The sequence below is a fragment of the Hordeum vulgare genome, chromosome 4H, assembly GCF_904849725.1.
Source record: "Hordeum vulgare subsp. vulgare chromosome 4H, MorexV3_pseudomolecules_assembly, whole genome shotgun sequence".
NCBI classification, from domain to species: Eukaryota; Viridiplantae; Streptophyta; class Magnoliopsida; order Poales; family Poaceae; genus Hordeum; species Hordeum vulgare.
Window position 1 is genome coordinate 459,897,849 of NC_058521.1, and position 72,089 is coordinate 459,969,937.

The window sequence follows — 72,089 nt, forward strand, 5'->3', positions numbered from 1 at the left end:
GGGACTATGCACACATCTAGGAGCAAGAGAGGTGAACCAGGATTTAGCATCATCCTTTAGAGAGAAAGGAAACAACTTAAGGATATAGTAGTGGCGGATCTTCTCCTCATTAGTGAAAAGGTTGGCTTTTTCAAATAGTTTGGCAAGATGGGCTATGACCGTCTCAGACTCATAACCATGAAAAGGATCAGATTCGACTAGAGAGATTATCTCAGGGTCGATAGAGAATTCGTAATCCTTATCGGTGACAAAGATGGGCGAAGTGGCAAACTTCGGGTCATTTTTCATCCTAGCTTCCCAAGATTTTTCCTTCCACTTGAGAAGTAATTTCTCAGCGTCATAGGCATCCTTACACACAAGAAAATCTTCAGCTATCTCTCCCTCTATAACGTAACCCTCAGGTATATCAGGCAATTCATATCTAGGAGAGCTATATCTAACAAGAGCAAAAGCAGGTTCTATCTCAATAATATCGGTAGTTTCGGAAGCATCAAGAGCATTGGCAGTAACTCTAGCAATATGAGCATCAAGGAACACTCCTAGTGGAACATCAGGCAAAGGAGCATCTCTAGCAGTATCAAGCATAGTATCATCAGACATAGTATCAAGCATAGCATCTCTAGCTGTATCAGGCATAGTATCAAGCATAGTATCATCAGGCATAGTATCAAGCATAGCATCTCTAGCAGTATCAGGCATAGTATCAAGCATAGCATCATCAGGCATAGTATCAAGCATAGCATCTCTAGCAGTAGTATCACAAGCATCATCAAGCACATGCGACATATCAAGATTTCTAGCAGGAGGTGATGTCGCAAACTTACTCATAACTGAAGGTGAATCAAGTGCAGAGCTATATGGCAATTCCTTACCTCCCCTCGTAGTTGAGGGCAAGACTTTGGTCTTCGGATACTTCAGATTCTTCATAGTGATCAGCAGATATAAATCCCAAGTGACTCAGAGAATATAGCAATACCTCCCCGGCAACGGCGGTAGAAAAATGTTGATCCTGCAATCTCTGGCGTTAGCTAGACGAATGCTTATGACAACAAACCTTCTCCTACAACGGCACCAGAAGAATGCTGATAGCACTCCCCAGTAATGAAACTAGAAGAATGTTGTTGACGGCCCACCAGCGCGTGGGTTCGCAGCAGTTTTCGAGGGTAGAGTATTTGACACAAATTTGTTGGTACGCCAGGTAGGAGGTGAGAGAATACTCTCGAGTATTAGCAGCTGAATTTGTCAGATTCAACCACACCTGAAAGATTAGTATCTGCAAGCAAAGTAGTAACAACAAAGTAGTGTGATAACAACGGTGTCACATATGATCTGTTGATGGCAGACTATTCCTAACGATTGTATCAATGGCGCCTCCGTTGCCACGTTGACGGAAATTGTCAGTTCCCGTCAACGTCCGGTGAACCAACAGTGTAGCAGGTAGCAGCAGTGTAACGAGCAATAGTAGTGGCAAGGAACAACAATAGTGACAACAGTAGCAAGTAGCAAAAGTAGCAAGCGACAGTAGTAGCAATAGTAGCAGGAGAGCAAAACAAGTAACAACAGTAGAAACAGTAGCATCAACAGCAAACCAAAACAAGTAATAGCAGTAGGGATAGTAGTAGCAACAGCAGTGCAAGACAAGTAACAACAGTAGCAACAGTAGGACAAACTCGTAGGCAATGGGTCGGTGATTTGTTTGGATGATATTCATCATGCAATAGCTATAACATGGAGAGATATGAGGCTAGCTCCCGTTCGTCAATGTGATGTAGGCATGCATTCTGTGTGTCGTCATACGTGCTTAGGGAAAAGAACTTGCATGACATCTATTGTCCATCCGTCCCGTGGCAGCGGGGTCCAAAAGGAAACTACGGGATATTAAGGTTCTCCTTTTAATAAAGAACCCGACCAATGCATTAGCACTTGGTGAACACATGAACTCCTCAAACTATGGTCATCACCGGGAGTGGTTCCGGTTATTGTCACTCCGGGGTTGCCGGATCATAACACATAGTAGGTAACTACAACTTGCAAGATCGGATCTAAAACACACATATATTGGTGACAACATAATAATTTCAGATCTGAAATCATGGCACTCGGGCCCTAGTGACAAGCATTAAGCATGGCAAACTAGTAGCAACATCAATCTCAGAACATAGTGGATACTAGGGATCAATCCCCATCAAAACTAACTCGATTACATAATAGATCTCATCCTACTCATCACCGCCCAGCGAGTCTACGAATAGATTACTCACGAACGACGAAGAGCTTCATGGAATTGGAGAGGGAAGAAGGTTGATGATGACGATGGGGACGATTTCCCCTCTCCGGAGCCCAAGACGGACTCCAGATCTGCCCTCCAGATGAAGAACAAGTGGTGGCGGCGCCTCCGTATCGAAAACGCGACGAAAACTTCTCTTTTTATTTTTTCTGGGACGAAAGGCAACTTATAGAGCTGGAGTTGGGGGGGGGGCAGGTGCCTCTGGGCCCCACAAGCCTGCCCACCGCCACCAGGGGCTGGTGGCGGAGCAGGGGCTTGTGGCCCACTAGCCCACCCCCTGAGGTGGAACTTGGCGCAGATATTTTTGATATTTTCCAAAACTGCTCCCCGTAAATTTTCAAGACGTTTGGAGAACTTTGATTTCTGCACAAAAATAACACCAAGGCAATTCTGCTGAAAACAGCGTGAGTCCAGGTTAGTTCCATTGAAATCATGCAAATTAGAGTCGAAAACAAGGGCAAACGAGTTTGGAAAAGTAGATACGATGGACACGTATCACAAGCCAACTCTCTAAACAAGATAAGCATGATAACTCAAGAGAGTTCGTGAAGCAACCTAAATAATAGCTCTTAAAAAGATAAGCATGAAAACTAAGAGCTAAGCATGACAGTAGCTACAAAAAGATGAAGAACAAACAAAAAGATAAGCATGATAACCTGTGTTGTGTTCTGGAGTGGAATGGAACGTGTGTTTCTCCCAAACAAGGTATGCTTGGTTCTGACTTGTTATGAATAGCAAGCAAAACTAAAACAAACTAAAAAGCAAATAGCGGGACGCTCCAAGCATAACACATATCATACGAAGTGATAAAAATATAGCATGGAGATGGACGACTTCATGATTGTTGATAGAGAAGGGGATGCACGGGGGCATTCCCAAGCTTAGACGCTTGAGTCTCCTTGAATATTTCTTGGGGTGAATGGGGTCATCCCCAAGCTTGAGCGCTTGACACTCCTGTATCTTCTTTCATCATCTCTCCCATCGCATATTTGAAAACTCCCATCATACGAAACTCATCATAAGATGATTAGAGTGGTTAATGCCCTTAATAAAATAATTCAATACCTGCTGGAAATAAAGATTTTCATGAAAAGCTACTGCTTCTCATGATTGCCAAAAGATTTTTGCAAATAAAAGGCAAGCTTAGGATTCGCAAAACAATGGAAACACAAAACATGGCAGAATGTGTGAAAAAGAGAACAACAGGTACTAAATAATTTATTCGGGGCACTTCTGCAACTCCAATAAAAAAACTCAGAACAGATGCCAGAAAGGAAATTATATAGAGCATGCTTTCAAAAAACGTCAGATCAAAAAGATGACATGGTGAGTTTTGGCGAATTTTTCCGTCAAGCAGATAGAATCTGTTTCTGGACAGCATGTCACCATTTTTGAACTTTCTTGCAATCGGAGGCTATAACTTGGCACAAAGCTTGAAAATAAAGATACAATGATGTTGCTACAGTAGTAAAAAGCATCAAGACCACTAAAACTGAAAGTAAAAACTTAAAGTAAATATAACAAGGGTTATCTCCCTAGAATTCTTTCTTTATAGCCATAAAGAAAGGCTTAAGATTTTAATGATGCTCTCGTAGGAATAAGAGTTGTAGAACAAAAGAGAGCATCAAGAAGCAAATACCAAACACATTTAAGTCTGACATACTTCCCATGCATAGGAATATTGCAATAGAATAATTCATTGAAGCACAAAGCAATAAACATCAGAAGGTAAAGCAAGTGCACTTTCAAAACCTTCAACATAAAGAGAGGGAACCTGATACTATTGAAATATCTATAAGCATATGTTACCTTCTCATAATAATTTTCAGCGGGATCATGAATAAACTCAACAATATAAGTATCACATAAAGCATTGTTACCATGATCCACATGGACTTCGTGAAGAGGATAAAACTTGGAGTAAAAGAGAGACTGAATCTCTTCCCAATCCCGTAGCCGAGAATCATCTAGTAGCCTATACCACTCCAATGCTTTTCCTTTTAGTGACAAGGAAAATAATTTCCTGATGACTCCATCTCTTGTCAAACCTGAAATCTTAAACAACTCAGAAAGTTCTGTAAGTTTCAACAAATGAATACTAGGATTGATTGTTCCATCTCCTGCATAACAATCATTCCTAATTATTTCAATTATCCCAAGTTCTATTTTGAATGGGATACATTTAGTAGGTGGAGGAGACTTCTCTACCACGGGTGTGGTAAAGCGGCCTTCCCCAAGCAGCGAACTAATAGTGCAATTTTCCATAATCCTAACTAGCTCATGGGAAAATGACAAGACTAAAAGCAAAGGTAAAAGATACTGTGCAACTCCCCTATCTTGAAGACTAGAGTCCCCGACAACGGCGCCAGAAATTCGCTTGATGACGAGTTGATGTATATACTTCTCGCCCCTCGTTGGTTACCCCACGTGGAAGGTGGAGATATAGTTAGCAGCAAATTTCCCTTACACGGAGACTGTAAGATTTATCGAACCAGGAGGACTCCTAGGCTCAACAAGTAGGTGTCTTCCACCCTGGTGCTAGCAGAAGACGTGGACCTGCACACACAACAAATAATTTTGCTCCCAACGAGTACAGAGAGGTTGTCAATCTCTCCGGCCTTGTAGTTTGCAAAGGATCAAAACACAAGCGGGAAGGTAATAGTGATTACAACGGTAAAGTAAATAAAAGCGGTAAATGATGGAGGTGTAAACAATGATGGTGATATGGACCGGAGTCACATGATGTTCACTAGTGATGTCTCTCTCTGAAAAGACGATAAACAACTATGCTTGGGTAAACAAATTACAGCTAGGCAATTGACAGAATTATGATCGCACTGCAATGCTAATTATGCTACTTGATAGTTAGAAGTTCAATAGTAATGGGCAGTACGCCAAGACAAGTAGACCGTTTATTCATCAACATCTACTTACTAATCATCCACCTTGAGATATCTATCCAGAACATCTCTCCGGTATTAAGTTGCGAGCCCCACCCAAAGTGTAAACTCAAAGCAATGGACAACTGCATTAACCAACCATGCGTAAGGTAAACAATCCTTACAACCGTGGTCACAAGCACCGTTGTTTTCTCCGTGGTGGCAACAAGCACATCCCCTAGTCTCATGTTTCTCTCACACAAGCTTGACATCGAGGGGCATGAACCCACAATCATGCATAACGCTTCCTCTTGGAGTTACAATCTACTACATGGCCAAAGTAATAAAAAGCAACAAAGAACATGCATGAATCACTAAGGAACATAATATAAAAGGATAATCAAATATATAACTCATAAAAATCTGAACATAATCTCATAATCCATCGGATCCCAACAAACCGAGCATAGCAATAGCAAGAGAATTACATAGATCCCCTGATCATGTAGGGCAGCTCACAAGGACTAACCATTGAAGCACAATATTGGAGAGAAGACATCACATAGCTACTGGTCATGGACTCATGGTCCAAGGAGGACTACTCATGAGACGTCTGGGAAGCGTCCATGGCAGTGGAGAAGCTCCCGGAGGTCAATCCTCCCTCCCGCATGGTGCCGGGAAGAGGTCTCCAAACGCTCCCAATATCGGAAGCGCTGCGGCAGCGGAACGATGGAGAAATTCGCGATTCCAGAAAGTCTCAGACGGTTTCCTCTCGGGACTCTAAATATAGGCCAAAGGAGAGCACCGGAGGATGTGGGACCCACCCAGGTGACCTCCTGGCGCGACCTAGGGCCTGGCCGCGCCAGCAGGCCGCCTGGGAGGCCCTTGGCCCCTCTCTGGCCCTCCTTCAGTGATCCAGAAGCTTGTGTTTCGCTGATTTTTTATATATATTTTTTGGATTTTTTCGGGCTTTGGAAAATTGGGTAAAAGCCCCTGCAAAATAAATATCAGCATACAGAAAGTGGCACTGGTGCACTGAGTTAGTAGATTAGTCCAAATATGTGTAAAATGATATAGAAGTGTAGCAAAACATATAACAATGTCACCCAAAAGATCATGGAACAATAATAAATTATAGATACGATTGGGACGTATCACTACTATACTTAAATATCAACCTCAATTACCTAGTCATGCAAGACACACAACTCAGTGCAACGAGCCAACTCTCTAAACTAGATAAGCATGATAACTCACGAGAGTTCCATAAGCAACCTAGATAAAAGCTCTTAAAAAGATATAGCATGAAAACTAAGAGCTAAGCATGACAACAACTATGTAAAGATAAAGAACACAAAAAAAGATAAGCATGAAAACCTATGTTGTGTTCTAGAGTGGAATGGAGCGTGCTTCTCTCCCATACAAGGTAGGCTAGGTTCCTACTTGTTATGAACAACAAGCAAAACTAAAACAAACTAAAAAGTAAAGAGCGGGACGCTCCAATCATAGCACATAACATATGAAGTGATAAAAATATAGCATGGAGATGGACGAACTGATGATTGTTCATAGAGAAGGGGATGCATGGGGGTATCCCGAAGCTTAGACGCTTGAGTCTCCTTGAATATTTCTTGCGGGTGCATGGGGGCATCCCCAAGCTTGAGCGGTTGACACTCCTGGATCTTCTGTCATCATCTTCCATCGCATACTTGAAAACTCCCTTCATATGAAACTCATCATAAGCTGATTAGAGTGGTTAGTACCCATGATAAAATAATTCATTACCTACTGGAAATAATGATTTTCATGAAAAGCTACTATTTCGCACGATTGCCAGAAGGTTTTTGAAAGGGAAAGGCAAGCTTAAGATTTGCAAAATGATGAAAACACAAAACGTGGCAGAATCTGTGAAAAACAGAACAACAGGTAGTAAATAATTTTTTCGGGGTACTTCTGCAACTCAAATAAGAAAACTCAAAACAGATGCCAGAAAGATAATTATATAGATAATGCTATCAAAAAATGCAGATCAAAGATGATCTGGTGATTTTTGGCGAATTTTTCCGTGAGGCAGACAGAATCTGTTTCTGGACACCATGTCACAACTTTTGAACTTTATTGCAATCGGAGGCTAAAACTTGGCACGAAGCTTGAAAATAAAGATACAATGATGTTTTTACAGTAGTAACAAGCATCAAGACCACTAAAGCTGAAAGTAAAAACTCAAAGTAAAGATAACAAGGGTTGTGTCCCTAGAGCTCTTTCTTTATAGCCATAAAGATAGGCTTAAGATTTTAATGATGCTCTCATAGGAATAAGAGTTGTAGAACAAAAGAGAGCATCAAGAAGCAAATATCAAACACATTTAAGTCTAACATGCTTCCTATGCATAGGTATATTGCAATAGAATAATTCATTGAAGCACAAAGCAATAAGCATAGGAAGGCAAAACAAGTGCACCTTCAAAACCTTCAACATAAAGAGAGGGAACTTGATATTATTGAAATATCTATAAGTATATGTTCCCTTCTCATAATAATTTTCAGTGGGATCATGAATAAACTCATCAATATAAGTATCACATAAAGCATTGTTACCATGATCCACGTGGACTTCATGAAGAGGATAAAACTTGGAGTAAAAGAGAGACTGAATCTCTTCCCAATCCCGTAGGTGAGAATCATCTAGTACCCTATACATTCCATTGCTTTTCCTTTTAGTGACAAGGCAAATAATTTCCTCATGACTCCATCTCTTGTCAAACCTGAAATCTTAAACAACTCACAAAGTTCTGTAAGTTTCAACAAATGAATACTAGGATTGAATGTTCCATCTCCTGCATAACAATCATCCCTAATTATTTCAATTATCCCAATTGGTATTTTGAATGGGATACATTCAGTAGGTGGAGGAGACTTCTCTACCATGGGTGTGGTGAAGCGGCCTTCCCCAAGCACCGAACTAAGAGTGCAGTTTTCCATAAGCCTGACTAGTGAAGTAACACAACATGGTGTTTTCAGTGGAACCCATAGCAGCAGCAACAAGCAAGAACAAATCAACTAATTTTTGTGGTTTTTGGTATAAGACTCTAAAGCAAAAACTAGAACGCAAACTAACAAGACTAAAAAGCAAAAGTAAAAGATAGCGTGCAACTCCCCTATCTGGAAGACTGGAGTCCCCGGATACGGCGCCAGAAAACTTGCTTGATGACGATATGATGTATATACTTATCGCTCCTCGTTGTTTATTGATACGTCTCTGTCGTATCTACTTTTCCAAACTCTTTTGCCCTTGTTTTGGACTCTAATTTGCATGATTTGAATGGAACTAACCCGGACTAACGCTGTTTTCAGCAGAATTGCCATGGTGTTGTTTTTGCGCAGAAATAAAAGTTCTCAGAATGACATTGAAATTTACGGGGATTTTTCGTGGAATATATAAAAAATACTGGCGCAAGAATCAACCGAGGAAGTGGAGCGTGGAGCCCACAATCCCACCAGGCGCGGGCCCCCTTGGCCCCGCCTGGCAGGCTTGTGGGGCCCATGTTGCTCCACCGCCTCCGAATCCAGCTCTATTTAGTCCCTTCCGTCCGGAAAAAAATCAAGGAGAAGAGTTCATCGCGTTTTACGATACGGAGGCGCCGCCACCTCCTGTTCTTCCTCTCGAGGGTAGATCTGGAGTCCGTTCTGGGCTCCGGAGAGGGGAGATCGTCTCCATCGTCATCACCAACCTTCCTTCATCGCCAATTCGATGATGCTCTTCACCGTTCGTGAGTAATCTCATCGTAGGCTTGCTGGACGGTGATGGGTTGGATGAGATCTATCATGTAATCGAGTTAGTTTTGATGGGGATTGATCCCTAGTATCCACTATGTTTTGAGAGTGATGTTGCTACTACTTTGCCATGCTTAATGCTTGTCACTAGGGCCCGAGTTCCATGATTTCATATCTGAACATATTATGTTGTCGCCAATATATGTGTGTTCTTGATCCTATCTTGCAAGTTGAAGTCACCTACTATGTGTTATGACCCGGCAACCCCGGAGTGACAATAGCCGGAACCACTCCCGGAGATGACCATAGTATGAGGAGTTAATGTATTCACTAAGTGTTAATGCGTTGGTCCGTTCTTTATTAAAAGGAGAACCTTAATATCCCGTAGTTTCCATTAGGACCCCGCTGCCACAGGAGGGATGGACAATAGATGTCATGCAAGTTCTTTTCCCTAAGCACGTATGACTACATACGGAATACATGCCTACATTACATTGACGAACTGGAGCTAGTTACATATCTCCCCATGTTATAACTGTTGCATGATGAATAACATCCGGCATAATCATCCATCACCGATCCAATGCCTACGAGTCTTTTCCTACTGGTCTTGCTACGTTACTTTGCTGCTATTGCTGTCACTTCTGCTACTGTTACTCTGTTGCTACTACTGTTACTCTGCTGCTACTGCTCTCACTTTGCTGCTACTGGTTACTGCTACTACTGTTGCTATCACACTACTCTGCTACTGATACTTTTCTACAGATACTAAGTCTTTCAGGTGTGGTTGAATTGACAACTCAAATGCTAATACTTGAGAATATTCTTTGGCTTCCCCTTGTCTCGAATTAATAAATTTGGGTTGAATACTGTAACCTCGAAAATTGTTGCGATACCCTATACTTGTGGGTTATCAAGACTATTTTCCGGCGCTGTTGCCGGGGAGGCATAGCTATATTCTCTGCGTGACTTGGGATTTACGTCTGCTGATCAGTATCAGGAATCCGAAAGATCCAAGAATTAAAGTCTCTCCCTCAACTACGAGGACAGGTAAGGAACTGTGATACTTCTCAAACGTATCTATAATTTTTGATGGTTTCACGCTGTTATCTTGTCAACTTTGGATGTTTTACATACCTTTTATATCTTTTTTGATACTAACTTATTAATTCAGGGCCAAGTGCCAGTTCCTATTTTTTCTGTGTTTTTGACTCTTTTCAGGGTCCAAACAGAAAAAAATCCCCGAAATAAAATTTTCCAGAACAAAAGAAGATCGGGGAAATTGAGGGCCAAGGCAGGGGGCCCACAGGGAGCCCACAAGCCCTGTTGCCGCGGCCAGGGGGGCCCGCGGCAACCAGGCTTGTGGCCTCCCTGGCTCTCCCCTGCCCTAGCTCTTTGGCCTATAAATTCCCTAAAATCACAGAAAAAATCAGGGCATCCACGAAAACACTTTTCTGGCGCCGCAAGCTTCCGTTTCCGCGAGATCTCATCTGGAGACCCTTCCCGGTGCCTTGCCGGAGGGGACTTTGGAGTTGGAGGGTTCCACATCAACATCATCGCCTCTCCAATGACTCGTGAGTAGTCCACTTCAGACCTACGAGTCCGTAGTTAGTATCTAGATGGCTTCTTCTCTCTCTTGTATCTTCACTACAAAGTTCTCCATGATATTCATGGAGATCTATGCGATGTAATCCTCTTTGGCGGTGTGTTTGTCGAGACCCTATGAATTGTGGATTTATGATAAGATTATCTATGAATTATATTTGAGTCTTTGCTGATTTCTTATATGCATGATTTGATATCCTTGTAAGTCTCTCCGAGTCTTGGGTTTTGTTTGGCCAACTAGATCTATGATTCTTGCAATGGGAGAAGTGCTTGGTTTTGGTTCATACCGTGCGGTGACCTTTCCCAGTAACAGAAGGGGCAGCAAGGCACACATCGTGTTGTTGCCATCAAGGGTAACAAGATGGGCTTTCATCATAGATTTGAGATTGTCCATCTACATCATGTCATCTTGCTTAAGGCGTTACTCTGTTCTTTTGAACTTAATACACTAGATGCATGCTGGATAGCGGTCGACGTGTGGAGTAATAGTAGTAGATGCAGAAAGTATCTTTCTACTTGTTTTGGGCGTGATGCCTATAGATATGATCATTTCCATAGATAATGTCATGACTTTGCGCGGTTCTATCAATTGCTCGACAGTAATTCGTTCACCCACTGTCTATTTGCTTTCATGAGAGAAGCCACTAGTGAACACTACGCCCCCCGGGTCTATTCACAACTATCGTCTCCACTTTTACTTTTACTTTGCTTTGTTTACTTTTTGCTTTTAGTTCTCACTTTGCAAACAATCTGTAAGTGATTGACAACCCCTTCATAGTGTTGGGTGCAAGCTCTTTGTGTTTGTGCAAGTACTTGTGACTTGACGCGATCCTCCCACTGGATCGATACCTTGGTTCCCAAACTGAGGGAAATACTTACGACCGCTGTGCTACATCACCCTTTCCTCTTCAAGGGAACACCAACGCAAGGCTCCAAGGCCGTGGGGAAATCTTTTGCATATTTTCCAAGGAAGTCCCTATAGGCGTAGCCCATAGCAGCAGGATTCCTGGCGCCGTTGTCAGGGAAGGTCTATTGTCGCAGTAGCAGAAGGATTTCTGGCGCCGTTGCCGGGGAAGGTCTTTTGTCGCAGTAGCAGAAGGATTTCTGGCGCCGTTGCCGGGGAGGAGAGATCAAGTCAAGACCCATCCAAGTAGGTGTCACAAACTCATCTCTTGCATTTACCTTTTTTGCCAGTTGCCTCTCGTTTTTCTCTCCCCCACTTCACATTTGCCGTTTTCATTTGCCTTTCTCCCTTGCCGTTTTCATTTGCCTTTTTGCCTTTCTCTTTTGTCATTTTGTTTTGCCTTTTGCCATTTTCCTTCGCCAGTTTTATTGCTTGATCGTGTTCCTGTTGGTTTGTTGAAGTCATCATGGCTGAAAACACCAAACTTTGCGACTTCTCGAGTACTAATAATAATAATTTTTTTAGTACCCCGATTGCTCCCGCCGCTAGTGCGGAATCGTATTAAATCAACACTGCCTTGCTAAATCTTGTTATGAAAGAGCAATTCTCTGGCCTTCCTAGTGAAGATGCCGCATCCCATCTCAATACCTTCATTGAGCTTTGCGATATGAAAAAGAAAAGAGATGTGGATAATGACGTGATTAAATTGAAGGTTTTCCTTTCTCTTTATGTGATCGTGCGAAAACTTGGTTTTCTTCTTTGCCTAAAAATAGTATCGATTCTTGGGATAAGTCCAAAGATGCTTGCATATCCAAGTATTTTCCGCCGGCTAAGATTATCTCTCTCCGTAACCATATCATGAATTTCAAGCAACTTGATCATGAACACGTTGCACAATCTTGGGAGAGGATGAAGTTAATGATTAGAAATTGTCCCCCTCATGGCTTGAGTTTGTGGATGATTATACAAATCTTTTATGCTGGTTTGAATTTTGCTTCTCGCAATATCTTGGACTCCGCCTCAGGTGGAACGTTCATGGAAATCACGTTAGGAGACGCTACAGAACTACTAGACAATATCATGACCAACTACTGTCAGTGGCACACTGAAAGGTCACCTGCTAGCAAAAAGGTACACGCTATAGAAGAAATTAACCCGCTTAGTGCTAAGATGGACGAGTTGATGAATTTGGTTGCTAGTAGAAATGCTCCTTTAGATCCTAATGACATGCCACTATCTTCTTTGATTGAGAGTAGCAACGCTAGTTTGGACGTTAATTTTGTTGGTAGGAACAATTTTGGCAACAACAATGCTTTTAGAGGAAACTATGTTCCTAGGCCTTTTCCTAGTAACTCCTCTAACAATTATGGCAATTCCTACAACAACACTTATGGAAATCACAACAAATTACCCTATGATTTAGAGAGTAATATCAAAGAGTTCATCAACTCTCAAAAGATTTTCAATGCGTCCATAGAGGAAAAACTACTCAAAATAGACGATTTGGCTAAGAGCGTTGATAGGATGTCTGGTGATATTGATGCTTTGAAAGTTAGATGTGCTCCTCCCAAGGTCAACTTGGATGAAACTTTAAAAGCTATGCATGTCTCCATGAATGAGAGCAAAGAAAGAACCGCCCAAATTCGCGCTAGGCATGAATGGTTTAAAAGGGTGCGTTCTAGTGATGCAAATCACGAAGATCTTAAAGTTCTTGGTGTGACTCCTCTTGAATCTTTGTTTTCTCGTGTCAAACCTATTGATGAAGGGGCTGGATATGAATCCACTTTGGTTGAAAAACGCCCCAATGATTCGGAGTCCACCTATCTTGATGATAAAGGTGTGGAGAGTGGAGTAGAAGAAATCAAAATATTGGGTAGTAATGAAACTCCCACTTTGGATTTCAAGGAATTCAATTATGATAGTTGCTACTTGTTTGAATGCATTTCTTTGATGCAATCCATTGCAAACTCTCCTCATGCTTATAGCCAAAGCAAAGCCTTTACTGCTCATATCGTAGATGCTATGATGAAATCTCTTGAAGAGAAAATCGAACTAGAAGTCTCTATACCTAGAAAACTTCATGATGAGTGGGAACCTACTATGAAAATCAAAATCAAAAACTATGAATGCAATGCTTTGTGTGATTTGGGTGCTAGTGTTTCTGCAATTCCAAAGTCTTTATGTGATATTCTTGGTTTTCATGAGATTGAAGAGTGTTCTCTTAATTTGCATCTTGCGGATTGTACTCTCAAGAAGCCCATGGGAAGGATCGATGATGTTCTTATTGTTGCAAATAAGAACTATGTACCCATGGATTTCATTGTACTTGACATAGATTGCAATCCTTCATGTCCCATTATTCTTGGTAGACCTTTCCTAAGGACTATTGGAGCTATCATCGATATGAAGGAAGGGAATATTAGATTTCAATTTCCTCTAAAGAAGGGCATGGAGCATTTTATTAGAAAGAAAATAAGATTGCCTTATGAATCTATGATGAGGGCTACTTATGGTTTGAGCACCAAAGATGACTATACGTGATTCCATCACCTTATGCCTAGCTAAGGGCGTTAAACAATAGAGCTTGTTGGGAGGCAACCCAACGGATCTATCCTTTTTCTTTCTGTTTTGTGTTTTCCACACTTTCATAATTCTGTTATGATTGTGTTTTTTTGTGTGTTTCTTTTGCGTTTGTGCCAAGTAAAACCGTTATGATTAGTCTTGGGGATGATCGTTTGGTCATGCTGGAAAAGACAGAAACTTTCTGCTTACGAAAAGAATTTTCATTTTCTTTATGTAAGAGATTTCGCATTGATTCTTTTTGCTGCTGATTGCTACGGAAATTCTTCAGACTGTCGTAAGTTTTCAGAATTGTTGAAGTACAGAAGTATACTAAGTATAAAGATTGCTACAGACTGGTCTGCTGTTAACATATTCTGTTTTTTTGAGTTGGTTGCTTATTTTGATGAAACTATGGATAGTATCGGGGGGTATTAGCCCTGGAAGATTGAAAATACTGTAACCCAACATCAACAGAAGTAGAATTTAAATTTGCTACAGTACCTAAGGAAGTGGTGGTTTCCTTTCTTATACTAATGTTATCCCGAGTTTTTGTTTAAAGTTTCGTGTTGTGAAGTTTTCAAGTTTTGGGTGAAGTTCTTATGGACAAAAAGATAAAGAGTGGCAAGAGCTCAAGCTTGGGGATGCCCAAGGCACCCCAAGATGATTCAAGGATGCCGTAAAATCCTAAGCTTGGGGATGCCCCTGGAAGGCATCCCCTCTTTCGTCTTCAATCCATCGGTAACGTTACTTGGGGCTATATTTTTATTCACCACATGTTATGTGTTTTGCTTGGAGCGTCTTGTATCGTAGGAGTCTTTCATTTTTGTTGTGTCACAATCTTCCTTGCTGCACACCTAGAGAGAGAGACATGCACTCACCGTGATTTTGTCGAGCTTCACTTATATCCTTTGGTTAGACAATTCAGCTCACATGTGCTTCACTTATGTCTTTTGAGCTAGTTGATTTTGCTCTATGTGCTTCACTTATATCTTTTAGAGCACGGAAGCGCGTGGCCTGGTAGTTGATCTATGCTATGAAAGTAGTCTCAAAAGGGGTAGTTTTCCAAAGGGATATGAAAACTTCCACCTTCATGTGCATTGAGTAGTTAGAGAAGTTTGATTCATCTCAATTAGTTTTGAGTTGTGGTTGTGGTAATATTGAAGTGATACTAGTAAGGTGTTGTGGATCTAGAAATACTTGTGTTGAAGTTAGTGATTCCCGTAGCATGCTCGTATGGTGAACCACTATGTGATGAAGTGTGAGCATGATTAGTCTATTGATTGTCATCCTTTGTGTGGCGGTCAGGATCGCGCGATGGTTTATACCTACCAACCCTTCCCCTAGGAGTATGCGTTGAATGCTTTGTTTTGATTACTACTAAAACTTTTGCGACAAGTATATGAGTTCTTCATGACTAATGTTGAGTCCATGGTTTAGATGCACTTTTACCTTCCTCCATCACTATCTTCTTTAGTGCCGTGCAACTTTCGCCAGTGCACAAAACCCACCATATAGCCTCCCTCAAAACAGCCACCATACCTACCTACTATAGTTTTTTTCAAAGCCATTCCGAGATATATTGCCATGCAACTACCACCATGACATGTGCCACAACTTCTACATTGCCATTGCATGATCGTAAGATAGCTAGCATGATGTTTCCATTAATGTCTATGCCATGCTAGATCATTGTCACGGTACACTACCGAAGGCATTTCATATAGAGTCATCATTGCTCTAAGTTTTGAGTTGTAAGTGTGATGATCATCATTGATGGAGCATTGTCCCATGTGAGGAAATAAAAGAGGCCAGCGAAGCCCATTTACAAAAAGAGGCCAAAGATTCCCACAAAAAAAATAAAAAAATAAAAAAAAGAGGCCAAAGAGCCCACCAAAAAAATGAGAGAAAAAGAGAGAAGGGACAATGCTACTATCCTTCCACACTTGTGCTTATTAAGCACCATGATCTTCATGATTGAGAGCCTCTTGTTTTATCACCACCATATAGCTAGTGGGAAACTTTCATTATATAACTTGGCTTGTATATTCCAATGATAGGCTTCCTCAAAATTGCCTTAGGTCTTCGTGAGCAAGCAAGTTGGATGCACACCCACTAGTTTTATTTAAGAGCTTTCACTTACTCTTAGCTCTAGTGCATCATTTGTATGGCAATCCCTACTCATTCACGTTGATATCTATTGATGAACATCTCCATAGCTCATTGATATGCCTAGTCAATGTGACCATCTTCTGTTTGTTTGCCTTGCAACCTCCACCACACTCCATTCCACTGATAGTGCTAAAACCATGGCTCACGCTCATGTATTGCGTGAGAGTTGAAAAGGTTTGAGAAAGTAAAAGTGTGAAAACAATTACTTGGCCAATACCGAGGTTGTGCATGATTTAAATTCGTTGTGCAAGGATGATAGAGCATAGCCAGACTATAAGATTTTGTAGGGATAACTTTCTTTTGGCCTTGTTATTTTGAAAGTTCATGATTACCTTGCTAGTTTGCTTGAAGTATTATTATCTCCACATCAATAGCAAACTATTGTTTTCAATCTAATGGATCTGAACATTCACATCACATAAGAGGAGTTACAAAGGACATCTATGCTAGGTAGCATGAAAGCATCAAAAATTCATTCTTTATCACTTCCCAACTCGAGGACGGGCCGAAGTTAAGCTTGGGGATGCTGGATACGTCTCAAACGTATCTATAATTTTTGATGGTTTCACGTTGTTATCTTGTCAACTTTGGATGTTTTATATACCTTTTATATCTTTTTTGGGACTAACTTATTAATTCAGTGCCAAGTGCCAGTTCTTGTTTTTTCTGTGTTTTTGAATCTTTTCAGATCTGATTTTGGAACGGAGTCCAAACGGAATAAAATCCCTGAAATAAATTTTTCTAGAACAGAAGAAGATCGGGGAACTTGAGGGCCAAGGCAGGGGGCCCACATGGACCCCCCAAGCCGTGTTGTCGTGGCTAGGGGGCCCGCGGCAACCAGGCTTGTGGCCTCCGTGGTGCTCCCCTGCCCTAGATCTTTGGCCTATAAATTCCCTAAAATCACAGAAAAAATCAGGGCATCCATGAAAACACTTTTCCGCCGCCGCAAGCTTCCGTTTCCGCGAGATCTCATCTGGAGACCCTTCCCGGTGCCTTGCCAGAGGGGACTTTGGAGTTGGAGGGCTTCTACATCAACATTGTCGCCTCTCCAATGACTCGTGAGTAGTCCACTTCAGACCTACGGGTCCGTAGTTAGTAGCTAGATGGCTTCTTCTCTCTCTTGGATCTTCAATACAAAGTTCTCCATAATCTTCATGGAGATCTATCCGATGTAATCCTCTTTGGCAGTGTGTTTGTCGAGATCCGATGAATTGTGGATTTATGATCAGATTATCTATGAATTATATTTGAGTCTTTGCTGATTTCTTATATGCATGATTTGATATCCTTGTAAGTCCCTCCGAGTCTTGGGTTTTGTTTGGCCAACTAGATCTATGATTCTTGGAATGGGAGAAGTGCTTGGTTATGGGTTCATACCGTGCGGTGACCTTTCCCAGTGACAGAAGGGGCGGCAAGGCACGCATCGTGTTGTTGCCATCAAGGGTAACAAGATGGGCTTTGATCATAGATTTGAGATTGTCCATCTACATCATGTCATCTTGCTTTAGGCGTTACTCTATTCTTTTGAACTTAATACACTAGATGCATGCTGGATAGCGATCGACGTGTGGAGTAATAGTAGTAGATGTAGAAAGTATCGGTCTACTTGTTTTGGACATGATGCCTATAGATATGATCATTGCCATAGATAACATCATGACTTTGCGCAGTTCTATCAATTGCTCGACAGTAATTCGTTCACCCACCGTCTATTTGCTTTCATGAGAGAAGCCACTAGTTAACACTACGACCCTCGGGTCTATTCACAACTATCGTCTCCACTTTTACTTTTACTTTGCTTTGTTTACTCTTTGCTTTCAGTTCTCACTTTGCAAACAATCTATAAGGGATTGACAACCCCTTCATAGCGTTGGGTGCAAGCTCTTTGTGTTTGTGCAGGTACTTGTGACTTGACGCAATCCTCCCACTGGATCGATACTTTGGTTCTCAAACTGAGGGAAATACTTACCGCCACTATGCTACATCACCCTTTCCTCTTCAAGGGAACACCAATGCAAGGCTCCAAGGCCGCGGGGAAATCCTTTACATATTTGCCAAGGAAGTCCCTATAGGTGTAGCCCGTAGCAGCATGATTCCTGGCGCCGTTGTCAGGGAAGGTCTGTTGTCGCAGTAGCAGAAGGATTTCTGGTGCCGTTGCCGGGGAAGGTCTGTTGTCGCAGTAGCAAACTGCCATCTAGCTCTGCACTTGATTCACCTTCAGTTATGAGTAAGTTTGCGGCACCACCTCCTGCTAGAAATTTTGATAGGTCGCCTGTGCTTGATGATGCTACTTCTGCTGTCCATGATACTTGTGATGATTCTATGCTTGGTACTGCTTTGCCACTAGGTGCATTCCTTGATGCACAAATTGCTAGAGTTGCTGCTAGATGTGATGATACTTCTGAAACCGCTGAGATTATTGAAGTAGAACCTGCTATTTCGCCTGTTAGAACTAGGTCTCCTAGGTATAAATTGCCAGATATGCCCGATGGTTACGTTATGGAGGGAGAGATAGCTGAGGACTTTCTTGCGTGTAAGGATAGCTATGATGTTGAGAAATTATTGCGCAAGCGGAAAGAAAAATCTTTGAACGCTAGGATGAAATATGACCCGAAGTTTGCTACTTCGCCTATCTTTGTGACCGGTAAGGATTATGAATTCTCTGTCGACCCTGAGTTAATCACTCTGGTCGAATCTGATACTTTTCACGGCTATGAGTCTGAAACGGTTGTAGCCCATCTTACCAAACTGCACGATATAGCCACCCTATTCACGAGTGAGGAAAAGATCCGCCACTAGTATATCCTCAAGCTGTTTCCTTTCTCGCTAAAGGATGATGCTAAGACTTGGTTCACTTCTCTTGCTCCTGGTTGTGTGCGTAGCCCCCAGGATATGATCTACTACTTCTCTGAAAAATATTTCCCTGCCCATAAGAAACAAGCTGCCTTGCAGGAAATATATAACTTTGCGCAAGTTGAAGAAGAGAGTCTTCCACAAGCTTGGGGGAGGCTCGTCCAGGTGCTGAATGCTTTGCCTGATCACCCTCTTGAGAAGAATGAAATACTTGATATCTTCTATAATGGACTAACCGATGCTTCTAAGGACCACCTAGATAGTTGTGACGGTTGTGTTTTTAGGGAATAAACTGTAGAACAAGCTGAGATCCTATTGAATAATATCTTGTGTAATGAGAATGCTTGGACTATTCCCGAACCACCTCCAAAGCCAACTCCTAAGAAAATAGGTATTCTATTCCTCAGTCCTGAAGATATGCAAGAAGCTAAGAATTCTATGAAAGAGAAAGGCATTAAATCTAAAGATGTCAAAAATCTACCACCTATCGAAGAGATCCATGGTCTTGATAACCCGATACAGGTAGTAGAGGTAAATTCTCTTCGTAGATACAATGAGAGTGATATTCCTTTTGATAAACCTGCTAGCTGATGCTTTGATGAATTTGATAACTTTGTTGCCAAACAACAAAGTTTCAATGATTATGTTAGCAGACAATTGGAACAAAATGCTCGCATACTTAGTCATTTAAGTGCTTGTGTGGACAGAAATGTCAATGCTCTTAAGCTCTTGAGTAAACATGCCTCTATGGTCACCGCTCAAGTAGAACAAGTACTTAAGGCTCAAAATGACTTGCTCAATGAGTTGAATGACAATTCTGTCAGAGTCGTCACAAGAGGCGGTAGAATGACCCAGGAACCTTTGTATCCTGAGGGTCATCTGAAGAGAATTGAACAAGATTCTCAAGGAGTTAGCACTGATGCACCTAGTCATCCTAAGAATCAGAAGAGAGATGATTTGAACTGCATGCTAGCAACCCTGATGCTGTTACACATGAGAGTCCAAACGATGTCTCTGCCTCTGATGCCGAAAGACAATCTGGTGATGAACATGAGCCTGATGATAATATCAATAGTGATGTTCATGATGATGCTCAACCTAGAAATGATAAGGATGTGGAGATTGAACCGGTTGATCTTGATAACCCACAACCTAAGACTATAAGATATGATAAGAATGACTTCGCTGCTAGGAAGCATGGTAAAGAAAGGGAACCATGGGTTCGGAAACCCATGCCCTTTCCTCCCAAACCATCCAAGAAAAAGGATGATGAGGATTTTGAGCGATTTGTTGAAATGATTAGACCTGTCTTTCTGCAAATGCGTTTGACAGATATGCTCAAAATGTCTCCGTATGCTAAGTACATGAAGGATATTGTGACTAATAAGAGGAGGATACCTGAGGTTAAGATTTCCACCATGCTCGTTAATTATACCTTCAAGGGTGGAACTCCTAAGAAACTAGGTGATCCCGGAGTGCCCACTATACCTTGCTCCATTAAAGGAAACCACGTTAGAACTGCTTTATGCGACCTTGGAGCTGGTGTTAGTGTTATGCCTCTCTCTCTTTATCGTAGACTTGAACTAGATAAGTTGACACCCATTGAAATCTCTCTGCAAATGGCCGACAAATCAACTGCTTTCCCTATCGACATTTGCGAGGATGTGCCTGTTGTGGTTGCTAATGTCACTATCTTAACAGACTTTGTTATTCTGGATATTCCCAAGGATGATGCCATGGCGGTCATCCTTGGAAGACCCTTTCTAAACACTACAGGGGCTGTTATTGATTGCAACAAAGGCAATGTCACTTTCCATGTCAACGGTAATGAGCATACGGTGCATTTTCTGAAGAAACAATATCGAGTACATTGCATCAATGCCATCGAAAAAACTTCATCGATTCTTATTGGGATCTTTGAATGCCCTATACCTACTATCAAGATGAACTATGATTTGCTTGTTGGGGATATGCACATCCCCATTAAGGTAACCTAGTGGCTATTCAAAAATTCTCCGTTTCCTTTTGCGATTCGAAAAAGTTTGTCAAGGAGACTTGATCAACCTCATTGACGGATTTCTTTTGATGACCATGAGATGGATGAATCGAGGAGTCACAAACCTCTGTTCCAAGCTTTCACCTTCGGTTGCTTAGAAGAAAAAGGATTGATTTTGCTTTAGTGTTCCCTGTTTTGTGCTTTTAGCGTCCCATAGAAAAGTACCCCGAAAATAAAAGTTCTCCGAATGCCGTGAAAATCAAGTATGATTTTTTCTGAAATTTTCGAAAAATTCTGAGCCGGAGAGCTAGTTAGGGGGCTGCACGAGTGGGACACAAGCCCTGGAGGTGCGGGCACCCCCCTGGTCGCGCCACCAGGCTTATGGGGCCCACGTGTACCCCCTCGACTTATTCTAGTTCCATACTGCTTCTCCTACCTCCAGAAAAAATCGTTTCGCAGCTCAGACCCGTGTTCTTGCTCTTCTTGCTGCGATTTGCGATCTCCTTGTGCAAAGCCCCGTTCACCAAACTGTTTTGGGGAAATTTCTCCTCGGTATGTGACTCGTGCATTGGTCCAATCAGGTTTTGCTCTAGTGCCTTATACATCACGTATTTTTGCTGCCTTGGTGACCCTGTTCTTGAGCTTTGCATGCTAATTTTAGCTGGTCCTTATACGTCCATTTTGCATCATGTTTTAATGTTGATATTTATCACTTCTTGGGCTGTTATTTCACTTCACGGTACAATAATTCTGCCTTTTCTCTCTTATTTTGCAAGGTTTACATGAAGAGGGAGAATGCCGGCAGCTGGAATTCTGGCCTGAAAGAGGAGCAAAGTTGAGATACCTATTCTGCGCAACTCCAAACACCGCCAAAATCAACGAGGATTTTTTTTCCGGATTTATAAAAAATACTGGGCCGAAGAAGCGACAGAGGGGCGCCAGCATGTGGCCACAAGCCCGCTTGGCGCGGCCACCCCCCTGGTCGCGTCTAGGGGGCTTGTGGGCAGCCTGCTGGCCCACTGGCCCCCTCTTCTGCTATATGAAGGGTTTCGTCTATAAACAAATAGGGAGGAGCTTTTTCATGGATTTTCCGCCGCCACGAGGCGGAACTTGAGCAGAACCAATCAAGACCTCCGGTAGGACGATCCTGCCGGGGAAACTTCCCTCCCGGAGGGGGAAATCGTCGCCATCGTCATCACCAACACTCCTCTCATCGGAGGGGACTCGTCACCATCAACATCTTCATCAGCACCATCTCATATCCAAACCCTAGTTCATCTCTTGTAACCAATCTCCATCTCGCGACTCCGATTGGTACTTGTAAGGTTGCTAGTAGTGTTGATTACTCTTTGTAGTTGATGCTAGTTGGATTACTTGGTGGAAGAGTTTATGTTCAGATCCTTGATGATACTCATTACCTCTCTGGTCATGAATATTATTATGCTTTGTGAGTATTTACTTTTGTTCCCGACGACATGGGATAAGTCATGCTAATAGTAGTCATGTGAATTTGGTATTCGTTCGGTAATTTGATGTGTTGTATGTTGTTTTTCCTCTAGTGGTGTTATGTGAACATCGACTACATAACACTTCACCATTATTTGGGCCTAGAGGAAGGCATTGGGAAGTAGTAAGTAGATGATGGGTTGCTAGAGTGACAGAAGCTTAAACCCTAGTTTATGCGTTGCTTCGTAAGGGGCTGAGCTGGATCCGCTAGTTTAATGCTATGGTTAGACTTTGTCTTAATTCTTCATTCGTAGTTGCGGATGCTTGCGAGAGGGGTTAATCATAAGTGGGATGCTTGTCCAAGTAAGGGCAGTACCCAAGCGCTAGTCCACCCACATATCAAACTATCAAAGTAACGAACGCGAATCATGTGAACATGATGAAAACTAGCATGACGGAAATTCCCGTGTGTCCTCGGGAGCGTTTTTCCTCCTATAAGACTTTGTCTAGGCTTGTCCCTTGCTACAAAAGGGATGGGGCCACTTTGTTGCACCGTTGCTACTTTTGTTACTTGTTGCTTGCTACGAATCATCTCACCACGTAATCACTTGTTACCGATAATTTCAGTGCTTGCACATATTTCCTTGCTGAAAACCACTTGTCAGATCCTTCTGCTCCTCGTTGGGTTCAACACTCTTACTTATCGAAAGGACTACGATTGACCCCCTATACTTGTGGGTCATTAAGACTCTTTTCTGGCGCCGTTGCCGGGGAGTGAAGCGCCTTTGGTAAGTGGAACTTGGTAAGGAAACATTCATATAGTGTGCTGAAATTTATTGTCACTTGTCACTATGGATACTAATCCTTTGAGGGGCTTGTTCGGGGTATATTCACCTCGAACGGAAGCACAAATAGTTACTCCTCAACCTGCTACACCTACTGAAAAATATTTGCGTTGAACTTCCTTCGGGTATGCTTGAGAAACTGCTGGCTAATCCTTTTACAGGAGATGGAACATCACATCCAGACTTGCATCTAATCTATGTAGATGAAGTTTGTGGTTTATTTAAGCTTGCAGGTTTGCCCGAGGATGAGGTCACGAAGAAGTTCTTTCCTTTATCTTTGAAGGATAAGGCGTTGACATGGTATAGGCTATGTGATGATACTGGATCATGGGACTACAATCGGTTGAAATTGGAATTTCATCAAAAGTTTTATCCTATGCATTTAGTACATCGTGATCGGAATTATATTTATAATTTTTGGCCTCGTGACAGAGAAAGCATCGCTCAAGCTTGGGGGAGGCTTAAATCAATGCTATATTCATGCCCCAATCATGAGCTCTCGAGAGAAATTATCATTCAGAACTTCTATGCTCGGCTTTCTCATGATGATCGCACCATGCTTGACACTTCTTGTACCGGTTCTTTTATGAAGAGAGATATTGACTTCAAATGGAATTTATTGGAGAGAATTAAACGCAACTCTGAAGATTGGGAGCTTGAAGAAGGTAAGGAGTCAGGTATGAATTTCACGTTTGATTGCGTTAAATCCTTTGTTGAGATAAATACTTTTTGTGACTTTAGCGCTAAGTATGAACTTGACTCTGAGATAGTAGCTTCATTGTGTGAATCTTTTGCTACTCATATTGATCTCCCCAAAGAGAAGTGGTTTAAATATCATCCTCCTTTAGAAGTCAATGTAGTTAAACCCATTCCAGTTGAAGAGAAAGTCATTGCCTATAATGATCCTATTGTTCCCAGTGCTTACATAGAGAAACCACCTTTCCCTGTTAGGATAAAGGATCATTCTAAAGCTTCAACTCTGATACGTAGAGGCTACATTAGAACACCTACACCCCCTGAGCAAATTAGAGTTGAACCTAGCATCTCTATTATGAAAGATCTTCTGTCTGACGATGTTGAGGGACATAATATTCACTTATGTGAAGATGCTGCTAGAATTGCTAAACCTCACGCTAGAGACAAACATAGGCCTGTTGTTGGCATGCCTGTTGTTTTTGTTAAGATAGGAGATCATTGTTATCATGGCTTATGTGACGTGGGTGCTAGTGTTAGTGCGATACCTCAATCCTTATATGATGAAATCAAAGACGAGATTGCACCTGTTGAGATAGAGCCTATTGATGTCACTATTCAGCTTGCCAATAGAGATACTATGTGCCCTGTGGGAATTGTTAGGGATGTTGAAGTCTTGTGTGGTAAAACGAAGTATCCTGCTGATTTCCTCGTTCTTGCTACCGCACAAGATAGCTTTTGTCCCATCATATTTGGTAGACCTTTTCTCAATACTGTCAATGCTCATATTGATTGTGAGAAGCAAGCTGTCACTGTTGGCTTTGAAGGTGTGTCACATGAGTTCAATTTCTCTAAGTTTGGTAGACAACCTCATGAAAAGGAGTTGCCTAGTAGAGATGAAACTATTGCCCTAGCCTCTATTCCCGTGCCTCCTACTGATCCCTTAGAGCAATACTTGCTTGAGCACGAAAATGATATGCATATGGATGAAAGGGATATGATAGATAGAGTTGTCTTAGAACAATATCCTATCCTTAAGAATAACTTGCCTCTTGAACTGCTTGGGGATCCACCCCCACCAAAGGGTGATCCTGTGTTCGAGCTTAAACAGTTGCCTGATACTCTTAAGTATGCTTATCTTGATGAAAAAGAGATATATCCTGTTATTATTAGTGCTAGCCTCTCAGAGCATGAAGAAAAGAAGTTACTGAAAACTCTGAGGAAGCACCGTGATGTTATTGGATATACTCTTGATGATCTTAAGGGCATTAGTCCTACCCTATGCCAACATAAGATTTAAACTGATCCTGACTTCAAACCAGTTGCCGATCATCAAAGGAGATTGAATCCTAAGATGAAAGAGGTAGTAAGAAAAGAAATACTAAAGCTCCTGGAAGCAGGTATTATCTATCATGTAGCTCATAGCGATTGGGTGAGTCCAGTGCATTGCGACCCTAAGAAGGGAGGCATTACTGTTGTCCCTAATGATAAGGATGAATTGATCCCTCAGAGGATTATTACTGGCTATAGGATGGTGATAGATTTTAGGAAATTGAATAAAGCCACTAGGAAAGATCATTACCCTTTGCCTTTTATCGACCAAATGCTAGAAAGACTGTCTAAACACACACACTTCTGCTTTCTAGACGGTTATTCTGGTTTCTCCCAAATACCAGTTGCACAATCTGATCAGGAGAAAACCACTTTCACCTGCCCTTTCGGTACCTTTGCCTATAGACGTATGTCTTTTGGCTTATGTAATGCACCTGCCACCTTTCAAAGATGTATGATGGCTATATTCTCTGACTTTTGTGAAAAGATTGTTGAGGTTTTCATGGATGACTTCTCCGTTTATGGGTCTTCCTTTGATGATTGCCTCAGCAAGCTTGATCGAGTCTTGCAGAGATGTAAAGACACCAATCTTGTCTTGAATTGGGAGAAGTGCCACTTTATGGTTAATGAAGGCATCGTCTTAGGACATAAAATTTCTTCAAGAGGTATTGAAGTCGATAAGGCTAAGGTTGATGCGATCGAGAAAATGCCATACCCCACAGATATCAAAGGTATAAGAAGTTTCCTTGGTCATGTTGGTTTCTATAGAAGGTTCATTGAAGACTTCTCTAAGATTTCTAGGCCTCTTACCAATCTCTTGCAAAAGGATATTCCTTTTGTTTTTGACGATGATTGTGAGGAAGCCTTCTAAATACTTAAGAGGGCTTTGATAACCGCACCTATTGTCCAACCACCTCATTGGAACTTGCCTTTTGAGATCATGTGTCATGCTAGTGACTATGCTGTTGGAGTTGTCCTATGGCAAAGAGTTCATAAGACGTTGAATGTTATTCACTATGCTAGAAAAACTCTAGACAGTGCCCAAAGAAACTATGCCACTACGGAAAAGGAGTTTTTAGCAGTCGAGTTTGCATGTGAAAAGTTCAGGTCTTACATAGTTGATTCCAAAGTCACTATTCACACCGATCATGCTGCTATTAAGTACCTCATGGAGAAGAAGGACGCTAAACCTAGACTTATCAGATGGGTTCTCTTGCTACAAGAATTTGATTTGCACGTTGTCGACAGAAAGGGTGCTGATAACCCCGTAGCATATAACTTGTCTAGGTTGGAGAACGTTCTTGATGACCCACAACCTATTGATGATAGCTTTCCCGATGAGCAAGTGAATGTCATCAATGCTTCACGTAGTGCACTGTGGTATGCTGATTATGCAAACTATATCGTTGCCAAATATATACCACTTAGTTTCACATAATAGCACAAGCAGAAATTCTTCTTTGACTTGAGACATTACTTTTGGGATGATCCTCACCTTTATAAGGAAGGAGTAGATGGTGTTATTAGACATTGTGTACCTGAACATGAACAGGGATAGATCCTACAGAAGTGTCACTCCGAGGCCTACGGAGGACACCATGCGGGAGATAGAACCGCACACAAGGTATTGCAATCAGGTTTATATTGGCCCACTCTCTTCAAGGATGCCCGTAAGTTTGTCTTGTCTTGTGACGAATGTCAAAGAGTAGGTAATATCGGTAAACGTCAGGAAATGCCTATGAACTATTCACTTGTCATTGAACCATTTGATGTTTGGGGCTTTGATTATATGGGACCTTTTCCAAAATCTAATGGGTATACTCACATCTTAGTTGCTGTTGATTACGTCACTAAGTGGGTAGAAGCTATCCCCACTAGTAGTACTGATCACAACACTTCTATCAGGATACTTAAAGAAGTTATCTTTCCTAGATCTGGAGTCCCTAGATATCTGATGACCGACGGTGGTTCACATTTCATTCATGGTGCTTTTCGTAAACGCTTGCTAAGTACGATCTCAACCATAGAATTGCGTCTCCCTACCACCCTCAGTCCAGTGCTCAAGTAGAGCTAAGCAATAGAGAGATTAAACTAATTCTACAAAAGACTGTCAACAGGTCTAGAAAGAATTGGTGTAAGAAGCTCGATGATGCACTGTGGGGTTATATGACTGCCTATAAGAATCCCATGGGCATGTCTCCATACAAAATGGTGTACGGTAAAGCAAGTCATTTACCTCTTGAGCTAGAGCATAAAGCTTATTGGGCAATCAAAGAGCTCAACTTTGATTTCAAACTTGCCGGTGAGAAAAGGTTGTTTGACATTAGCTCGCTTGATGAATGGAGAACTCAGGGATATGAGAATGCCAAGTTGTTCAAAGAGAAGGTTAAGAGGTGGCATGATAAGAGGATACAAAAGCATGAGTTCAGTGTAGGTGATTATGTCTTTCTATATAACTCTCGTTTAAGATTCTTTGCAGGAAAGCTTCTCTCTAAATGGGAAGGTCCCTATGTTTTTGAGGAAGTATATCATTCTGGTGCTATCAAGATCAACAACACGGAAGGTAATTGTCCGAGAGTTGTAAATGGGCAGAGGATCAAACATTATATCTCAGGTACTCCCATAAATGTTGAAAGCAACATCATCAATACCATAACTCTGGAAGAATACCTAAGGGACATTTATCACCCCGTTTCAGACTTCGAAAACAAAGAGGTATGTGATTCAGTAAGAAAACATAGTCCAAAACTTTTCCAGTAGGAAATTTTCTCCGTTTTGGAATATTTGAAAAAATACAAAAATTGGAAGTAGTCCAGAAAGTGCGCGAGGAGGTGATAGGCCTGCCCGGCACGGGCCCACCCCTGGTCGCGTCGGGAGTGCTTGTAGCCACCTCGTGCGCCTCCTGGACTCCATTTTTGTGCGGAGTACTCCTTCTAGTCTGAAAAAATCAATATATACTCTCCCGTTTGGTCTGACCCCTGCATCACACAGATTTCCCTTGTTTTTCGTTTCGAGCCTGTTTCTGTTGCAGATCTAGATTGCTATGGCTTCCCCAAAAGCTCCGAAGGACAAGATCTTCGAGAAGATTAGCAATCCCTACCTCACGGGAGTGCTGCAACACCGTCAATCTATCGAGATGCGTGAGGGGATGTTGCATATCCATGATGTTGAGGGGCCCAAGAAGACCGGAAGCGTGGAGACGAGGCTCGAAGCAATGGAGCAACAAGTCTTCAAGTGCCAAGGGATGGTGGAGCATGGACTCAACGCCAACCACACGATGATCACGGAGTTCCCCAACAAGCACATGATTGATGCCAATGACATTGGGAAGCACCTCTCCAGGCTCTATGACATGGTTGATCAACTCCAGGCCCAGATCTATGACCTGCAGAACCAAAACTGTGAGTATGAGTATATATTTAAATCAATACGGTTGGCTGCAGATTTGAAGATTCCGGAGACTCGTTCATCTTTCCATGATGGAGCACCTATGCCTTGGAAGACGGAGGTTCAAGCCCATGTTGCAACAACTCCACCACCATCACCTCCAAAGGAAGACAACTGAGCATGGGTATGGGCAATCCCCTTGGCTTTTGCCAAGCTTGGGGGAGCTTCCCTGGTATCGTATCACCATCACATCTTTCGCCTTTACCTTTGTTTTAGTTTGTTCCTTTTCAGTTTTCTTTTTTTGTCTCTAGTAGATTAAAAGTCTTAGTGTTTTAGTCTTGAGTTTTGCTTTGTGTCACCCCCGATGTATTCGAGCTCGTGAGCCATATAATAAAGAGTGTCTTAGTTGAAGGGCTTTGCCTCTTGTCATGATCAATAGAGTGAGAAAAGAACAAAAGCATGAAAGATCATGTGAGCTATATAATAAAGAGTGTCTTAGTTGAAGGGCTTTGCCTCTTGTCATGATCAATAGAGTGAGAAAAGAACAAAAGCATGGAAGATCATGTAATGATCTTATGGGAAGTGATGGACAAGGAAGACAACATAATGAATTGTGTTTGCTTGGCTCCGAACAATGTTATATGATTAGAGATCCCTTAGCATGTGACGATTGCTTCCACCTCACATTAGCCAAACCACCCGCACTAAGTAGAGATACTACTTGTGCATCCATAAACCATCAATCCAGTTTCGCCATGTGAGTCCACCATACCTACCTATGGATTGAATAAGATCCCTCAAGTAAGTTGTCATCGGTGCAAGCAATAAAAATTCCTCTCTAATATGTATGATCTATTAGTGTGTGGAAAATAAGCTTTGTACGAACCTGTGACGAGGAAGACATAAAAGCGAGAGACTGCATAATAAAGTTCTTTATCACAGGAGGCAATATAAAGTGACGTTCCTCCGCACTAAGAGGACACGCATCCAAACCTCAAAAGCGCATGACAACCTCTACTTCCCTCTGCGAAGGGCCTATCTTGTACCTTTACTTTTTGCCCTTGAAAGAGTCATGGTGATCTCACCAATTCCTTATTTCGCCTTTATCTTGGCTACCGTCATATGCTTGGGAAAGATCTATATTCATATGTCAACTTGGAGGTAAGTATTCGTGAATTATTATTGTTGACATTACCCTTGAGGTAAGCAGTTGGGAGGCAAAACCGTAAGCCCCTATCTTTCTGTGTGTCCAGCTAAAACTTTGATCTCATGAGTACCTCGTGAGTTATAGCAATTATAGAGAACGAAAGAATGATTGAGTATGTGGATTTGCTTTACAAGCTCTTATTTGACTCTTTCCGATGTTGTGATAAATTGCAATTGCTTCAATGACTAAAGGCTATCGGTTGTTAGTTCTCGGTAAGGTTCTTGATCCATGCTTTACTTTGTGAAGGAATTATCACTTTAGCATGAGAGATTATATGTTGGTATGGCTGTTCTGATCATGATCATGATGCATGCATGTTCGTATCTTGTTTTGTCGACACCTCTCTCCCTAAACATGTGGACATATTTATTGAGCTAGGCTTTCGCTTGAGGACAAGCGAGGTCTAAGCTTGGGGGAGTTGATACGTCCATTTTGCATAATGTTTTCATGTTGATATTTATCGCTTCTTGGGCTGTTATTTCACTTCACGGTACAATACTTATGCTTTTTCTCTCTTATTTTGCAAGGTTTACATGAAGAGGGAGAATGCCGGCAGCTGGAATTCTGGCCTGAAAGAGGAGCAAAGTTGAGATACCTATTCTGCGCAACTCCAAACGCCACAAAATCAACGAGGATTTTTTTTCTGGATTTATAAACAATACTGGGCCAAAGAAGTGCCAGAGGGGCGCCAGCAGGTGGCCACAAGCCTGCTTGGCGCGGCCACCCCCTGGCCGCGCCAAGGGGGCTTGTGGGCAGCCTGCTGGCCCACTGCCCCCCCTCTTCTGCTATATGAAGGGTTTCGTCCAGAAAAAATCAGGGAGGACCTTTTTCGTGGATTCGCCGCCGCCACGAGGCGGAACTTGAGCAGAACCAATCTAGAGCTCCGGCAAGACGATCCTGCCGAGGAAACTTCCCTCCCGGAGGGGTAAATCGTCGCCATCGTCATCACCAACACTCCTCTCATCGGAGGGGACTCGTCACCATCAACATCTTCATCGGCACCATCTCATCTCCAAACCCTAGTTCATCTCTTGTAACCAATCTCCGTCTCACGACTCCGATTGGTACTTGTAAGGTTGCTAGTAGTGTTGATTACTTTTGGTAGTTGATGCTAGTTGGATTACTTGGTGGAAGAGTTTATGCTCAGATCCTTGATGCTACTCATTACCTCTCTGGTCATGAATATGATTATGCTTTGTGAGTAGTTACTTGTGTTCCTGAGGACATGGGATAAGTCATGCTAATAGTAGTCATCTGAATTTGGTATTCGTTCGGTAATTTGATGTGTTGTATGTTGTTTTTCCTCTAGTGGTGTTATGTGAACGTCCACTACATAACACTTCACCATTATTTGGGCCTATAGGAAGGCATTGGGAAGTAGTAAGTAGATGATGGGTTGCTAGAGTGACAGAAGCTTAAACCCTAGTTTATGCGTTGCTTCGTAAGGGGCTGATTTGGATCCACTAGTTTAATGCTATGGTTAGACTTTGTCTTAATTCTTCTTTCATAGTTGCGGATGCTTGCGAGAGGGGTTAATAATAAGTGGGATGCTTGTTCAAGTAAGGTAGTACCCAAGCACCGGTCCACCCACATATGAAACTATCGAAGTAACAAACGCGAATCATATGAACATGATGAAAACTAGCATGACAGAAATTCCCGTGTGTCCTCGGGAGCGTTTTTCCTCCTATAAGACTTTGTCCAGGCTTGTCCCTTGCTACAAAAGGAATTGTGCCACTTTGCTGCACCATTGCTACTTTTGTTACTTGTTGCTTGCTACGAATAATCTCACCACACAATCACTTATTACCGATAATTTCAGTGCTTGCAGATATTTCCTTGCTGAAAACCACTTGTCAGATCCTTCTGCTCCTCGTTGGGTTCGACACTCTTACTTATCGAAAGTACTACGATAGATCCCCTACACTTGTGGGTCATCATGTCCCAAGTAGTTTTGATGCGTAATATGGCCTCTAGGCACTTGTGAGAGTAGTTTCTATGAGTTTAGTTGAGCCTTGTTCACTTTTCCTTTGAGTCACTGAAAATTTCATAAAAGGAAGATGTTCAGGAGAAACTATCATGGTGGTTCCTCAAGCAAGAAGGGTCCCCGTCTCGCGATTCGGGAACCTGATCCTTACCAACAAAGGAACACACTGGTACAACCATGTGAATGGCCTTCTGATGAATTCATGATTGAGGCTGGTTTCAAAGACGAGTTTGATACACTTGTTCACAACGTCGGACTCGAAGAATTCATCTCTGATAAATGTGAACAGTATGCTACTCTCACTGCCTCTTTTGTTCGTAGATTCAAATTTTCAGCTGGCCGTCACACATCCGTACCGTTTTATCTCTATGACAAATCGTATACCATGGAGTTGGAGGATTTCAATAGAATTTCCAAGATACCTGTTTGGGGTAGTCTCAATGATCCTCCTAAATCTTCGGTTAGATATTTCTTCTCTAGTATAAATGTCGGAGAAACTAGAGATATTACGCAGGCTACCATGGGAAGCATTCATTTTCCTGCCTTGCACTACTTTGCCCTCTTCATAGGTAGATGCATTAACGGCAAGATTGAGCATTATCACCTCTGCACACCTGACCTTAGTATTCTTAAGAGCGCAGTAACGGGTGATAGATGTTTCAATATGGGAGCTATAATAGCAAGGAGGCTGAATAATAATGCTAATGAAGGGGATTTCTTTGGTGGGATCTATGCCACTCGCATAGCAAATTTTCTTGGAGTACCCATCCGCGAAGGAGATCCCCCGCTCCATACAACTTTCCTTGATCGTGCCGATATGACACGCTATCAGTTCCTTGAGAGGGATAATGAATCCCTCCTATACCGGTTAATATTTAACCGACAGCGTGTTTTCCATATTACCCTTCCTGCTGCTGCCTTCTTTGACTTTTAGGTAAAATGAAGATATTACATAACCAGAGGAGAGACAGAGGAGTATGAGAGGGAGGCAAAGGCCGCTCACCTCCGTGAGGCAGCTATTCAGGCGGTAGCGACAGTGCTCCCGTACAACCCCCATTATGATTTTGGGTATCGCCTGGACCATCCATGGGAGTAGACCAACTTAGGCCAAAAGCCTAAGCTTGGGGGAGTACGTGTTTCTCACCGACTTTATATTCTTGTTCACACTTTCACTTTGTTAGTCGGTGTTCACACTTTGCCACTGTATCATCCATGCTAGTTTATTTATTTTTCGTGTTTTCTTCTCGTGTGTTTGTCTAGTTTGAGAAAACCCAAAACGATTTCTCGTTCTTCTTTTGCTTGTTGGGAGCTTTCCCGTGTAAATAGTTTTCTTTTTGTTTGGGTCAAGATAGAAGACCATGGCTACAATGTTTAGTGGCTCTCGCATGCATATCTGTTTATCTGTCAAAGAGCCATATTACTTTGTCTTTTCCTTTGTGTTTTCCTGCAGATTCCAACCTAGTCCAATGCACGAACACTCTTATTATTGTTCACATCATTCGGTCGTGCAAGTGAAAGGCAATAATAATGATATATGATGAAGTGACTGAGCCTAGAAAAGCTGGTATGAACTCGATCTATTTTGTTTTTGTAAATATGACTAGCTCATCGTTCCTGATTCAGCTTTGTTGAGAGAGAAACATGTTTGCAATGACAACTTAGAGATCATAGTTTCTGATGCCATGCTTAATTAGCTAGGAGCTTATAATGGTTTGTCTTGTATGCCAACATGAATCTTGAGATGATTATGATGTAGTATGATAGGATGGTATCCTCCTTTGAATGATTCAAGTGGCTTGACTTGGCGCATGTTTACGCATGTAGTTGAAACAAAATCAACATAGCCTCTATGATATTCATGTTCATGGTGATTTATGTCCTACTCATGCTAGCACTCAATGTTGGTTAATCTCAATGCATTTTGATGACTAATGTCGCTCTCTAGTTGGTCGCTTCCCAGTCTTTTGCTAGCCTTCACTTGTACTAGGCGGGAATACTGCTTGTGCATCCACTTCCATAAACCCAAAGTTGTTCCATATGAGTCGACCATAACTACCTATATGCGGTATCTACCTGTCGTTCCAAGTAAATTTGCATGTGCCACTCTCTAAACCTTCAAGAAATAATCTGTTTTGAATGCCCGAACCGCTCATGTGGTGACAGGGGGCTATGAGTATCTTTCGTGCTAGGCGTGCTATCGTCGATATGTGTTTATTCACTATCATTCACGAGAAAGGGGACGGTAATTGGAATGCCCAGTTCCATGCTCAAATCGAATAGATAATTACAAACAAAAATCCCCTTGGATTGTTGTTGGTATGGACGGCACCCGAGTATTCGCCTAGCCGTGGAGTGTGATTGATCGGTGGTGGGGGAGTCAAAACTTTACTTTTCTGTTTGGGAACCGCCTATAGAATGTTTAGTGTGGAAGATGGTGAAAACTCTTGGTCATTGCGTTGACAATGAAAGCATGCCACCCAAAATTATTATATGTGTCTTCAAAGCTTGAGGTCTGGCACCTCTGCAAATCAATGCTTCCCTCTGCGAAGGGCCTGTCAATTTATGTTTCTCTTGAGTCATCCTCTTCTTATAAAAGCACCAATTAGAGAGCACCTCTGTCATTTTTATGCTTTGCTTTTGACCGATATTGAGTATCACTATGACTGGATCTTCTTTGCCATGAATTACAATGTTTAGTCAGCCCTTGGTCTTTGAAGGTGCTCTGCATCTATGTTTTGCGGTCTCAGAAAAAGTTAGCGAGATACCATCTATTCGCACTGCTTCATGATTGTTTTGATTGAAGTGTTGCCGTTTGAAACTTATTATTATTGCTCGCTAGTTGATTATGCCATTGATATGAGTTTACCATGAGACCTAGATGTCATTTGCTTATGTGGTTTGCTTGCGATCTTGCTGAAATTCTGGACATGAGTTAGACATAGTTGTAACAACAAGATCAAACACAGTTCATAAAAGTTTTTCTTTTGTCTCTTTCAGTTTGTCAACTGAATTGCTTGGGGACAAGGAGGGCTTTAAGCTTGGGGGAGTTGATACGTCTCCGTCGTATTGTGGGGACCCCGACTAGTAAGTCGAGATCGCCGTGCCCAGTGATCCCAAGGATCAATGCTCACTGAACACATATACTGAATAATAGAGTCTTACATCCAAATACTGAATATTACATCAAATGACCGAAGGGTCAGGTTCACAAGCAGGGCCTAAGGCCAATTAAAACGGGTACAATGGGTAGCGGAAACTCACGAGGGCTGAGCGGGTGCACATGCCATCAAGCCTACACCGACATGCATTCTGACTTGGAAGCGTCCTAGATTCCAGGTCCATCTCCCAAGATGTTCTTATCGCCAAACTCTGGTCCTTCCATGTCTGGTCAATAATATAACCATTGGCAAGCCAATGAGTACTTTGAATGTACTCGCAAACAGCCCATGATATGAATAATGAAAGTGAAGTACAACAATAACATGCAACTTTCATGAAATGCAACTTCGTGGGATGATCATGTATATGCATCAAGCTAAAGAATTACTCTTGAAGAACATGTGACAGATGCCATCGCATCTGTCAAGGGCTGAACACTCCGGGTTCACTCTATATGCCAAGTCACCAAACCTGGTCATATCATTGCTATCATGAACTCACACTTGGTTTATGCGGAAACGCTGGACGTAGTTTAAGTAGGATTACCCAACTGTCCTTGACCGTGGACACGGCTATTCGAATAGTTTGACACTCTGCAGAGGTTGCATGCTGTACCCACGAGAACCAGGAAACTTCCGTGTCATCCACGAGTCGCGGTATATCAGATATACCCGAGGTAAGTACCCGATCATTATCTTTCCCCTGATGATACTAAACAAAGAGGTCCACTCGATTGGTACCCAGCCCACATGTTATACGTCTTACGAGCACTGACTCTGGACAGTATTAACCATGCGGGGACCAACGGTGTGCCTCGAACTCATAAAAATGGCATAGTCGCCCTTCCTGGCACGACCCCATCACGAGATTGACGACAATCACTCTCGCCACTAGTAATGTGGCTCCTTGCTAGTACCGACCAGAGTAATCAACAAAGCCCCGTCCCATACAGGGGTAACGTAGTCGCACAGGTGAGGTTGGGACGGTCGACACATCATAAATCTAATCCCATTTCCGAAACCATACTCACACAAAACACCAAAAGTGGCCACCCATCTCATCATCTCCCTCGGGCATTAGTTGCACCCGACAAGTTTTTTTCATAAACCTTTGATTTAACTCATCATCATGCTCACGCAGTAGTTCTCTATCTATACTAGTCAACATGATAGTAGCATGATCCTCATAAATGGTAGGATCAAGCTCATCATGCGTGTGCTCGAGGAGTCATATGTATAACATCACCATCATGCAAGTGCTTCGAAGAAGCCTTTGGTACCATCACACCAATGATGAACCGGCAATATGATCACATGCAACGGAAAAGTACTTGCTATTCTAGCATGCATCAATTTATATGCTCAAGTCCTGGTCAAAGGGCTGCTTGCCTTGGTCAGCTAGGTATCCGGGGTCTTCGAGGTCGTCCGCTCCGAATCCTTCGTCACTCGGTAATTTTATCGCCGAGAATAGAATAAATAAGAAATAGCTCACACAAAAACAGATCACAAATCACTTTTAAAAATGTTGCAAAACTTGGTTAAATTCAGGTTGTTAATTTGAAAAATATCTTCTCTTACTTTTTACTAGCTAAGCATTTTTTATAATTACTTTATATTATTATAAATCTTATTCTGTTTTTATAAAAATGTCAACAATGGAAGAATCAAATACTACTCATTTTTAGAAAAATATCAGTGGAAGAATTATATTTTTCCACTAGGTAGTTATTTTTACAAAAATCATTTTAGTCTCTGTTTTAAAAATAAAAGAAAAAGGCCAAAGCCTGGCCTGGGAAGCAGGCCGGCCCAGCCAGCCAGCAGGCTGCCAGGCGCGCGCACGCGCCAGGTTCGAACCCGACGTGTGGGCCCTTGGGGTCAGCGGCTGTGGCTGCGCGCGGGGGCTGCTCCAGGACGCCGACAGGTGTAGCCCACCTGTCGGGTTCTTCCCCTACCTCCGGCCAGGGAGGAGGAGATGAACTCAGACGAGGCTACCGTCGTCCTTGGGCCTAGCTAAGGGCAGGAATGGGTTCAGCGTGCCTCCGCCTACCTGCAGGTGGTCGGGACAGCATTGGAGAAGCTTGGAGTTGCCGACAACGAGGTGGCCGTGGCGGAGGGGTTTCGGGACGTGGTTGAACTGGTAGCTAGGGCCACGGAATCGCTCGGGGCAATTGGGGGAAAGGTTCCTGGTGTTGAGGGGAGTGCTCTGGTGGGTCGAGTGTCGCAGGAGCCGGCGTGTAGCCGGAGATCGACCGGAGCTCCGAGGCGGAGGGGCCTCGGTTGATCTCGAGCACCGGGGCTCTGCGAGTTCAATTGGGTGGCTAGGGAGGACTAGTGGTCGTGCAGAGGCAATTGGAGGGGTGCTGAGGCGCTGGGGAGGCCTATTTATAGGCTCGCACTGGTGACTCACCATGGCGCGCGTGCGTGCACAGTGAGGAGCTGGCTGCGAAACCACGATCTCCGGACGTGGTTTGGGATGCTCTGAAGCATCAGCCGCAGAGGGAGAAGGCGCGGGGTCGAGCTGCAGCGTTTGTGCATGCTCGGCCGAGTAGGGTGCACGCGGGCACGCGTCGCCTGAGCTCTAGCGCGGGAGAGGAGTGTCCCTGGCGGCTGCTTTACATAGAGGGGTTGTCGGGGGAGGTCTTGGACACTTCAGGGGAGGTTGGAACCGGCCGGGAGCGTCGTCCCCTTCTCGGTGGCTCCCTGTAGTGCGTCCAGAGCGCAGTTTTGGCATGCCACGGCATGCTGGCACGCTCTGGGGCACTTTAGACGTGTCCCTCATGTCCTGGGTGTTGCTGGGAGTGTTCCTAGCCGTTGTGTGCTAGTGAGAGCACTGGCTGGTCAAGGGGATAGGTTTCACTAGTGCTATCATCCCTGATCTGTGGCACAAATTGGGGTTCTTGTCACTTGTGCTTTGAACTAGGGAGGGGCTAGTTGACTGGGTGTTTAGGTTGATCTGAGGCACTAATACACCAAGTTTGAGGCTTTGACATTGGGTAAAACAGTGGCTAGCTGGGTTTTTACCTTCCTGTCAGAAGGTGTTCGACAATGGTTTGGGGTGCTTCCACTCCACCACTGGAACTGCAACTTAACAGGTTTGGTCTTGGGGTTAAAGTAGGGGTTTCCACCAATTTTAAGCTCCACTGAACAAGTTTAGCTTTGTAAACTTGAAAATGCATCAAAGTGGCCAGATATGTCTTCTCCAAAGGGAGTGTGACTAAACAGAGTCTTGCAAATCTCATTTTTGGTGTGGAGGCCTCATTTGAGGATCCAAACACCCCGGTTGGACAAACTTTGCTATGTAGAGTTGTTCCAACTCTATTCTGTACAGAGAGGGTTTTAGGCTCATTTGGTGACCTTCCCCACCTTGGATCAAGGTGAGATTTTTTGTGGGCACCAAATATGGCTTGGGGAGGCTCCTGTAATTTAATGGGATTTTATAGAGAGTATTTCCTTTGGAAATATCTAAAAAGGTTAAAACAGACAGGAATGGTTTTCGGGGTTTTATTTAAATAATTATATTATAAAATAGGGTTGAAAATCTTATATATGGAAAATATATGTCCTTCTGAGTTTCCATGATTTTACTCAGAATTTTCTAAGGCAGAGAAGCATTTTTCCTTGTGGGAATATCATTCCTGGCCTTAGAAACAGACATGTATTTAAAATACAAATATAATGTTTTAAATCATTAATTAATGTTTTTGGTAAATAATAATAGTATTTGAGTTCAGATCACCAACTTTGGTTGGGAGTGCTACTGGGCATCATGAGCTAGTAGTGTAACCCAAGCAAGGTAGAGGTGATCTGGTGTCAAAGAAAAGAGCTTTGGAAATTCATTTAAAAATAAATTTATCATGGGTTTTGGATCAACAAGCAAACAAACATACATTCATACAAGACATTCATAGCATTCACAACATCATTAGAAAAAGTTCTAACAAGCTCTGATTTTTGCAACTTAAAACATTGGTGGTGAAAAACAGGGTGTGACAAACCTATCCCTCTTACAAGAATCTCGTCCCCGAGATTCCTAAGCTAGGCGTTAAATAGCTCTGGAAATTCTGATCGGAGATAGTCTTCACGTTCCCATGTTGCTTCTGCTTCGGTATGGTTGCTCCACTGAACCTTGAAATACTTGATGGTGCGGCTTCTGGTGCAACGCTGTGCTTCATCCAGAATGCGAATCGGCTTCTCGTGATAGGTAAGGTCCGGTCGAAAGTCAATAGCTTGGTGGTCAATGTCCTTGCAAGGATCGGAACGATTCGGCACTTGTAAGCACTTCCAGAGCTGTGACACGTGGAACACGTTGTGCACACCCGAAAGTTCTGGGGGTAGCTCCAACTGATAAGCCACTTCCCCGCGCCTTGCCGTGATCTTGAAGGGTCCAATAAACCTTGGGGCTAGCTTCCCCTTGACATGCAATCGCTTGGTTCCCTTGAGAGGCGTAACGCGCAGGTACACCTGGTCTCCGGGAACGAACTCCACATCCTTGCGGTGGGAGTCCGCATAGCTCTTTTGTCAGGACTTAGCTGCCTTCAAGTTTTCTTGGACAAGCTACACCTTATTTTCCGCTTCCTGCAGCGCTTCTGGCCCAAAAACTAGTCCTTCTCCGGTTTTGGACCAATTGAGTGGGGTGCGGCACATTCGCCCATATAGCACCTCGAATGGAGCCATTTGAAGACTGGACTGGTAGCTGTTGTTGTATGAGAACTCAGCAAACGGCAGACGGTCTTCCCATTTGGCACCATGAGCCAAGACACATGCGCGGAGCATGTCCTTGAGTATCTGGTTTACCCTCTCGGTCTGTCCGCCCGTCTGCGGGTGGAAATCCGTGCTGAAAGAGAGCTTGGTTCCGAGAGCTTCTTGAAACTTCTTCCAGAATCTTGAGGTAAACTGTGTGCCGCGGTCGTACACGATCTCTTTAGGAACTCCATGGAGGCTAACGATGCGCTCAATGTAGAGGCTAGCCAACTTGTCGCCCCCGTAGGTGGTGTTGACCGGAATGAAATGAGACACGTTAGTTAAGTGGTCGACGATGACGCGTATGGAGTCATGACCCCTGCTTGATCGGGGTAGTCCGATGATGAAGTCCATGCCGACCTTATTCCATTTTCATTCTGGCACTTGAAGAGGTTGTAGCAGCCCAGCAGGTCGCTGATGCTCAGCCTTGACCCGCTGGCATACATCGCACTTAGCGACGTAGGAGCCTATCTCTCTCTTCATGCCATGCCACCAGAATCGTTCTCGGAGGTCTTGATACATCTTGGTACCACCGAGATGGATGGAGTATGGCGTGTCATGAGACTCTTGCATGATCAAGTCCTTGAGTTCGACCTTGTTGGGCACGCATAAGCGTTTCCCGTACCACACCACTCCTTGATCATCAACCGAGAACCCTGGGGCCTTGCCTTCCTGTATCTTCCTCTTGAGGCCTTTAACACTCTTGTGTCCCTTCTGGGCTTCCTTGATATCATCGGCCAGAGTTGGTTTGACTTTGAGGTTGGCTAGGTATCCTGGTTCGACTAACTCCAGCCCGAAGCTTTCCATCTCTTCATACAAGGCGGGCAACCTTTTCTTGAGCATGACGTTCAAGGTGCCAGCCTTCCGGCTTAAAGCATCGGCTACCACGTTTGCCTTACCGGGGTGGTACTGAATGCTGAGGTCGTAATCCTTGATTAACTCAAGCCATCTTCATTGCCTCATATTCAGCTCCCTTTGGGTGAAGATATATTTCAGACTCTTGTGGTCTGCGTATATTTCACATCGCTTCCCCAGAAGGTAATGTCGCCATGTCTTCAAGGCATGCACTACGGCTGCTAACTCGAGATCATGGGTGGAGTAGTTCTCCTCATGCGGACGCAGTTGCCGTGACAAGTACGACACGACTCTGCCATCTTGCATTAAGACTCCACCGAGTCCGGTTCCGGAGGCATCACAGTAAATCACAAACTCCTTGTTGATGTCCGGGGTGGCTAGTACCGGGGCGGTAGTCAGTCTTTTCTTCAACTCTTGGAAGCTCGCTTCACACGCTGGTGTCCACTCGAACTTCCGGCCTTTCTTCAAAAGTTGAGTCATAGGTCGAGCGATGCTGGAGAATCCCTCTACGAACTTGCGGTACTATCCTGCGAGCCCGAGAAAACTCCTGACATCCTTCACGTCTCTCACCGATTCCCAATTGGTCACTGTGGTAATCTTGGATGGATCTACTGCCAATCCGCATGCCGTCATGATATGACCCAAAAATCCAACTTTGTTCAGCTAGAATTGGCACTTGCTGAACTTGGCATATAGTTGGTGCTCTCGAAGCTTTCCCAGAACTAACCTCAAGTGTTGCTCATGCTCTTCTTCGGATTTTGAGAAGATTAATATGTCATCGATGAATACGATGACAAACTTGTCCAAGTACTCCATGAAGACCTTGTTCATGAGGTACATGAACTAAGCTGGGGCATTTATCAATCCGAAGGGCATGACAGTGCACTCATAGAGACCGTATCGGGTCACGAATGCAGTCTTGGGTATGTCCTCGGGTCGAATCTTCAGCTGGTAATATCCGGATAGGTGATCGATCTTGGAGAATACCTTAGCTCCATTTAACTGGTCAAACAGGTCTTCTACCTTGGGGAGTGGGTACTTGTTCTTGATTGTGACTTCGTTGAGAGAATGGTAATCGACGCAGAGTCGAATGGTATGATCCTTCTTTGATACAAACAGAACAGGTGATCCCCAAGGTGATGCACTCGGACGAATGAATCCTTTCCTGAGTTGCTCATCCAGCTGATTCTTCAGCTCTGCTAGCTCCTCGGTTCCCATCCTGTAAGGCTTCTTATATATAGGCCTTGACCCGGGCATGAGCTTGATGATGAACTCGATGTCTTGGTCAGGAGGCATTCCAGGTAGCTCGTCAGGAAAGACGTCCGGGGTACTCACAGACTACCAGCATTTGGTCGAGCTCTACCTCGGATAGGCTGTTGACTCGAGGTACTTGAGCTGATACCGGCTCAAAGACATACTTGACCTTGACCCCTTGGTCGCTTGTCATGGTAATGACCCTGTTGGTACAGTCCAAGAGACTCTGGTGCTTGGCCAGCCAATCCATGTCGAGAGTTACTTCTAAGCCTTGCGACTTAAGCACAATGAGGTCTGCCAAGAAGCTCGTCGCATTGATAACTATCTCGACCCTTCTACACCCTAGATTGGTCCTCAACACTGCTCCCGGGGTTTGAATTGCCATCTGCCCGCGAAGCAGAGTGGGTTTTAAACCACACTTCTCCGCAAACCTTTGAGTAACAAAGGAATGCGAAGCACCACAATCAAACAACACTGTAGCTGAGGTGGAGTTGACGAGGAACGTACCCAGAATGCAGTCTGGGTCTTCCTGTGCCTCTTCGGTGGTGATGTGGTTGATCCACCCCTTGCTATTGAACTACTGGTTGTGGGGAACCTGGTTTATTCCTGGTGCTCCTTGACCTAGGTTGGGTGCATTGGAACGCGGTGCATCGGGCTTCTTGTTGGGACACTGCCTAGAATAGTGCCCGGTTTGACCACACCCAAAACAGGTGACCTGACCCGGAGGGTTGGTCTTGACTCCACTGTTATTCGGCGGGTTGGAAACTGCTTGGTGTTGACTTGAGGCTGATAATTCCGACGGAATACCGGGGTCTTGTACTGCTGCTGCTGATAGTTGGGCCTCGCAGGTGCTGACTGCCATGGTCTTGGTCTTGCATTAGTGGGTCCTCCACTGTTTGTCAGTTTGCCCTTGCGGGTGTCATCCATTGCACGACGCTTGTCTTCCAGCATAAGTGCCTTGTTAACCAGGTCGCCGAAGGTCTTGCAGTCGCAAACCACCAACTGGTATTGCATGGACTGCTGCAACCCTTCCATGAAGCGTTCCACCTTAGCGGCCTCAGTGTCAACATCCTCAGGGGCATACCTCGACAAGAGGTTAAACTTCTGTAGATATTCTTTAACAGATCCAATGCCTTGCCTCAAGGCTCGGAATTCCCACTTCTTGATGGTCATCATTCCTGGTGGAATATGAGCCGCGCGGAATCTTTCCTTGAACATTGCCCAAGTGATAACTTGCCCAACTCGCATGATCTGGAAACCATCCCACCAAACCCTGGCGGTTCCTCCGAGACAGTGAGAAGCATAAAGGACCTTCTCACGTTCATCGGTGCACTTGACCAGTGCAAGGAGGTCTTCAATAGTGCGAATCCAGTCATCGACATCCAATGGTTCAGTCGTCTCTGTGAATATGGGATGCGTAGTTTGCATAAACTCGGAGAGACTAGAGCGGCCATTGCCATTCCCGTTCTGTGGCCGGTTGTTCACTAGGACTTGAGCCAGCTGCTGAATAGCAACATTGTTGGCTTGACGCTCCTCGCGAAGAGCCTGAAAGAACTGAGCCACAGTCAAGTTCTTGGGAGGAGGTGGCGGAGGAACATTGCCAGGCTGCTCATGGTGATCTCCAGCGTGAGCTTCTCCTTCGGTTCCCTGCGGCTGACCTGAGGAGGCGGCGCCGGGGTTGCCGAAGGTGCTGTTGCGGGTTGCGTTCACCATCCTGTCATGGAAACAGAGAGGTCAAAATCCACCTTGCTTGAAACCACAAGGGTTTGCTCTAGTAAGTGGGGGGGTCCAAATGTGCGCTAGTGCGAGTCTTTAAAACCAAAGTCCTGAAAACGGAATTTGCATTCATTGAAAACAACTGACGTAGTCGCGTACAGGCCGCCTAAGGCAGAATGCGGCTTACATCATACACACTCATAATTTGAAAGATCGGATACATGGATACCCTACGCTCAGGGGTACTCCTAGTTGCCTACGCTGAAATCCTACGCGGCGGACTGCTCGGTCTCATAGGTGGGCTCCGTAGGATCTTCGTCTTCGTCGGTGTCTTCTTCCTTCAAAGGAGTGGAAGAAAGAAGCAGTACATCACGACATCTCTTAGGTGAGGCGGCGAAGATCTCAGTATACTCTTCCATGGTCAGGCGGCGACTCTGAAGAGGGATAGCCCGGATCGATAGCACACCACCCCTGGTAGCAACACCGGTCCTTCCTTCACGTGCGCCTGCTTTCTTCACCTTGCGATTCTTCATCTTCTCGGTGTGAAGTAGACCCTTGACTTGGTGCAGTTCTTGGCGAAGCTTCGTTGATTCCTTAACCAGAAGGTGCGTCAGGGTGTCGGATGAGAGACTGAAGTAGGCCTGAAACCTTAATGGAATCCCGTCCCCAGACGATGGGGTGAGCGTCCAACTTCCGTCCACTCCTTCCTTAATAAAAGGTAGGTGACGAGTAGCGGGCTCATCAGCCATCTCAGGGAGGATATCACGGAGACGCACGAGCGCCTCTCGTGCGGCTGTCTCCACTGCCAGCATCAGTTCCCCCATTTGTGGTCCTTCAAAGAACCAACTAGACGGGGAGTCGTTAGCCTTCACTATCACGTCCACGTGATATTCCTTGGTGTCGGTGTTGACCCAGTGCTCGTGGTAGAGGAAGATGGGCATGCGGCTTACGCGGCACTTCTCGAGACTATCCACCAGGAGTAGGGGTAAGCCGGTCTCCAGAAGCGTCTCAGGTACGGCAGCCATCTACAAGATATAGGAGAGAGAGAGAATCAGAAGATTCTAGGTGCAAAATCTTAAGTGTAAGGCTGGTGTACTAATCGTTTTCGGCTAACGTCCATGCTCCCTAAGGCTTCCTATAGTCACGAAGGCTCTGATACCAGTTCTGTGGGGACCCCGACTAGTAAGTCGACATCGCCGTGCCCAGTGATCCCAAGGATCAATGCTCACTAAACACAGATACTGAATAATAGAGTCTTACATCCAAATACCGAATATTACATGAAATGACGAAGGGTCAGGTTCACAAGCAGGGCCTAAGGCCAATTAAAACGGGTACAATGGGTAGCGGACACTCATGAGGGCTAAGCGAGTGCCCATGCCATCAAGCCTACACCGACAGGCATTCTGACTTGGAAGCGTCCTAGATTGCAGGTCCGTCTCCGAAGACGTTCTCATCGCCAAACTCTGGTCCTTCCGTGTCTGGTCAATAATATAACCAGTGGCAAGCCAATGAGTACTTTGAATGTATTCGCACACAGCCCATGATATGAATAATGAAAGTAAAGTACAACAATAACATGTAGCTTTGATGAAATGCAACTTGGTGGGATGATCATGTATATGCATCAAGCTAAAGAATTACTCTTGAAGAACAGGTTACAGATGCCATCGCATCTGTCAAGGGCTGAACACTCCGGGTTCACCCTATATGCCAAGTCACCGAACTTGGTCATATCATTGCTATCATAGCAACATCTTTCTCAACACCACACACACACAACTCACACTTGGTTTATGCGGAAACGCTGGACGTAGTTTAAGCAGGGTTACCCAACTGTCCTTGACCGTGGACACGGCTATTCGAATAGTTTGACACTCTGCAGAGGTTGCGTGCTGTACCCACGAGAACCGGGAAACTTCCGTGGCATCCACGACTCGCGGTATATCAGATATACCCGAGGTAAGTACCCGATCATTATCTTTCCCATGATGATACTAAACAAAGAGGTCCACTCGATTGGTACCCAACCCACAAGTTGTACGTCTTACGAGCACCGACTCTGGATAGTATCAACCATATGGGGACCAACGGTGTGCTTGGACCAACGGTATATCAGAGTAATCAACAAAGCCCGTCCCATAAAGGGGTAACATGGTCACACAGGTGAGGTTGGGACGGTCGACACATCATAAATCTAATCCCATTTCCGAAACCATACTCACACAAAACACCAAAAGTGGCCACCCATCTCATCATCTCCCTCGGGCATTAGTGGCACCCGACAAGTTTTTTTCATAAACCTTTGATTTAACTCATCATCATGCTCATGTAGTAGTTCTCTATCTCTACTAGTCAGCATGATAGTAGCATGATCCTCATAGATGGTAGGATCAAGCTCATCATGCGTGTGCTCGAGGAGTCATATGTATAACATCACCATCATGCAAGTGCTTCGAAGAAGCCTTCGGTACCATCACACCAATGATGAACCGGCAATATGATCACATGCAACGGAAAAGTACTTGCTATTCTAGCATGCATCAATTTATATGCTCAAGTCCTGGTCAAAGGGTTGCTTGCCTTGGTTAGCTAGGTATCCGGGGTCTTCGAGGTCGTCCGCTCCGAATCCTTAGTCACTCGGTAATTTTATCGCCGAGAATAGAATAAATAAGAAATAGCTCACACAAAAACAGATCGCAAATCACTTTTAAAAATGTTGCAAAACTTGGTTAAATTCAGGTTGTTAATTTGAAAAATATCTTCTCTTACTTTTTACAAGCTAAGCATTTTTTATAATTACTTTATATTATTATAAATCTTATTCTGTTTTTATAAAAATGTCAACAATGGCAGAATCAAATATTACTCATTTTTAGAAAAATATGAGTGGAAGAATTATATTTTTCCACTTGGTAGTTATTTTTACAAAAATCATTTTAGTCTCTGTTTTAAAAATAAAAGAAAAAGGCCAAAGCCTGGCGTGGGAAGCAGGCCGGCCCAGCCAGCCAACAGGCTGCCAGGCGCACGTGCGCCAGGTTCGAACCTGACGTGTGGGCCCCTCGGGTCAGCGGCTGTGGACGCGCGCGGGGGCTACTCCAGGACGCCAAAGGTGTAGCCCACCTGTCGGGTTCTTCGCCTACCTTCGGCTAGGGAGTAGGAAATGAACTCCGGCAAGGCTACCGTCGTCCTTGGGCCTAGCTAAGGGCAGGAATGGGTTCAGCGTGCCTCCGCCTACCTGCAGGTGGTCGGGATAGCGCCGGAGAGGCTTGGAGTTGTCGGCGACGAGGTGGCCGTGGCGGAGGGGTTTCGGGACATGGTTGAACTGGTAGCTAGGGGCACAGAATCGCTCGGGGCAGTTGGGGGAAAGGTTCCTGGTGTCGAGGGGAGTGCTCTGGTGGGTCGAGTGTCGCAGGGGCCGGTGTGTAGCCGGAGATCGACCGGAGCTCCGAGCCGGAGGGGCCTCGGTCGATCTCGAGCACCCGGGCTCTGCAAGCTCGATTGGGTGGTTAGGGAGGAGCTAGTGGTCGTGTAGAGGCTGCTGGAGGGGTGCTGAGGCGCCGGGGAGTCCTATTTATAGGCTCGTGACGGTGAGCTGACTTTGTGCGCCGGTGACTCACCGTGGCGCGCGTGCGTGCACAATGAGGAGCTGGCTGCGAAACCACGGTCTCCGAACGTGGTTTGGGACGCTCTGAAGCATCGGCCGCAGAGGGAGAAGGCATGGGGTCGAGCTGCAGCGTCTGTGAATGCTCGACCGAGTCGAGTGCGTGCGGGCATGTGTCGCCCGAGCTCTAGCGCGGGAGAGGAGGGTCCCTGGCGGCTGCTTTACACAGAGGGGTTGTCGGGGGAGGTCTTGGAAACTTCGGGGGAGGTTGGAACCGGCCGGGAGTGTCGTCCCCTTCTCGGTGGCTCCCTGTAGCGCGTCCAGAGCGCAGTTTTGGCATGCTACGGCATGCTGGCGCGCGCTGAGGCAGTTTAGACGTGTCCCTCATGTCCTGGGTGTTGCTGGGAGTGTTCCTAGTCGTTGTGTGCTAGTGAGAGCACTGGCTGGTCAAGTTGGACATGTTTCACTAATGCTGTCAGCCCTGATCTGTGGCACAAATTGGGGTTCTTGTCACTTGTGCTTTGAGCTAGGGAGGGGCCAGTTGACTGGGTGTTTAGGTTGATCTGAGGCACTAATACACCAAGTTTGAGGCTTTGACATTGGTAAAACAGTGGCTAGGTGGGTTTTTACCTTCCTGTCAGAAGGTGTTCGACAGTGGTTTGGGGTGCTTCCACTCCACGAGTGGAACTACAACTTAACAGGTTTGGTCTTTGGGTTAAAGTAGGGGTTTCCACCAATTTTGAGCTCCACTGAACAAGTTCAGCTTTGTAAACTTGAAAATGCATCAAAGTGGCCAGACCTGTTCTCTCCAAAGGGAGTGTGACTAAACAGAGTCTTGCAAATCTCATTTTTGGTGTGGAGTCCTCATTTGAGGTGCCAAACACCCCTACAAAGTTCCAACCCCATTGGACAAACTTTGCTATGTAGAGTTGTTCCAACTCTATTTTGGATAGAGAGGGTTTTAGGGTCATTTGGTGACCTTCCCCACCTTGGATCAAGGTTAGATTTTATGTGGGCACCAAAATGGCTTGGGGAGGCTCCTGTAATTTAATGGGATTTTATTGAGAGTATTTCCTTTGGAAATATGTAAAAAGGTTAAAACAGACAGGAATGGTTTTCAGGGTTTAATTTAAATAATTATAATATAAAATAGAGTTGAAAAACTTATATATGGAAAATATATGTCCTTTTGAGTTTCCATGATTTTACTTAGAATTTTCTAAGGCAGAGAAGCATTTTTTCCGTGTGGGAATGTCATTCCTGGCCTTAATAACAGACATGTATTTAAAATAGAAAAATAATGTTTTAAATCATTAATTATTGTTTTTGGTAAATAATAATAGTATTTGAGTTCAGATCACCAACTTTGGTTGGGAGTGCTACTAGGCATCATGAGCTAGTAGCGTAACCCAAGCAAGGTAGAGGTGATCTGGTGTCAAAGAAAAGAGCTTTGGAAATTCATTTAAAAATAAATTTATCATGGGTTTTGGATCAACAAGCAAACAAGCATACATTCATACAAGACATTCATAGAATTCACAACATCATTAGAAAAAGTTTTAACAAGCTCTGATTTTTGCAACTTAAAACATTGGTGGTGAAAAACAGGGTGTGACACATATCTACTTTTCCAAACTCTTTTGCCCTTGTTTTGGACTCTAATTTGCATGATTTGAATGGAACTAACCTGGACTAACGTTGTTTTCAGCAGAATTGCCATGGTGTTGTTTTTGTGCAGAAATGAAAGTTCTCATAATGACCTGGAAATTTACGGGGATTTTTTGTGGAATATAAAAAAATACTGGCGCACGAATCAATCGAGGAAGTGGAGCGTGGAGCCCACAAGCCCACCAGGCGCGCCCCCCCCTGACCGCGCCTGGCAGGCTAGTGGGGCCCACGTTGCTCCACCGCCTCCAAATCGAGCTCTATTTAGTCCCTTCCGTCCGAAAAAAAAATCAAGGAGAAGAGTTCATCGCGTTTTACTATACGGAGGCGCCGCCACCTCCTGTTCTTCCTCTGGAGGGCAGATCTGGAGTCCGTTCTGGGCTCCGGAGAGGGGAGATCGTCGCCATCGTCATCACCAACCTTCCTTTATCGCCAATTCCATGATGCTCTTCACCGTTCGTGAGTAATCTCATCGTAGGCTTGCTGGACGGTGATGGGTTGGATGAGATCTATCATGTAATCGAGTTAGTTTTGATGGGGATTGATCCCTAGTATCCACTATGTTCTGAGATTGATGTTGCTACTACTTTTCCATGCTTACTGCTTGTCACTAGGGCCCGAGTGCCATGATTTCAGATCTGAACCTATTATGTTGTCGCCAATATATGTGTGTTCTTGATCCTATCTTGCAAGTTGTAGTCACCTACTATGTGTTATGACCCGGCAACCCCGGAGCGACAATAGCTGGAACCACTCCCGGAGATGACCATAGTATGAGGAGTTCATGTATTCACTAAGTGTTAATGCGTTGGTCTGGTTCTTTATTAAAAGGAGAACCTTAATATCCCGTAGTTTCCATTAGGACTCCGCTGCCACGGGACGGATGGACAATAGATGTCATGCAAGTTCTTTTCCCTAAGCACGTATGACTACATACGGAATACATGCCTACATTACATTGACGAGCTGGAGCTAGTTACATATCTCTCCGTGTTATAACTGTTGCATGATGAATAACATCCGGCATAATCATCCATCACCGATCCAATGCCTACGAGTCTTTTCCTACCGGTCCTTGCTACGTTATTTTGATGCTACTGCTGTCACTGCTGCTACTGTTACTCTGTTGCTACTACTGTTACTCTGCTGCTACTGCTGTCACTTTGTTTGTACTGGTTACTGCTACTATTGTTGCTATCACACTACTCTTCTACTGATACTTTTCTGTAGATACTAAGTCTTTCAGGTGTGGTTGAATTGACAACTCAACTGCTAATACTTGAGAATATTATTTGGCTTCCCCTTGTGTCGAATCAATAAATTTGGGTTGAATACTCTACCCTCGAAAACTGTTGCGATCCCCTATACTTGTGGGTTATCAGTTACCCCAAGTGGAAGGTTGAGATGTAGTCAGCAACATGTTTTCCCTTACACGGAGACTTTAAGGTTATCGAACCAGGAGGACTCCGAGGATCAACAAGTAGGTGTCCCCTACCCTGGAGCTAGCAGAAGACGTGGACCTGCACACACACAAATAACTTTGCTCCCAACGAGTACAAAGAGGTTGTCAATCCCTCCGGCCTTGTAGTTTGCAAAGGATCAAAACACAAGCGGGAATAGTAATAGTGATTGCAAAGGAAAAGTAAATGAAAGCAGTAAATGATGGAGGTGTAAGCAATGGTGGTGATATGGAGCGGAGTCACATGATGTTCACTAGTGATGTCTCTCCCCAAAAGACGATAAACAACTATGCTTGGGTAAACAAATTACAGCTGGGCAATTGACAGAATTATGAACGCACCGCAATGCTAATTATGCTACTTGAAAGTTAGAGGCTCAATAGTAATGGGCAGTGCACCAAGACAAGTAGACCGTTTATTCATCAGCATCTACTTACTAATCATCCACCTTGAGATATCTATCCATAACATCTCGCTCGTATTAAGTTGCGAGCCCCACCCAAAGTGTAAACTCAAAGCAACGGACAACTGCATTAACGAACTATGCGTAAGGTAAACAATCCTGGGAACCGTGGTCACAAGTACCGTTGTTTTCTCCCTGGTGGCAACAACACATCCCCTAGTCTCATGTTTCTGTCACTCAAGGTAGACATCAGGGGGCATGAACCCACAATCATGCATAACGCTCCCTCTTGGAGTTATAATCTACTACTCGGCAAAAGCAACGCAAAGCAACGGAGAACATGCATGAATCACTAAAGAACATAATATAAAAGGATAATCAAATATATAACTCATAACAATCTGAACATAATCTCATAATCCATCGGATCCCAACAAACCGAGCATAGCAATAGCATGAAAATTACATAGATGCCTTGATCATGTAGGGCAGCTCGCAAGGGCTAATCATTGAAGCAGAAGATTGGAGAGAAGACATCACATAGATACTGGTCATGGCCTCTTGCTCCAAGGAGGACTACTCACGACACGTCCGGGAAGCGTCCATGGCAGTGGAGAAGCTCCCAGAGGTCAATCCTCGCCCAGCAGGTTGCCGGGAAGAGGTCTCTTGACGCTCCCGATCTCGGAAGCGCTGCGGTGGCGGAACGATGGAGAAATTCGCGATTCTGGATGTGATGGAAGGGTTTCCTCTCGGAGGAGTAAATATAGGCCAAAGGAGGGCGTCAGAGGAGGTGGGACCCATCCAGGCGGCCTAGGGGCGCGGCTAGGGGCCAGGCCGCGCCGGGAGGTCGCCTGGGCAGGCCCTGGCCCCCTCTGGCCCATCTTCGGTGATCCGGAAGCTTCTGTTGCGCTGATTTTTATATATTTTTCTCGGGATTTTTGGGGCTCCGGAAAATTGGGTAAAATCCCGTGCAAAAAAGATATCAGTAGACATAAACTGGCATTGGGTGCACTGAGTTATTAGGTTAGTCCAAATATGTGTAAAAATATATAAAAGTGTAGCAAAACATATAACAATGTCACCCAAAAGATCATGGAGCAAGCAGAAATTATAGATACGTTTGGGACGTATCAGTATTGCACTTTACTCAAGGCTAGACCGGGACATGGAGTCCCTAAGAATGAATTGCTTGATATATTTTATGCTGGTCTGACCGATGAATATAGAACCTATTTGGATAGTTGTGCTGGTTGTGTTTTCATGGAAAGAACACCGGACGATGCTGAAGAACTAATGGGCAAGATAGCTAAAAATCATGATGATTGGTCCGTTCCTGAACCACCTCCACCACCAAAGAAGAGGGGTATGCTTTTCCTGAGCCCCAAAGTTATGCAAGAAGCTAAGAACTCTATTAAAGAGAAAGGTATTAAAGCTGAAGATGTGAAGATTCTACCTCCTATTGAGAAATTATGCGAGCCTACCACTCATCCACCGATGGTAGAGGTACACTCTCTTTTAGAATTCAATGCAAGTGACATCCCTCATGGTAAGGCTCCTGATCAATGTTTAGATGAGCTTGATAATTTCATTGTCAAGCAAAGTTACTTTAATGAGAGGATTCAAATCCAATTGCATGATAGTTCCCTTGCTATCAAAAGTTTCTTGATGTTTTAAGTAGAATTGTTAATGATGTTAAGGGTATTGTTAAGCATTTTAATATGGTTCAAACTCAACTTGAAAAAAAATTCTAATGTGCAAAAAGATTTGCTTGCTAACAATACCAAAGAAGTTGGTACACATGCGTATGGTATAAAGACCCGAGGTGGTACACACACCCATGATCCCCTCTATCCGGAGGGGCATCTAAAGAGGATCGAGCAAGATTCTCAATTACAGGAAGAAGACGTTGTCAGCTCCGCGGAGAAGAAGAAGAAACACAAGGAAGCTAACAACTGCAATGATCCCATAATTGATGAAGAACCTATTGTTGATCCTAATAGTATATCTATTTCCGATGCTGAAACTGAAGATGGTGCTGAACCTAGTAAAGATAATGAGAAGAATGATCCTCCTGAAGTACAAGAAGAAGAAGCACCCGACAAGCGCAAGAGATATACTAGAGAAGACTTTGTTGCAAGAATACATGGGAAGGAAAGAGAACCATGGGTAGAGAAATCAATGCCCTTCCGAGGTAAGTCTTTCAAAACCAAAGAAGAAGAGCATTATAATAAATTTTCTGAGTGGATGAAACCTCTTTTTCTTCAAATTCCTTTGGCTCATGCTATTAAGTTGCCTCTGTACTCGAGGTACATAAAATATATTTTTACTAATAAAATAAAAGTTCCTAATGAGGCAATATCTACTATGCTTGCTAATTACTCTTTCAGTGGTAAGATTCCTGAGAAGCTTGGTGATCTAGGTATACCCACCATTCCTTGATCCATAAAAAAATAATTATGCCAGAATTGATTTATGTGATCTTGGTGCAGGATTGAGTGTTATGCCTTTATTTCTTTAAAAGGCTTTGTCTAGATAAACTAATCCGTACAGATATCTCTCTTCAAATGGCTGATAAGTCAACAGCCGTTCCTGCTGGTATTTATGAGGATGTTCCTGTTCAAGTTGCTAATTGCTTGATCCTTACTGACTTTGTTGTGCTTGACATGCCCGAGGATGGGAGCATGTCAATTATTCTTGGTAGACCTTTTCTTAACACCGTAGGTGCTATTATTGATTGCAATAAAGGAAAGGTAACTTTCAATGTTAATGAGAAGGAGCACACGGTATATTTTCCGAAGAAGATTGATAAAAAGAATGTCCTTAATTCTATTGAGAATATTGAGACCATGAAGGTTGGAGAGTGGGATTGTCCTCTACATGTGCACCAAAAATACAAAACCATTATGGTGGGGAAAATGTTCATTAAAATAAAGGTACCATGATTGCATTATAAGAAGTGAAACTTTTTGCTCGATATATCACCTGTTTTGTAGTAAGACTTGATCAACCTTGCTAACAAACTTGTTTTATATGAGTAAAAAGAGAAGCATGTCATGTTTTCATTTCCTTTATCTTTCCTCATCCTTGTTGTACGAAAGTTTTATGTTTTTGAAGCTTCATATGTTTAACCATTGCTTCGAGCTTTCCGGAAGTTTTGCAGCTTTCGGTACTTCGACTTTTTTTTCAAAAGTGAAGTTGTCAGAAAAAAATCCAGAAAATTATAATTAAAATTTCCATCAAAAAGAGACGCAGGGGCTCCTGGGGCCAACCAGGGGGCCACCCCTGGTCCAGGAGTCCAGGTGGCGCAGCCTGGCCCCTGGCCGCGCCCACAGGGCGCCTGGGCCCACCTGGTCCCCTTTCCAGGTACTTCTTCCTCCCTTCTCTCTCTCTCACTCCAAAAATCCCGATTTTCCTCCTAGAGATCGAGTTCTTGCTGTACTAGGTGGCAAATTTCGATCTCTCTCTACAGCCCATCATTTGCATTGAGAATTTGAGCATTTGCTCCTTGGTATGTGACTCCTCCACCCCTCCAATTAGAATTTTGATTGGTAGTCTTATTTGTGAGTATTTAGGAGTTCTTGGTGCTATTCATATGAGCTTGCATGCATGTTTAAAATTTATTTATGAAGTTTTGACGCAAGTTTATGCATCAGGGAAGTGAGTAGAATAGTTTGCTCCAACTCATTTTGCTTAAACCTTCATTTTTGTGATGTACCAAAATTTTCAGAAATGAGTTTGTTTGGAAAAGCAAAATGATGGCTTGGGAAGAAGAGACCCGAGCCTACCGATAGACTAACTAGAGCTGTAGCTTCACCTTCTACTGTAAGGACAAGTTACAATGATGATATCAAGCCACCGGAGTTGCTCCACGAGACGGACACGACACGTGCCATGGCATACCCATGTTCAGATTTCCTTGCGGCGACAGGTATTAAGGATGAGTTTGATAACCTCTGTGCAGCTGCAGGTTTGACACGTCTTGTAACACGACGTGTGCCACAATATCCAAAACTCACCTATTATTTTGTCAACTGGTTTAGATATAATGATAAAAATTCCATGATTGACTTCAGATTATATGAGGATGTCTTTACCATGTCTTTGGCAGAATTATGTGACGTTATAGGTGTGCGGAATGTCGGGAAGACGACCAAAATGAAAGTTCAGCCCTACGAGATGAAATCCCTATTCGCCTCCCTTTGTAGCAAGGATCCGCGAGACATTCACCGGGGGAAGATCTCCAACATCTTGTTCCCCACATCAGGTATTTCGTATACTATATTGCTCGAGGGGTTTTAGCTCGTCACAACATGAGCAACATTTTGGCTCTGGATCTTGTTATCTTGGCAGCCGCCCTCATAGGAGATAACACGTATAATATTGGTGCTTTGATTGCTCGTCGCCTCGTCGCTAACAACGGCAAAGGGCCTCACTTTGGTGGCATTTATGCCACGCTTATCCTCGAGCACCTCGAGCGCACTGTACACATGGATGATACACCTTTTTCATTCATAAGCTTTGCTCTTACCGCTATGAAGAGGCATGAGTTTGTTACTAGGACTTCTGAGTTTTGTAACCTTGTTTATATTATGAGGTTTGGCGAGTTGACTACTCGCGAGATCCATTTTACTGCACCACTTTTGTTTGATTATACTGGCAGGAATGGATGGTTCTTCACCATGATTGAGCTGGACGAGTTCGTGATCCAGCAGCAGTTCCACAACCCCATGGAGGGGATTGTTCCCGAGGAGGAGGATCTTTCTTCTTGGGAGGACAGTCGGGCATCAGTCTACGCGCCCGAGGCCCCATACGATTCTTGGAGCTACGAGTACCACTCCAGAGCCGGAGGGAGCTCCTGGAGCCCGCGGTAATCAAGCCCAACTTAGGCCAAAAGCCTAAGCTTGGGGAGTACGTACCCTTCTCCCCTTTCATTGTATGATCCGTGGTTTCCTTTTTAATATTTTCGGAGTTTTTGCGTGTTCTTCTTTGTTCTTTCTTTGCGAAAAAAACAAAAAGATTTCTCTTTTCTTTTTCTGTCATTTAACCTTTTTAAAACCCCAAAATATTTCCTTTCTCTCTTTAGTTTGCTTTGTTTGCAGAGTTCATCTCACGTCCCTGGTTGCAATCGCACTTGATCATATCTTTCTACATTCATCATGCAAGTGACGATGCAATGATGACAAATATTGACGGAAGGGATGTAACAAGAAAAGCCGGTGTGAGCTCTATTTGTTTCTACTTTTGTACATATGCCTATACTTATGATCTAGAGACCAACATGTAGCGACACAGTGCTATGTTTACAATGCTTTCCTAGTGGTTCATGCTTTCTTTGTGACTTGTCTCAAATAGCTGGAGTGCATAATGTGTTATTGAAATGATTTGCATGCATTGCATTGCATTGTTCATGGTTTGGCATATTGGAGTGGTATTTCCCATCGGAGAGTTTTTGGATTGACTTGGCACATGCTTACACATCTTTATGACTAGAAGTCTATCAAGCCTTGATGATCTTCTTATTTCAGAATAGTTAAATCACTTTCATGCCCGATTCAATGTTGCTTTGTCGCTCTGCATGATTATGACCGTTATTGTTGTCTAGTTGGTCGCTTCCATGTCTTTTGCTAGCTTCCGCCTGTACTAAGCGGACCGACTGCTTGTGCATCCAAAGTCCTTGAAACCATTTGCTCCATATGAGTCCACCATACCTACCTATATGCGGTATTTATGTGCCGTCCTAAGTAAATTTGCATGTGCCATACTCTAAGTCTTCAAATAAATATTTTGTTTTGTATGCCCGAATCGCTCATGTAGAGACTAGGGGCTATCACTATCTTCCATGCTAAGTGGGTTATTTTAAAGATACGTGTTGATTCACTATAATTCACGAGAAAGTGGCTGGTAACCGGGATGCCCAGTTCCATGCTCAAAAGTCAAATCAAATTTAATGAAACAAAACTCCCCCAGGATTGTTGTTTGTATGGACGGTACCCGTGGATTCGGCCCGCCGTGTGATAACCCACAAGTATAGGGGATCGCAACAATTTTCGAGGGTAGAGTATTCAACCCAAATTTGTTGATTTGGCACAAGGGGAAGCCAAAGAATATTCTCGAGTATTAGCAGTTGAGTTTTCAATTCAACCACACTTGAAAGACTTAGTATCTGCAACAAAGTATCAGTAGCAAAGCGGTGTGATAGCAACAGTAGCAACGGTAACAGTAGCAATAGTGACAGCAGTTGCGGTAACAGCATCAGCAGTGATAACAGTAGCGACAAAGTAATAGTAGCAGCAGCGACAGCAGTAGCGGCAAAGTAACGTAGCAAGGACCAGTAGGAAAAACTCGTAGGCATTGGATCGGTGATGGATAATTATGTCGGATGACATTCATCATGCAACAGTTATAACACGGAGAGATATGTAACTAGCTCCAGTTCGTCAATGTAATGTAGCCATGCATTCCGTATATAGTCATACGTGCTTAGGGAAAAGAACTTGCACGACATCTATTGTCCATCCCTCCCGTGGCAGCGGGGTCCTAATGGAAACTATGGGATATTAAGGTTCTCCTTTTAATAGAGAACCGGAACAAAGCATTAGCACTTAGTGAATACACGAACTCCTCATACTATGGTCATCTCCAGGAGTGGTTCCGGCTATTGTCACTCCGGGGTTGCCGGGTCATAACACATAGTAGGTGACTACAACTTGCAAGACAGGATCAAGAACACACATATATTGACGAGAACATAATAGGTTCAGATCTGAAATCATGGCACTAGGGACCTAGTGACAAGCATTAAGCATGGCAAAGTAGTAGCAACATCAATCTCAGAACATAGTGGATACTAGGGATCAATCCCCATCAAAACTAACTCTATTACATGATAGATCTCATCCAACCCATCACCGTCCAGCAAGCCTACGATGAGATTACTCACGAACGGTGAAGAGCATCATGGAATTGGCGATGAAGGAAGGTTGGTGATGACGATGACGACGATCTCCCCTCTCCGGAGCCCAGAACGGACTCCAGATCTTCCCTCCAGAGGAAGAACGAGTGGTGGTGGCGCCTCCGTATCGTTAAACGCAATGAACTCTTCTCCTTGAATTTTTTCCGGACGAAAGGGACTAAATAGAGCTAGAGTTGGAGGCGGCGGAGCCTTGAGGGCCCCACAAGCCTGCTAGGCGCGGCCAGGGGGGCCTGGTGGGCTTGTGGGCTCCTCGCTCCACTCCTCCAGTTGATTCTTGCGCCAGTATTTTTTATATATTCCACAAAAACTCCTCATAAATTTCCAGGTCATTCCGAGAACTTTTATTTCTGCGCAAAACAACACCACTGCAATTCAGCTGAAAACATCGTTAGTCCGGGTTAGTTCCATTCAAATCATGCAAATTAGAGTCCAAAACAGGGCAAAAGAGTTTGGAAAAGTAGATACGATGGAGACGTATCAACTCCCCAAGCTTAAAGCCTTGCTTGTCATCAAGCAATTCAGTTGACAAACTGAAAGAGGCAAAAGAAAAACTTTTACGAACTCTGTTTGATCTTGTTGTTGCAATTATGTCTAACTCATATTCAGATTTTCAGCGAGATCACAAGCTAACCACATAAGCAATGACATTTAGGTCTCAAGAGGAACTCATATCACTGGCATAATCAACTAGCGAGCAAAAATAGTAAGTTTCAAACATCAACACTTGAATCAAGACAATCATGAAGCAAGATGAATAGATGGTATATCGGTAGCTCTTTCTGAGACTGCAAAGCATAAATGTAGAGCACCTTCAAAGACCAAGGGTTGACTGAACATTGTAATTCATGGCAAAGAAGATCCAGTCACTGTCATACTCAATCTCAATTAAAAGCAAAGCATAAAAATGACGGAGGTGCTCTCTAATTATTGCTTTTAAAAGAAGAGGATGACTCAACAGAAACATAAATAGATAGGCCCTTCACAGAGGGAAGCATTGATTTGTAGAGGTGCCAGAGCTCAAGCTTTGAAGACAGAGATAAACAATTTTGGGTGTCATGCTTTCATTGTCAACGCAATGACCAAGAGTTTTCACCATCTTCCATGCTACACATACTATAGGCGGTTCCCAAACACAAAAGTAAAGTTTTGACTCGCCCACCACCGATCAATCACACTCCACGGCTAGTCGAATACTCGGGTCCCATCCATACGAACAACAATCCAGGGGGAGTTTTGTTTGCAATTATCTCTTCGAATTGAGCATGGAACTGGGCATTCCAATTACCGTCCCCTTTCTCGTGAGTGATAGTGAATAAACACGTATGGAGGATAACACACCTAGCATGGAAGATACTGACTGTCACCACATGAGCGGTTCGGGCATGCAAACCAGATTATTTCTTGAAGGTTTAGAGAGTGGCAGATGCAAATTTACTTGGAGCGGCAGGTAGATACCGCATATAGGTAGGTATGGTGGACTCATATGGAACAACTTTGGGTTTATGGAAGTGGATGCACAAGTAGTATTCCCGCTTAGTACAAGTGAAGGCTAGCAAAAGACTAGGAAGCGACCAACTAGAGAGCGACAACAGTTATCAAAATGCATTGAGATTAACCAATATTGAGTGCAAGCATGAGTAGGACAAAAATCACCATGAACATGAATATCATAGACGCTATGTTGATTTTGTTTCAACTACATGCTTAAACATGTGCCAAGTCAAGCGCCTTGAATCATTCAAAGGAGAATACCATCCTATCATACTACATCATAATCATCTCAAAATTCATGTTGGCATCCAAGACAACCCATTATAAGCTCCTAGCTAATTAAGCATGGCATCAGAAACTATGATCTCTAAGTTTTCATTGCAAACATGTTTCTCTCACAACAAAGCTGAATTAGGAACGATGAGCTAGTCATATTTACAAAAACAAAATAGATCGAGTTCATACCAAATTTTCCAGGCTCAGTCACTTCATCATATATCGTCATTATTGCCTTTCACTTGCACGACGGAATGATGTGAACAATAATAAGAGTGCTCGTGCATTGGACTAAGCTGGAACCTGCAAGCAAACAAAAAGGAGAAGACAAAGTAATATGGATCCTTGACAGATAAACAAATATGCATGCGAGATCCACTAAACATTATAACCATGGTCTTCTACCTTGACCCAAAGAAAAAGAAAACTATTTACACGGGAAAGCTCCCAACAAGCAAAAGAAGAACGAGAAATCTTTTTGGGTTTTCACAAACTAGGCAAACGCACGAGAAGAAAATGACAAAAACAAATAAACTAGCATGGATGATACAGTGGCAAAGTGTGAACACCGACTATCAAAGTGAAAGTGTGAGCATGAATATATAGTCGGTGAAAAACACGTACTCCCCCAAGCTTAGGCTTTTGGCCTAAGTTGTTCTACTCCCATGGAGGGAAATAACCGTCTCCGGGGTACTCCGAAGTGTACTGAGGGTGCCACTGCTGTGTGAGCTCCACTGGCTCCCACTGATAAACTGGCGTCTCGTACTCGACTGGTAGCTCGGGCACGGGCGCCTGTGGTGGAGCTATGCCCCAATATGCATACATGTCCGAGGGAATAATAATGTACCTGCCTAGATGAAGATTTGAACAAAGAATGAGCAGGCAAAGTAATAGTCTCACGAGTACCCTGACTAAATACCAGGTTATAAATCATCCTCTTATTTAAATCTTTATCAAGAAAGTCATGGCGAACCATGCTATCATAATCTAGATATCTCTCAGGAAGAAGAATCTCTTCATCCTTGTGCAGTCTAATAGGTATCTCAAAATGTCTAGCAAGACGGGTATCTCAAAATCTCTTCTTCCTCCATAAACAACGCCTTTAGAACGGTTTGTGTTCAACCGTTGAGCTACTATAGCGCCCAAGCTATAAGTTTTATCATTATAAAGGGCTTCGTGAAAAACCGCAAAATCTGTGGAGCTAAGGGCCCCAGCTTTCCCATGGCCAATCAAACATTTTCACACGAATAATGAGAAGTACGAAAGCACGGGAAAATGTATGCTAGCAGCTCTAGCACAAGACACTCCTCTCTCCTCTCCTACAACAATAGTATCTATGAAAGCCTCCAAGTCCCGTGGACGAGGTTCATGAATGTCCCCAACGTAAGGTAATTTGCAAACATTGCAAAAATCTGAAGTGACATGCGCTGGGGGATATCATATAACTTGAACTCAACCATAGGAGGACTCTTCCTTGGATAGAAATTAAAGCTTTGCGCGAAAATATTAGTGAGGAGGAGGTATTGCGGACACTTATCTTCAACGAAGGCGGTAAGGCTTGCGTTCGTTGAAGATAAGTGACCGCAATACCTCCTCCTCACTAATATATTCGTACAAAGCTTTAACTTCTATACGAGGAAGAATCCTCCTATGGTTGAGTTCAAACTTTATGATATCCCCCAGCATATGTCACACCAGGATTTTTGCAATGTTTGCAAATTACCTTATGTTGGGGATATTCATGAACCTCGTCCACGGGACTTGGAGGCTTTCATCGATACTACTGTTATAGGAGAGGAGATAGGAGTGTCTTGCGCTAGAGCTGCTAGCATTCACTTTCCCGTGCTTCGGTACTTGTCACTATTCGTGGGAAAATGTTTGATTGGCCGTGGGAAGGCTGGGTCCCTTAGCTCCCCATATCTTGCGGTCTTGCGCGAAGCCCTTTATAATGATAAAACTTATAGCTTGGGCGCTATAGTAGCTCAACGGTTGAACACTAACCGTTCTAAAGGCGTTGTCTATGGAGGTATCTGTGCTACTCGTCTTGCTAGACATTTTGAGATACCTATTAGACTGGACGAGGAAGAAGAGATTCTTCTTCCCGAGAGATATCTAGATTATGATAGCATGGTTCGCCATGACTTTCTTGATAGAGATATAAAAAGAAGGATGATTTATAACCTGGTATTTAGTCAGGGTACTCGTGAGACTATTACTTTGCCTGCTCCTTCTTTGTTCAATCTTCATGCAGGCAGGTACATTATTATGCCCTCGGACATCTACGCATATTGGGGCTTAGCCCAACCACAGGTGCCCGTGCTCGAGCCACTAGTCGAGTACCAGACGCCAGTTTATCAGTGGGAGCCAGTGGAGCTCACATAGCAGTGGCATCCTCAGTCCACTCTGAAGTACCCCGGAGCTGGTTATTTCCCTCCTTGAGAGTAGACCAACTTAGGCCAAAAGCCTAAGCTTGGTGGAGTATGTGTTTCTCACCGACTTTATATTCTTGCTTACACTTTCAGTTTGTTAGTCGGTGTTCACACTTTGCCACTGTTTCATCCATGCTAGTTTATTTCTTTTTCTCGTTTTCTTTTCGTGTGTCTGTCTAGTTTGAGAAAACCCAAAAAGATTTCCTTTTTCTTCTTTTGCTTGTTGGGAGCTTTCCCGTGTAAATAGTTTTCTTTTTCTTTGGGTCAAGGTAGAAGACCATGGTTACAATGTTTAGTGGCTCTCACATGCATATCCGTTTATCTGTTAAATAGCCATATTACCTTGTCTTCTCCTTTGTGTTTCCATGCAGATTCCAACTTAGTCCAATGCACGAGCACTCTTATTATTGTTCACATTGTTCGGTCGTGCAAGTGAAAGGCAATAATGACGATATATGGTGAAGTGACTTAGCCTGGAAAAGCTGGTATGGACTCGATCTATTTTGTTTTTGTAAATATGACTAGCTCATCGTTTCTAGTTCAGCTTTGTTGTGAGAGAAACATGTTTGCAATGACAACTTAGAGATCATAGTTTCTGATGCCATGCTTAATTAGCTAGGAGCTTATAATGGTTTGTCTTGGATGCCCACATGAATGTTGAGATGACTATGATGTAGTATGATAGGATGGTATGCTCCTTTGAATGATTCAAGTGGCTTGACTTGGCGCATTTTACGCATGTAGTTGAAACAAAATCAACATAGCCTCTATGATATTCATGTTCATGGGGATTTATGTCCTACTCATGCTTGCACTCATTGTTGGTTAATCTCAATGCATTTTGATGAATGTTGTCGCTCTCTAGTTGGTCGCTTCCGAGTCTTTTGCTAGCCTTCACTTGTACTAAGCGGGAATACTGCTTGTGCATCCACTTCCATAAACCCAAAGTTGTTCCATATGAGTCCACCATACCTACCTATATGCGGTATCTACCTGCCGTTCCAAGTAAATTTGCATGTGCCACTCTCTAAATCTTCAAGAAATAGTCTGTTTTGCATGCCCGGACCGCTCATGTGGTGACAGGGGGCTATCAGTATCTTCCATGCTAGGCGTGTTATCCTCGATATGTGTTTATTCACTATCATTCACGAGAAAGGGGACGGTAGTTGGAATGCCCAGTTCCATGCTCAAATCGAAAAGATAATTGCAAACAAAACTCCCCCTGGATTGATGTTGGTATGGACGGCACCCGAGGATTCAGCTAGTCGTGGAGTGTGATTGATTGGTGGTGGGGGAGTCAAAACTTTACTTTTCTGTTTGGGAACCGCCTATAGCATGTGTAGTGTGGAATATGGTGAGAACTCTTAGTCATTGCGTTGACAATGAAAGCATGCCACCCAAAATTATTATCTCTGTTTTCAAAGCTTGAGCTCTGGCACCTCTGCAAATCAATGCTTCCCTCTGCGAAGGGCCTGTCTATTTATGTTCCTGTTGAGTCATCCTATTCTTATAAAAGCACCGATTAGAGAGCACCTCTATCATTTTTATGCTTTGCTTTTAACTGCGTTGAGTATGATTGTGACTGGATCTTCATTGCCATGAATTACAATGTTTAGTCAGCCTTGGTCTTTGAAGGTGCTCTGCATTTATGTTTTGCAGTCTCAAAAAGAGCTAGCAAGATACCCTCTCTTCGTACTGCTTCATGATTGTTTTGATTGAATTGTTGACGTCTCAAACTTATTATTATTGCTTGCTAGTTGATTATGCCATTGATATGAGTTGACTGTGAGACCTAGATGTCATTTGCTTTTGTGGTTTGCTTATGATCTTGCTGAAATTCCGGATATGAGTTAGGCATAATTGGAACAACAAGATCAAATAGAGTTCGTAAAAGTTTTTCTTTTGTCTCTTTCAGTTTGTCAACTAAATTGCTTGATGACAAGCAAGGCTTTAAGCTTGGGGGAGTTGATACGTCTCTGTCGTATCTACTTTTCCAAACTCTTTTGCCCTTGTTTTGGACTCTAATTTGCATGATTTGAATGGAACTAACCCGAACTGACGTTGTTTTCAGCAGAATTGCCATGGTGTTGTTTTTGCGCAGAAATAAAAGTTCTTGGAATGACCTTGAAATTTACGAGAATTTTTTGTGGAATATATAAAAAATACTGGCGCAAGAATCACCTGGAGGGACGGAGCCAGGAGCTCACAAGCCCACCAGGCCCCCCCCGGCCGGGCCTGACAGGCTTGTGGGGCCCACGAAGCTGCACCGCCTCCAAATCCAGCTCTATTTAGCCTCTTTCATCCGGAAAAACATCAAGGAGAAGAGTTCATCGCGTTTTACGATACGGAGGCGCCACCACCTCCTGTTCTTCCCCTAGAGGGAAGATCTGGAGTCTGTTTTGGGCTCCGGAGAGGGGAGATCGTCGCCATCGTCATCATCAACCTTCCTTCATCGCCAATTCCATGATGCTCTTCACCGTTCGTGAGTAATCTCATCGTAGGCTTGCTGGACGGTGATGGGTTGGATGAGATCTATCATGTAATCGAGTTAGTTTTGACGGGGATTGATCCCTAGTATCCACTATGTTCTGAGATTGATGTTGCCGCTACTTTGCCATGCTTAATGCTTGTCACTAGGGCCCGATTGCCATGATTTCATATCTGAACCTATTATGTTGTCGCCAATATATGTGTGTTTTAGATCCTATCTTGCAAGTTGTAGTCACCTACTATGTGTTATGACCCGGCAACCCTGGCGTGACAATAGCCGAAACCACTCCCGGAGATGACCATAGTATGAGGAGTTCATGTATTCACCAAGTGTTAATGCGTTGGTCTGGTTCTTTATTAAAAGGAGAACCTTAATATCCCGTAGTTTCCATTAGGACCCCGCTTCCACGGGAGGGATGGACAACAGATGTCATGCAAGTTCTTTTCCCTAAGCATGTATGACTACATACGGAATACATGCCTACATTAGATTGACGAACTGGAGCTAGTTACATATCTTTCCGTGTTATAACTGTTTCATGATTAATAGCATCCGGCATAATCATCCATCACCGATCTAATGCCTACGAGTTTTTCCTACTGGTCCTTGCTACTGTTAATCCGTTGCTACTTCTGTTACTTTGCCGCTACTGCTGTCACTTTGCTGCTACTGGTTACTATTGCTACTGTTGCTATCACACTACTTTGCTACTGATACTTTGCTGCAGATACTAAATCTTTCAGGTGTGGTTGAATTGATAACTCAACTGCTAATACTTGAGAATAATCTTTGGCTTCCCGTTGAGTCGAATCAATAAATTTTGGGTTGAATACTCTAGCCTCGAAAACTGTTGTGATCCTATATACTTGTGGGTTATCAGTCCTCATAAAGTCCGGCGGCACGTAAGAACACATCGCTTGGCCACTCGCACGCTCGAACTTCTGCAACTTGGGGGACCGGATACTTGGGTTTCTTCTTCTCATTTTCATCATCCTTGGGGTCACGGCTTGAAGAGCCTCTTAGGAACCTCCTCATCTTTTCCTTTTTCTTTCTCTGAAAATTTCTGAAATTTTTAGTGACTCTAAGGAAAAGTGAACAAGGCCCAACGAAACTCGTAGCAACTACTCCTACAAGTTCATAGAGGCCATATCACGCATCAAAACTACTTGGGACCAGCTAAAATTAGCATGCAAAGCTCAAGAACAGGGTCACCAAGGCAGAAAAAATACGCAACAAATAAGGCACTAGAGCAAGAACTAATTGGGCCAATGGAGGAGTCACATGTAGAATGAATTTTTCTAGAGGTAGGAGAAGGAGATGGGAGCTGGAATAAGTGGAGGGGGGACACGTGGGCCACACAAGCCTGGTAGGCTCGGCCAGGGGGTGCCCGTTCCTCCTGGTCTTGTGGCCCACTGGTGCATCCCCCTGACTAGCTCTCTATCTCAGAATTTTTCAAAAATTCCAGAAAAAATCATACTTGATTTTCAGGGCATTTGGGGAACTTTTATTTTCGGGACACTTTACTACAGGACGCAAAAAGCAGAAAACAGGAAAAACTAAACCTAAATCTATCATTTTTTTTCTAAGCAACCGAAGATAAGGTTTGGAAGAGAGGGATGTGACTCTCATATTCATCCATCATGGTCATCAAAAGAAATCCTACAATGAGGTTGATCAAGTCTCCTTGACAAACTTTTTTCGAATCGCGTAAAAACGGAGAATTTTTGAATAGTCACTAGGTTACCTCAATGGGGATGTGCATATCCGCAACAAGCAAATCGTACTTCATCTTAACAGTAGGTATAGGGCATTCAAAGCTCCCAATAAGAATCGATGAAGTTTTTTCAATAGCATTGATGCAATGTACTCGATATTGTTTCTTTGGAAAGTGCACCGTATACTCATTACCAATGACGTGGAAAGTGACATTGCCTTTGTTGCAATCTATAACATCCCCTGCTATGTTTAAAAAGGGTCTTCCAAGGATGACCACCATGGCCTCATCCTCGGGAATATCCAGAATAACAAACTCTGTTAAGATAGTGACGTTAGCAACCACAACAGGCACATCCTCGCAAATGCTGATAGGGAAGGCAGTTGATTTGTCGGCCATTTGCAGAGTGATTTCAGTGGGTGTCAACTTATCCAGTTCAAGCCTACGATAAAGAGAGAGAGACATAACACTAACACCGGCTCCAAGGTCGCATAAAGCAGTTCTAACGTAGTTTCCTTTAATGGAGCAAGGTATAGTGGGCACTCCGGGATCACCTAGTTTATCAGGAGTTCCACCCTTGAAGGTGTAATTAGCGAGCATGGTGGAAATCTCAACCTCAGGTAGCCTCCTCTTATTAGTCACAATATTCTTAATGTACTTAGCATAAGGAGACATTTTGAGCATATCTGTCAAACGCATTTGTAGAAAGACATGTCTAATCATTTCAACAAATCGCTCAAAATACTCATCATCCTTTTTCTTGGATGGTTTGGGAGGAAAGGGCATGGGTTTCTGAACCCATGGTTCCCTTTCTTTACCATGCTTCCTAGCAATGAAGTCGTTCTTATCGTATCTCCTATTCTTAGGTCGTGGGTTATCAAGATCAACAGGTTCAATCTCCACATCCTTATCATTGCTAGGTTGAGCATCAACATGAACATCACTATCGATATTATCATTAGGCTCATGTTCATCACCAGATTGTGTTTCGGCATCATAAACAGAGACATCATTTGGATTCTCGGGTGTAACAGCAACGGGGTTGCTAGCGTGAAAATTCCTATCATCTTTATTTTTCTTTCTAGGATGACTAGGTGCATCAGTTCTAACTCCTCGTGAATCTTGTTCAATTCTCTTAGGATGACCCACAGGATACAAAGATTCCTGGGTCATTCTACCGCCTCTAGTGACGACTCTAACAGAATTGTCATTCAACTCATCGAGCAAGTCATTCTGAGCTTTAAGTACTTGTTCTACCTGAGTAGTAACCATAGAGGCATGTTTACTCAAAAGCTTAAGACCATTGACATTTCTATTCACACAAGCACTTAAATGACTAAGCATACGAGCATTTTGTCCCAATTGTCCGCTAACATAATCATTGAAACTTTGTTGTTTTGCAACAAAGTTATCAAATTCATCCAGGCATAAGCTAGCAGGTTTATCAAAAGGAATATTACTCTCATTGAATCCACAAAGAGAATTTACCTCTACTACCTGTGTCGTGTTATCAAGACCATGGATCTCTTCGATAGGTGGTAGATTTTTGACATCTTCAGATTTAATGCCTTTCTCTTTCATAGATTTCTTAGCTTCTTGCATATCTTCAGGACTGAGGAATAGAATACATCTTTTCTTCGGAGTTGGCTTCGGACGTGGTTCGGGAATAGTCCAAGCGTTCTCATTGCACAAGATATTATTCAATAGGATCTCAGCTTGTTCCACAGTTTGTTCCGTGAAAACACAACCAGCACAACTATCTAGGTGGTCCTTAGAAGCATCGGTTAGTCCATTATAGAAGATATCAATTATTTCATTCTTCTCAAGAGGGTGATTGGGCAAAGCATTCAGTAGCTGGACGAGCCTCCCCCAAGCTTGTGGGAGACTCTCTTCTTAAACTTGCGCAAGGCAGCTTGCTTCTTGTGGCAGAAAAATATTTCTTAGAGAAGTAGTAGATCATATCCTGGGGACTACGCACACAACCAGGAGCAAGAGAAGTGAACCAAGTCTTAGCATCATCCTTTAGCGAGAAACAAAACAACTTAAGGAAATAGTAGTGGCGGATCTTTTCCTCACTCATGAATAAGGTGGCTATATCGTGCAGCTTAGTAAGATGGGCTACAACCGTTTCAGACTCATAACCCTGAAAAGGATCAGATTCGACCAGAGTGATTAACTCAGGGTCGACAGAGAATTCATAATCCTTATCGGTCAGAAAGATAGGCAAAGTAGCAAACTTCGGGTCGTATTTCATCCTAGCTTTCAAAGATTTTTCTTTCCACTCACGTAGTAATTTCTCAAGATCATAGCTATCCTTACAAGCAAGAAAGTCCTCAGCTATCTCTCCCTCCATAACATAACCCTCAGGCATATCAGGCAATTCATATCTAGGAGAGCTAGTTCTAACACGTGAAATAGCAGGTTCTACTTCAATAATCTCAGCAGTTTCAGAAGTATCATCACATCTAGCGGCAACTCTAGCAATTTGTGCATCTAGAAATGCACCTAGTGGCAAAGCAGTATCAATCAAAGCATCATTACAAGCATCATGGACAACAAAAGTAGCATCATCAAGCACAGGCAACATATCAGAATTTCTAGCAGGAGGTGGTATCGCAAACTTACTCATAACTAAAGGTGAATCAAGTGCAGAGCTAGATGGCAGTTCCTTACCTGTCCTCGTAGTTGAGGGCAAGACTTTAGTTATTGGATCTCTCGGATTCCTCATAGTGATCAGCAGACGTAAATCCCAAGTGACTCAGAGAATAGAGCTATGCCTCCCCGGCAACGGCACCAGAAAATAGTCTTGATAACCCACAAGTATAGGGGATCACAACAGTTTTCGAGGGTAGAGTATTCAACCCAAATTTGTTGATTCGACACAAGGGGAAGCCAAAGAATATTCTCGAGTATTAGTAGTTGAGTTTTCAATTCAACCACACCTGAAAGACTTAGTATCTACAGCAAAGTATCAGTAGCAAAGTGGTGTGATAGCAACAGTAGCAACGGTAATAGTAGCAATAGTGACAACAGTAGCGGTAACAGTAGCAGCAGTGACAACAGTATCAACAGAGTAACCGTAGCAGATGTGACAGCAGTAGCGGCAAAGTAACGTAGCAAGGACGAGTAGGAAAAACTCGTAGGCATTGGATCGGTGATGGATAATTATGCCGGATGACATTCATCATGCAACAGTTATAACACGGAGAGATATGTAACTAGCTCCAGTTCGTCAATGTAATGTAGGCATGGATTCCGTATATAGTCATACGTGTTTAGGGAAAAGAACTTGCATGACATCTATTGTCCATCCCTCCCGTGGCAGCAGGGTCCTAATGGAAACTACGGGATATTAAGGTTCTACTTTTAATAGAGAACCGGAACAAAGCATTAGCACTTAGTGAATACATGAACTCCTCATACTATGGTCATCTCCGGGCGTGGTTCTGGCTATTGACACTCCGGGGTTGCCGGGTCATAACACATAGTAGGTGACTACAACTTGCAAGATAGGATCAAGAACACACATATATTGACGAGAACATAATAGGTTCAAATCTGAAATCATGGCACTGGGGCCCTAGTGACAAGCATTAAGCATGGCAAAGTAGTAGCAACATCAATCTCAGAACATAGTGGATTACATGATAGATCTCAGCCAACCCATCACCGTCCAGCAAGCCTACGATGAGATTACTCACGAACGGTGAAGAGCATCATGGAATTGGCGATGAAGGAAGGTTGGTGATGACGATGGCGATGATCTCCCCTCTTCGGAGCCCAGAGCGGACTCCAGATCTGCCTTCCAGAGGAAGAACAGGTGGTGGCGGCGCCTCCGTATCGTAAAACGCGATGAACTCTTCTCCTTGATTTTTTCCGGACGAAAGAGACTAAATAGAGCTGGAGTTGGAGAAGGCGTAGCCTTGAAGGCCCCACAAGTCCGCTAGGCGCGGCCAGGGGGGGGCCTGGTGGGTGATACGTCTCCAACGTATCTATAATTTTTGATGGTTTCATGCTATTATCTTGTCGAACTTTGGATGTTTTGTATGCCTTTTATATATTTTTTGGGACTAACTTATTAACGCTATGCCAAGTTCTAGTTCCTACTTTTTCCATGTTTTTAACCCCTTTGAGCGGATATTTTGAAACGGAGTCCAAACGGAAGAAAATCCCCGAAAAGATTTTTTTGGAACGGAAGAAGATCGGTGAACTTGGGAGCCAAGCGAGAAGAGCCCCAGGGGCCCCACAAGTCCCCACCCCGCGACCAGGGGGGCCGCGCCATCCAGGCTTGTGGGCCCCATGGAGGTCCCCTGACCTAGGTCATTCTCCTATATAATCCAAGAAATTTCAGAAAAAATCAAGAGATCATTGCAATCGCTTTTCCGCCGCCGCAAGCTTCTGTCTCCACAAGATCCCATCTGGGGCACGTCCTGGTGCCCTGCCGGAGGGGGGATTCAGACACGGAGGGCTTCTCCATCAACACCATGACCTCTCCGATGATGCGTGAGTAGTTCACCATAGACCTACGGGTCCATAGCTAGTAACTAGATGGCTTCTTCTCTCTCTTGGATCTTCAATACAAAGTTCTCCATGATCTTCATGGAGATCTATCCAATGTAATCTTCTTTTGCGGTGTGTTTGTTGAGATCTGATAAATTGTGGATTTATGATCATATTATCTATGGGTCTTATTTGAGTTTGTTCTGATCTCTCTTATGCATGATTTCATATCCTTGTAATTCTCTTCGAGTTGTGGGTTTTGTCTGGCCAACTAGATCTATGATTCTTGCAATGGGAGAAGTGATTGGTTTTGGGTTCATACCGTGCGGTGACCTCACCCACTGACAGAAGAGGTAGCGAGGCACGCATCGTGTTGTTGCCATCAAGGGTAAAAAGATGGGGTTTTCATCATTGGTTTGAGATTATCCCTCTACATCATGTCCTCTTGCTGAAAGCGTTACGTTGTTCGTCATGAACTCAATACACAAGATGCATGCTGGATAGCGGTCGATGTGTGGAGTAATAGTAGTAGATGCAGAAAGTATCGGTCTACTTGTCTCGGACGTGATGCCTATATGTATGATCATTGCCTTAGATATCGTCATGACTTTGTGCGGTTCTATCAATTGCTCGACAGTAATTTGTTCACCCACCGTAATACTTGCTATTTTGAGAGAAGCCTCCAGTGAACACTATGGCCCCCAGGGTCTACTCCACACCATATTTTTAGCATTACACTTTTTACTTCGTTGCACTTTCCGCCTTCAGATCTCACTTTGCAAACAATCTTGAAGGGATTGACAACTGTGGGGACCCCGACTAGTAAGTCGAGATCGCCGTGCCTAGTGATCCCAAGGATCAATGCTCACTGAACACAGATACTGAATAATAGAGTCTTACATCCAAATACCGAATATTACATCAAATGACCGAAGGGTCAGGTTCACAAGCAGGGCCTAAGGCCAATGAAAACGGGTACAATGGGTAGCGGAAACTCATGAGGGCTAAGCGGGTGCCCATGCCATCAAGCCTACACCATCAGGCATTCCTACTTGGAAGCGTCCTAGATTGCAGGTCCGTCTCCGAAGACGTTCTCATCGCCAAACTCTGGTCCTTCCATGTCTAGTCAATAATATAACCAGTGGCAAGCCAATGAGTACTTTGAATGTACTCGCAAACATCCCATGATATGAATAATGAAAGTGAAGTACAACAATAACATGCAGCTTTGATGAAATGCAACTTGGTGGGATGATCATGTATATGCATCAAGCTAAAGAATTACTCTTGAAGAACAGGTTACAGATGCCATTGCATCTGTCAAGGGCTGAACACTCCGGGTTCACCGCATATGCCAAGTCACCGAACTTGGTTATATCATTTCTATCATAGCAACATCTTTCTCAACACTACACACACACAACTCACACTTGGT